Raw genomic sequence first — 70,776 nt, forward strand, 5'->3', positions numbered from 1 at the left:
GTATCGGACCCCATTTTTTTTTTTCTCCCTATTTTTCAATCACGCATCTGAGCTCATTTCAGGAATCAACTTGTTCGATTTCAGGAATCAATTTGTTCGATTTCAGCCTCAAATAACGAGCTTTAACACATTTTTCACGATAATCCGAGTTCGGTGAATGCTTTGGTTTGGGAACAATGGCACCCCCAAATGTCTTCCGTTGGTGCTCAAACTTTGCGTGGCCGCTTTATCTGATCCGAGGAACTTCAATTTCAGCCGTTCGGAAGGTTGTGCCGGACCCTGTTACTTTTTCTCCCTGTTTTTCAATCACGCGTCCGAGCTTATTTCAGAAATCAACCTGTTCGATTTCAGGAGTCAACCTGTTCGATCTCAGCCTCAAATAACGAGCTTTAACAAATTTTTCACGATAATCCGAGTTTCGGCGAATGTTGGTTTGTGGGATGTCGGCACCCCCAAATGTCTTCCGTTGGTGCTCAAACTTTGCGTGGACGCTTTATTTTACCCGAGGAACTTTCTATGTGATTTCCGGAGAATTTTGTTCCGGGACCCCGGAATCCCGAAAAACCGTGTATTATACAGTTCAATTTCCGCCATTCAGAAGGTCGTACCGGACCCTGTTTCTTTTTCTCCCTGTTTTTCAATCACGCGTCCGAGCTCATTTTGGGAATCAACCTGTTCGATTCCAGGAATCACCCAGTTCGATTTCAGCCTCAAATAACGAGATTTAACACATTTTTCACGATAATCCGAGTTTCCGTGAATGCTGGTTTGTGGCACACTGGCACCCCCAAATGTCTTCCGTTGGTGCTCAAACTTTGCGTGGCCGCTTTATTTGACCCGAGGAACTTCAATTTCAGTCGTTCGGAAGGTCGTACGAGACCCTGTTTCTTTTTCTCCCTGTTTTTCAATCACGCGTCCGAGCTCATTTCAGAAATCAAACTGTTCGATTTCAGGAGTCAACCTGTTCGATTTCAGCCTCAAATAACGAGCTTTAAAAAAATTTTCACAATAATCCGAGTTTCGGCGAATGTTGGTTTGTGGCACGCCGGCACCCCCAAATGTCTTCCGTTGGTGCTCAAACTTTGTGTGACCGCTTTATCTGACCCGAGGAACTTTCTATGTGATTTCCGGAGAATTTTGTTCCGAGACCTCGGAATCCCGAAAAACCGTGTGTCGTACCGGACCATGTTTCTTTTTCTACCAGTTTTTCAATCACGCGTCCGACCTCATTTTCGGAATCAACCTGTTCAATTTCAGGCTCAAATAACGAGCTTTAACACATTTTTCGCGATAATCCGAGTTTCGGCGAATATTGGTTTGTGGCACGCCGGCACCCCCAAATGTCTTCTGTTGGTGCTCAAACTCTGCGTGGCCGCTTTATCTGACCCGGGGAACTTTCTATGTGATTTCCGAAGATTTTTGTTTCGGGACCCCGGAATCCCGAAAAACCGTGTATTATACACTTCAATTTTAGCCGTTCGGAAGGTCGAACAGGACCCTATTTATTTTTCTCCCTGTTTTTCAATCACGCGTCCGAGCTCATTTCAGGAATCAACCTGTTCGATTCTAGGAATCAACCTGTTCGATTTCAGCCTCAAATAACGCGCTTTAAGACATTTTTCACGATGATCCGAGTTTCGGCGAATGCTGGTTTGTGGCACTCCGGCACCCTCAAATGTCTTCCGTTGGTGCTTAAACTTTCCGTGGCCCCTTTATCTGACCCGAGGAACTTTCTATGTGATTTCTGGAGAATTTTGTTCCGGGACCCCGGAATCCCGAAAAACCTTGTATTATACACTTCAATTTCAGCCATTCGGAAGGTCGTACCGGACCCTGTTTTTTTCCTCCTTGTTTTTCAATCACGTGTCCGAGCTCATTTCAGAAATCAACCTGTTCAATTTCAGCCTCAAATAACGAGCTTTAACACATTTTTCACGATAATCCGAGTTTCGGCGAATGTTGGTTTGTGGCACGCCGGCACCCCCAAATGTCTTCCGTTGGTGCTCAAACTTTGCGTGGCCGCTTTATCTGACCCGAGAAACTTTCTATGTGATTTCCGGAGAATTTTGTTCCGGGACATCGGAATCCCGAAAAACCGTGCATTATACACTGCAATTTCAGCCGTTCGGAAGGTCGTACCAGACCCTGTTTCTTTTTTTCCCTGTTTTTCAATCACGCATCCGAGGTCATTTTGTTAATCAACCTGTACGATTTCAGCCTCAAATAACGAGATTTAACACATTTTTCACGATAATCCGAGTTTCGGCGAATGCAGGTTTGTGGCACACCGGCACCCCCAAATGTCTTCCGTTGGTGCTCAAATTTTGCGTGGCCGCTTTATCTGACCCGAGGAACTTTCTATGTGATTTCCGGAGAACTTTGTTCCGGTACCCCGAAATCCCGAAAAATCGTGTATTTATTATACACTTCAATTTCAGCCGTTCGGAAGGTCGTACCGGACCCTGTTTCTTTTTCTCCCTGTTTTTCAATCACGCTTCTGAGCTCATTTCAGGAATCAACCTGTTCGATTTCAGAAATCAACCTGTCGATTTCAGGAATCAACCTGTTCGAATTCAGCCTAAAATAACGAGCTTTAACACATTTTTCACGATAATCCGAGTTTCGGTGAATACTGGTTTGTGGCACACCGGCACCCCCAAATGTCTTCCGTTGGTGCTCAAACTTTGCGTGACCGCTTTATTTGAGTCGAGGAACTTCAATTTCACTGTTCGGAAGGTCGTCTCGACCCCGTTTCTTTTTCTCCATGTTTTTCAATCACGCGTCCGAGCTCATTTCAGAAATCAAACTGTTCGATTTCAGGAGTCAACCTGTTCGATTTCAGTCTCAAATAACGAGCTTTAAAAAAATTTTCACAATAATCCGAGTTTCGGCGAATGTTGGTTTGTGGCACGCCGGCACCCCCAAATGTCTTCCGTTGGTGCTCAAACTTTGCGTGACCGCTTTATCTGACCCGAGGAACTTTCTATGTGATTTCCGGAGAATTTTGTTCCGAGACCTCGGAATCCCGAAAAACCGTGTGTCGTACCGGACCATGTTTCTTTTTCTACCAGTTTTTCAATCACGCGTCCGAGCTCATTTTCGGAATCAACCTGTTCAATTTCAGGCTCAAATAACGAGCTTTAACACATTTTTCGCGATAATCCGAGTTTCGGCGAATATTGGTTTGTGGCACGCCGGCACCCCCAAATGTCTTCTGTTGGTGCTCAAACTCTGCGTGGCCGCTTTATCTGACCCGGGGAACTTTCTATGTGATTTCCGAAGATTTTTGTTTCGGGACCCCGGAATCCCGAAAAACCGTGTATTATACACTTCAATTTTAGCCGTTCGGAAGGTCGAACCGGACCCTATTTATTTTTCTCCCTGTTTTTCAATCACGCGTCCGAGCTCATTTCAGGAATCAACCTGTTCGATTCTAGGAAACAACCTGTTCGATTTCAGCCTCAAATAACGCGCTTTAAGACATTTTTCACGATGATCCGAGTTTCGGCGAATGCTGGTTTGTGGCACACCGGCACCCTCAAATGTCTTCCGTTGGTGCTTAAACTTTCCGTGGCCCCTTTATCTGACCCGAGGAACTTTCTATGTGATTTCCGGAGAATTTTGTTCCGGGACCCCGGAATACCGAAAAACCTTGTATTATACACTTCAATTTCAGCCGTTCGGAATGTCGTACCGGACCCTGTTTCTATTTCTCCCTGTTTTTCAATCACGCGTCCGAGCTCATTTCAGGAATCAACCTGTTCGATTTCAGGCTCAAATAACGAGCTTTAACACATTTTTCACGATAATCCGAGTTTCGGCGAATGTTAGTTTGTGGCACGCCGGCATCCCCAAATGTCTTCCGTTGGTGCTCAAACTTTGCGTGGCCACTTTATCTGACCCGAGGAACTTTCTATGTGATTTCCGGAGAATTATGTTCCGGGACCCCGGAATCCCGAAAAACCGTGTATTCTACACTTCAATTTCAGCCGTTCGGAAGGTCGTACCGGACCCGGTTTCTTTTTCTCCCTGTTTTTCAATCACGCGTCCGAGCTCATTTTAGGAATCAACCTGTTCGATTTCAGGAATCAACCTGTTCGATTTCAGCCTCAAATAACGAGCTTTAACAAATTTTTCACGATAATCCGAGTTTCGGCGAATGCTAGTTTGTGGCACACCGGCACCCCCAAATGCCTTCCGTTGGTGCTCAAACTTTGCGTGGCCGCTTTATCTGACCCGAGGAACTTTCTATGTGATTTCCGGCGAATTTTGTTCCGGGACCTCGGAATCCCGAAAAACCATGTATTACACACTTCAATTTCAGCCGTTCGGAAGGTCGTACTGACCTGTTTTTTTTCTCCCCGTTTTCAATCACGCGTCCGAGCTTATTTTGGGAATCAACCTGTTCGATTCCAGAATCAACCTTTGTTCGATTTCGGTCTCAAATAACGAGCTTTAACACATTTTTCACGATAATCCGAGTTTCGGAGAATGTTGGTTTGTGGCACGCCGGCACCCCCAAATGTCTTCCGTTGGTGCTCAAACTTTGCGTGGCCGCTTTATCTGACCCGAGGAACTTTCTATGTGATTTCCGGAGAATTTTGTTCCGGGACCCCTAATCCCGAAAAACCTCAGATTATACACTTCAATTTCACCGTTCGAAGGTCGTGACGGACCCTGTTTCTATTTCTCCATGTTTTTCAATCACGCGTCCGAGCTCATTTCAGGAATCAACCTGTTCGATTTCAGGCTCAAATAACGAGCTTTAACACATTTTTCACGATAATCCGAGTTTCGGCGAATGTTAGTTTGTGGCACGCCGGCACCCCCAAATTTCTTCCGTTGGTGCTCAAACTTTGCGTGGCCGCTTTATCTGACCCGAGGAACTTTCTATGTTATTTCCGGATAATTTTGTTCCGGGACCCCGGAATCCCGAAAAACCGTGTATTATACACTTCATTTTCAGCCGTTCGGAAGGTCGTACCGGATCCGGTTTCTTTTTCTCCCTGTTTTTCAATCACGCGTCCGAGATCATTTTGGGAATCAACCTGTTCGATTTCAGCCTCAAATAACGAGCTTTAACAAATTTTTCACGATAATCCGAGTTTCGGCGAATGCTAGTTTGTGGCACACCGGCACCCCCATATGTCTTCCGTTGGTGCTCAAACTTTGCGTGGCCGCTTTATCTGACCCGATGAACTTTCTATGTGATTTCCGAAGAATTTTGTTCTGGGACCCCGGAATCCCGAAAAACCGTGTATTATACACTTCAATTTCAGCCGTTCGGAAGGTCGTATCGGACCCTGTTTCTTTTTCTCCCTATTTTTCAATCACGCGTCTGAGCTCATTTCAGGAATCAACTTGTTCGATTTCAGGAATCAATTTGTTCGATTTCAGCCTCAAATAACGAGCTTTAACAAATTTTTCACGATAATCCGAGTTTCGGCGAATGCTAGTTTGTGGCACACCGGCACCCCCAAATGCCTTCCGTTGGTGCTCAAACTTTGCGTGGCCGCTTTATCTGACCCGAGGAACTTTCTATGTGATTTCCGGCGAATTTTGTTCCGGGACCTCGGAATCCCGAAAAACCATGTATTACACACTTCAATTTCAGCCGTTCGGAAGGTCGTACCGGACCCTGTTTCTTTTTCTCCCTGTTTTCAATCACGCGTCCGAGCTTATTTTGGGAATCAACCTGTTCGATTCCAGGAATCAACCTGTTCGATTTCAGCCTCAAATAACGAGCTTTAACACATTTTTCACGATAATCCGAGTTTCGGCGAATGTTGGTTTGTGGCACGCCGGCACCCCCAAATGTCTTCCGTTGGTGCTCAAACTTTGCGTGGCCGCTTTATCTGACCCGAGGAACTTTCTATGTGATTTCCGACGAATTTTGTTCCGGACCCCTAATCCCGAAAAACCTTGTATTATACACTTCAATTTCAGCCGTTCGGAAGGTCGTACCGGACCCTGTTTCTATTTCTCCCTGTTTTTCAATCACGCGTCCGAGCTCATTTCAGGAATCAACCTGTTCGATTTCAGGCTCAAATAACGAGCTTTAACACATTTTTCACGATAATCCGAGTTTCGGCGAATGTTAGTTTGTGGCACGCCGGCACCCCCAAATTTCTTCCGTTGGTGCTCAAACTTTGCGTGGCCGCTTTATCTGACCCGAGGAACTTTCTATGTTATTTCCGGATAATTTTGTTCCGGGACCCCGGTATCCCGAAAAACCGTGTATTATACACTTCATTTTCAGCCGTTCGGAAGGTCGTACCGGATCCGGTTTCTTTTTCTCCCTGTTTTTCAATCACGCGTCCGAGATCATTTTGGGAATCAACCTGTTCGATTCCGGGAATCAACCTGTTCGATTTCAGCCTCAAATAACGAGCTTTAACAAATTTTTCACGATAATCCGAGTTTCGGCGAATGCTAGTTTGTGGCACACCGGCACCCCCATATGTCTTCCGTTGGTGCTCAAACTTTGCGTGGCCGCTTTATCTGACCCGATGAACTTTCTATGTGATTTCCGAAGAATTTTGTTCTGGGACCCCGGAATCCCGAAAAACCGTGTATTATACACTTCAATTTACGCCGTTCGGAAGGTCGTATCAGACCCTGTTTCTTTTTCTCCCTATTTTTCAATCACGCGTCTGAGCTCATTTCAGGAATCAACTTGTTCGATTTCAGGAATCAATTTGTTCGATTTCAGCCTCAAATAACGAGCTTTAACACATTTTTCACTATAATCCGAGTTCGGTGAATGCTGGTTTGTGGAACAGCGGCACCCCCAAATGTCTTCCGTTGGTGCTCAAACTTTGCGTGGCCGCTTTATCTGATCCGAGGAACTTCAATTTCAGCCGTTCGGAAGGTTGTGCCGGACCCTGTTACTTTTTCTCCCTGTTTTTCAATCACGCGTCCGAGCTTATTTCAGAAATCAACCTGTTCGATTTCAGGAGTCAACCTGTTCGATCTCAGCCTCAAATAACGAGCTTTAACAAATTTTTCACGATAATCCGAGTTTCGGCGAATGTTGGTTTGTGGGATGTCGGCACCCCCAAATGTCTTCCGTTGGTGCTCAAACTTTGCGTGGACGCTTTATTTTACCCGAGGAACTTTCTATGTGATTTCCGGAGAATTTTGTTCCGGGACCCCGGAATCCCGAAAAACCGTGTATTATACAGTTCAATTTCCGCCATTCAGAAGGTCGTACCGGACCCTGTTTCTTTTTCTCCCTGTTTTTCAATCACGCGTCCGAGCTCATTTTGGGAATCAACCTGTTCGATTCCAGGAATCACCCTGTTCGATTTCAGCTTCAAATAACGAGATTTAACACATTTTTCACGATAATCCGAGTTTCCGTGAATGCTGGTTTGTGGCACACTGGCACCCCCAAATGTGTTCCGTTGGTGCTCAAACTTTGCGTGGCCGCTTTATTTGACCCGAGGAACTTCAATTTCAGTCGTTCGGAAGGTCGTACGAGACTCTGTTTCTTTTTCTCCTTGTTTTTCAATCACGCGTCCGAGCTCATTTCAGAAATCAAACTGTTCGATTTCAGGAGTCAACCTGTTTGATTTCAGCCTCAAATAACGAGCTTTAACACATTTTTCACGATAATCCGAGTTTCGGCGAATGTTGGTTTGTGGCACGCCGGCACCCTCAAATGTCTGCTGTTGGTGCTCAAACTTTGCGTGACCGCTTTATCTGACCCGAGGAACTTTCTATGTGATTTCCGGAGAATTTTGTTCCGGGACCCCGTAATCCCGAAAAACCGTGTATTATACACTTCAATTTCAGCCGTTCGGAAGGTCGTACCGGACCCTGTTCCTTTTTCTACCTATTTTTCATTCACGAGTCCGAGCTCATTTCAGGAATCAACCTATTCGATTTCAGGCTCAAATAACGAGCTTTAACACATTTTTCACGATAATCCGAGTTTCGGCGAATGTTGGTTTGTGGCACGCCGGCACCCCCAAATGTGTTCCGTTGGTGCTCAAACTTTGCGTGGCCGCTTTATCTGACCCGAGGAACTTTTTATGTGATTTCCGGAGAATTTTGTTCCGGGACCTCGGAATCCCGAAAAACCATGTATTACACACTTCAATTTCAGCCGTTCGGAAGGTCGTACCGGACCCTGTTTCTTTTTCTCCCTGTTTTCAATCACGCGTCCGAGCTTATTTTGGGAATCAACCTGTTCGATTCCAGGAATCAACCTGTTCGATTTCAGCCTCAAATAACGAGCTTTAACACATTTTTCACGATAATCCGAGTTTCGAATGTTGGTTTGTGGCACGCCGGCACCCCCAAATGTCTTCCGTTGGTGCTCAAACTTTGCGTGGCCGCTTTATCTGACCCGAGGAACTTTCTATGTGATTTCCGGCGAATTTTGTTCCGGTTCCCCGGAATTCCGAAAAACCGTGTATTACACTTCAATTTCAGCCGTTCGGAAGGTCGTACCGGACCCTGTTTCTTTTTCTCCCTGTTTTTCAATCCCCGAAAAACCGTGTGTATTATACACTCCGTTTAGATAACTTCATTCAGTAGGTCTCTCTTGTGACGGTCATAATTTGCGATGGACCAAATGTGACCACTTTATGATAAAATGTAATCATACATAAAAATGTTACCTATCCAAAAATGGTCACATTTTCTCAAAAAATGGTCACATTAGGCCCGTCGTAAGCTTATGACGGAATAGTGCCTGTCACAAGTGAGAATTTGCCAACTTCATTTGGGAGTCGCATTAACAGATTTACGAGTTAATTTGAATGGTTAAAACCGACTGTTATTTATACATGAAATTAATCTAGTCATATGTGATGCAACTATGTATGACAAATTGATATTTCTATTATCTGATGAGAGAAGCGCTACAGTTTCGCGAGCTATCTACCTAATATCACAACAAAATATTATGGGATATTCTACGGTGTACTCTCGTGGTTTTTGGTTTTTCACGTTGTACCCCTTCTTTTTTTTATATTATATAGTGTACCCCTAAACTCTATACATTAGTCTATACCATGACTTTGTTTATTGTCTTTGTTAACTTATTTTCTTAAATGACCTATTAAATCGTCTATTTATCATTCCAATTACTCGATAATCTATTTATTTACTTCTTAGTTCGCCGAATTACTCATTAGCCCAAGAAATAGCATACAAAACAAACTTAAAGTTCAAAAAATCTTCATTATCATGTCATGAATCAGAACAAATGTTTTTAATAGTAGTTGGTGCTTATTAAAAGTGATTTGTGATGTTTCTCATATAGACTGGTGATACAACATTAATAAGTCAAAATAAAGGTCAAGGTACAGTCGTTCGATAGTGATAAATTTAATGGAGAGTTAAACGAGGTTATGATGGAGAAATAAGTACGAAGTTAAGGGATACAATGTAGAATTACAAAAAAAAGGTACAATATAGAAAACCGAAAAACTCAGAGATACACCGTAGAATATTCCAAACATTATCAAGTGTCATAATAGACTCTAGTCCCTTATGAGATAAAGGAGACGAATGATTTAAATGCTAAATTTGATATGAATTCAGATCTTGACTATGCTCAAAGATGAGTTCTTTTTCATCAAAACACATGGTTGAGTGTCCCTTAAGAATTAAGTCAACAAATGTTCTCAAATGATCAACTTAACCAAAAGCTTAAATTGAAGCACACAAACGGCGGTCGAGAGTGCACATGCTCTATCAATTCCATTATCAATCCCATATGACCAGGGATGTTTAAGACCATAGGCGACCACGGGCGTGGGAACCAGGCCTCCGCTTTTAGTCACCGGATTACAAGCTTATATTAATGAAATTCAATACAAACATCGAACTATAATAGATATGTGCATTCATATTTAGGACCTCATTTTCTTGTGTCGCACTGAGCCTCCATTTATTTTAAGACGCCCCTGCATATGACCCTGTTTGGTGAACACTATATTGAGCGAATTTAGTAGATTCCGGCCTAATTAGTAGTTTGACCAAACAATCTACTACTTTCATGTGTTTGGTAAACGGCGTATTCTGATAGCATATTTGTCAGAATCTACTGTTTTTGAATATGTTGCTAATAGCAGCATATTGCATTAGTATATTCACTTTTTCATGAAATCATTCTAATTATCTTAAATTCTGCTATTTACCAAACACATTTTTCTAATTCTGCTGATTTGTTTGATAGTCAAATCTGCTAACCGTATTCTACTAACGTTATCCACTATCATAAATCTGCTTCTGCAAAATAACAAGTATTTTTTTAGTGTCATCACCAAAGTAGCATATGTTCGACCACTAATTACGGAACCTTAATACACAATTAAGGCTTGACCTTGCATAAACAATATAATCCTATGTTCTGTCTTGGAATCTCATTTATTGTCTAGCAAGCATTGACTTTCCCTTGCTTAAAAAAACAATATCAAAAGTAATAAAACAGATACGTATAATAATATAAAAGGGTTTGTATGGTATACGTACTTCATAAGCTTAGATTCGACGATGCATTCGAATAAAAATTTCTAGTTTTTCTAGTTTTTCTGAAAAGAAGTGTTAAAATGAGATATACTAAATTTCTTTTTGTTTTTGTTTTCCTTCATTTTTTTCACATAGTAATTAGCCAACAAAATTTCACATATTATCAATGTATCGATATTTACGGTACTTACACTCGTAATAGTAAATTCCAATCCAATCTCTTGAAAGTCCTCTATACAATATCCACCAATACTCAAATCGACTATGGCTTCTACAACTTCTCAACAGGCAACACTCCTAATCAAGTTAACGCGATTGCATTATGTCGAGGTGACCTCACCAAGGCCGAGTGTAGTAAGTGTCGCAATGACGCTATCATTAAACTCACTCGGTTATGCCCAAAAGAAAAGGAAGCTGTTGGATGGTACTCGAATTGTACCCTTTGGTATTCCACGCGTACTATATTCGGGATAAGTGAAGAGGGAAACCGATTTGAAATATATAATACTGATAGTGTCGAGCCCATTCCAATTCAGTTCAACTCAGCTCTAACGAGATTATTGAATTACGTTAATAAGAACGCGTCTTTGGGTGATTCTAGGCTTAAGTTTGCAACTGGTGAGACTAGCTTTACTACTAGTAAAGGTTACATATACAATATATTTGCACTTTCGCAATGTAACCCGGATTTGACCGAAAAACTCTGCTCTAATTGTCTTTCCTATTTAACTAATTTGCATCTTAAATGTTGCGGTAATGAAACTATGTCGTGGTTTGCTAGCCCGAGTTGCAATGTCAGATATGAGCCGTACCAATTTTACAATATACTTGGTACACCCTCGATAATATTACCTCCCATACCCGCGCCCACAACATCAGAAGATATATATGCTCCCAGTTATGCACCCACCGGTTCCCTGAGAACGCCTCACGAGCACTCTAATACTTCAGGTATGTTGTATACTTAAATGTCTTACTTTGTGTATTGATCTCTTATCGACATGGCCCATAGACCTAATTAGGCACATAACTAAAGGTGATTTTGTTGCTGACGGGGTTTGAACCAAATCATGAGCAGAAGCGTACGCAGGAATTTCGTATAAGGGGCACCGAAAAAATTCATTACATTATTTTTATCTTTAAGAACAATTTAATATTTTGAATTTTTTTTCTCTAAACTAATGTCAGTAGAAAGTAAAAAGACTGGCAAATTAATTGGTTAGATCGATATTTTTTCCAATATTCAACAATAAAGGACATGGGTTGATGGGCGAAGCCCAAATAACAAAAAAGTTAATTAACTAAAATTGCATACACCAAAGTCGAACCTGGTATCTTTCAGTTGCGCTAACACCTCTCTTCCAACTGATCTACTATATATAGCTTACTATATAGTTACGATATTAATAAATACTTCATCCTAATCTCTATTTTCTTCCCTTTGTTTGTGGACACGGGTATTAAGGTGGGGAATAAAATAAGAGTAAAAGAGTTGGTTCGGGTTTGGTGATATGAGAGATGGATGAATAATTATGAGTTAAATAAAGAATTATGGGGCCAAAACATTAAGGAAAGTAATAAAATATGGGTAAAAAAGTTGGGTGGGGTTTAGTTATAGGAGAGAATGATAAATAAAATAAGAGTGAAAGTTTCCAAAATAAAAAAATGGAAGAAAACTTGAATAATCCGTTTAAGGAAATAGGGAAAAAAAATAGTGAATAGGAAGGGGTATTTGTTTCTAAGCGTTCATGATCACCTGCCCACCCGGGCCACTCCCTAGATCCGCCCCTGATCATGAGTATCACCGCTCAGGACTTTACCAACTAAATTAGTTGACATCTACATTACGGATCTGACAATAAACGTAGGATGTAGCATAAAAATGGCCTCAATTAGGCCTCGGTCAGCTATGATCAGGTCACGTGTTATAGCAGTCAGTCCATACAATTCTCGTTGTATTTTGAAAAGAAAAAGGATTGTATATCAGATGTACTACCTCACGTTTAATGACTTTTTTAGTTTTTGTATATTTTTGTAGTTCTATAGAGTTTATAAATTACATTTTAGTTTTATGATGTCAAAAATAAAAAATTTCTGAGCTTATATGTAATCTTTTTGAATTATAATGTAACTTTTTTAGATTAATGTTTAAGTAAATGAACTCAAAAACTTTATAATAAAACTCAAAATTTTTAAATTAAAACTCAAAAAGTTTATCTTAATGCTCAAAAACTATATCAATCTGATGTACTACATCAGATGTATAATTCACTCACTGTATTTTGGATGATGGGTTATTCAGAAATTGTCTTTCAATGTTTCGCTATACGACTCTTAAACAACTATACATGTTGGTGTTCTGTTTTTATGTACTATCAAGGAAAAAAGAGCAGCAAGTCGAAGACTATCGTCCTGATTGCCGTGATTTCAACAGTTGCATCACTTGTTCTTGTAGTTTTATGCTATGCCTCGTTTAGGATGCGGAAAATGAAGAGAATTTCTGAAGGTCGGTAAAAAAATGTAGTTTATATTTCGGTATTTCATTGATAATATCATAAGTTGGTTGTATATGTACATACTAATACTTTGATTAATTGTCTTATACTAGAAACCAAGGTGGAAATCGCAAGCGTCGAGTCACTACAATATGACTTTAGCACTATTAAAGCGGCGACTGACAACTTTTCTTTAGCTAATAAGCTTGGCCATGGCGGATTTGGTGTTGTCTACAAGGTAATTAGTCTAACTAACATCTACATTACTTTTAGAGGTGATCAACAAAGTCGGAGCTTGTAATTAAGAGATCCAATGTGAGAATTTATTTAGGTTATTAATAACTATAATAATAAAATGAAGATAAAAAAGAAAAGAAAAACGTCCACAACAACAATAATAACGAATGTTGTGGCACAACACTTATAAACGTCACAAATTCACAATAGAAGTAACAAAATACGAATAATCGTACCAAAATTTTAGTAATCATGGGAATATATATATTGTATATATAATATGCCTATATATACTGTGACAATATATATTGTGGCAATTGAATATACATGTAGGTGATGAAGTTTTTTTCCCACGGGCCCTTCGCTCCCGGGGCCCCATTGCACATTTGGCCAAAAATTTCTAGACGTAATGTGGACTTTGTATCCTATGGATCACGAAACATTATGAAACAAGACATATTGTTCATTTATATCGGTATAGTTCCACTGATTTATAATAGAGCACCGTAAAGGGTTATACGAAATGTCTTCGTTTCTTCCACTAATTATGGAGTATGCTTTGGAATTCAGGGCATAGTTCCGGATGGACGAGAAATAGCAGTGAAGAGGCTTTCAAGTAATAACTTAGGCCAAGGAGAAGCAGAATTCAAAAATGAGATAGCATTACTTGCTGAACTTCAACACAGGAATCTTGTTCGACTTTACGGCTTCTGCTTAGACAAGAAAGAAAGAATCTTAGTATACGAGTTTGTACCAAATGCAAGTCTTGATCATTTCCTATTTGGTACGCTCCCACCCATAAAACTCAAGATATGATGTAATGATGTACTCCTATTCATTTCCATTATTGCCTTGTTTGATGAGTCAACTATATGTATATGAAACCATTACGTTTATGTAGAATCACCCGATGAGGGGGGTTTGGATTGGAGCAAGCGACGCAAAATTATAGGAGGCATTGCACAAGGACTGGTTTACTTACATGAACACTCTCGTCTTAAAATCATTCATCGCGACCTTAAACCTGCCAACATACTACTTGACGCAGAGATGAATCCTAAGATTGCTGACTTTGGCTTAGCCAAGCTCTTTTCGGCAGATGAAACTCATGAAAACGCTAGTAAAGTCGCGGGAACCTAGTATGTGATCGTCTTATATATAACTTACTAGTATTTTTATTCCATGACTAACAAAAAGTAATGCATTTTCAGCGGATACATGGCTCCTGAATATACAAGATACAGGCAGTTTTCTGTTAAGTCGGATGTCTACAGCTTTGGAATCTTGGTTCTCGAAATCATATGTGGCCGCAGAAACAGTGGCTTCTTTGAGGAGGAGTTTGCTGCTGGCTTAGTAAGCTTGGTAATTTGTCTATAACTCCTATAAACTAAGTTAATATTTCACCCATTTGTTTCTTGTTACAGAGTAAACATAGTAAAACTGACATAATCTATGTGTGTTCGTAGGTATGGAAAAATTGGAGGGAGGGAACAATCTTAAACGTCGTTGACCCAAAAGTTGCATTGAGTACTTCACTGGAAACTGGAGTCAGTAGACATATACACGTTGGGTTGTTATGCGTACAGAAGAATGTAGCTGATCGACCTAATATGTCCTCGATTATCATATGGTTGAGTACCGACTTTCCGCTGCCATTGCCTTCATTTCCAGGATACATCAGCGAAACATTTCAACTACCACGTCAAGCATCCGACTCAGATTGGTCCACCCTCAATTCAAATATGTCTTCTACAATGAATGGAAACTCCGGATCCATGATACATCCCTTTTAAGAAGGCTTTGCGAAAAATATGATTGTTGTTTTGATGTTTTTTTTTAGCGCTAATGAGAAATAAAGCCTAGATCATTTCCCTGATTAATTATCTTTCGAGAGTGTTTGTAGGGCATCCCGTCCATTAAACGTGACCTATACGGCCAGTAAAAGAGTGTATATAGATAACGGATTTTCAAAATCAACATAGTATAAAAGGGAAGTCATTTAAAGGCTACCTATTGGCTCCCCCTTTCCAGGAAATTTACATGACTTTTTTTATTTCAAACGCGGCCTACCATAATTGTAGGTGATTTAATTTATGCCATTGAACATTCTTATTCCGTTTTTGATAGGACTATGGATTACAATTACATATAAATTATACACTACGCAGAACAATATATTCTTACCAAACAAAAAAAAAATACAGAATAGTATATTTCGTAGTATATATTTCCCATGATATTAAAACTCTATGAATAAAATTACATTACAAAATTATAAATATAATGTGATCCAAGTATCTAACTATCAATCTCTTGACTTCAAATAATCACCCTCAGGAGAGCAATTTGAATAGAGCACCAGAATAAAGCAAAATAAATTAAACATTATAAATAAACTAAAAGTAATTAGACAAATACTGTAATAAATTAAAAAAAAGTATGCTCAATAATATAATCCAGTAAACAAGGTTTGGACAGAAGTTTCCTTTCCATCAACAAGAACTCCCTTGCGTGGAACAATTGTGTGAGTGGAAAGGTTTTGCGGCCCGCTGTCCTGCTCTTTTTCTTACTTGTGCCGCATATATATACACTATGAAACAAACTTAAATGGTCTAAAATTTGAAAAAAAAAATACAAATTAGAAAATTATAGTTATACTATAAAAGCAAACTTAAGCAAATATAAAGTATACTTTACATTATACAAATCTACATAGTATAAAAAGGATGTCTTATAAAAGTTTCATATTAGCTCTCCCTTTCCAGGAAATTTACATAACTTTTTATTCCAAACGTGGCCCACCATAATTCTAGGGGTGTTTAATTTCTGGCATTGTACATTCTTACTTCGTATTTGATAGGACTGTACGTTACAAATTTACAATTACATATAAACTATACACTATACAGAACAATATATTCGTACCATACAAAAAAATACATAAAACAGTATATTACGGAGTATACATTTCCCTTAATAGTAAAACATTACGAAAAAAAATTACAATTTCAAAATTATAAGTATTATGTGATCTAAGTATTTCTATCAACCTCATGTCTTCAAATAATACACCATCTGAACTGCAATTTCAACAGAGCACCTGAAATTTAATATTACGTGAAAAAAAAAACACCAGAATAAATCAAAATAAATTAAACATTATAAAATAAAATAAAAGTAATTAGGTAAATACTGTAATAAAGTAAAAAAAAAAAGTATGCTTAAGATTATAAACCAGTTGGTACATATTTGGAAAAAAATCATATATGTACATTATAAACAAACTTAAATCGTCAAAAAATTGAAAAAAAAAATATATATAAATTAGAAAATTATATTTATACTATAAAGCAAAGTTAATGAAATATAAAGTACACAATACATTCCCTTGTATTTTTGGTTATTGTTTTTAAGTTAGAAAATACTCCCTCTAATTCACAATAAACTTCCTTTTTCATTTTGACACAAAAATTAAGGAAACACACTACCCCACAATATAATTAAATTTGGACAATACAAATACACTACCCACCATACAACTAAATTTGGACCACACAAACACTTATCAAAAAAAAAATAGGGAAGTTATTGTGAATAGACGAAAAAGTAAATAAGGAATTTTATTATGAAGTGGAGGGAGTAAATTAGAAAATTATATATATTTATAGTATACTTCCTCCATTTAACTCCACCCTAGTGACCCTACCATATTGCAAAATGCACAAATATTAAGGAGATAATAAACAAGTAATAGAAGTACAAATAGACGTGTGGAAGATATTTTATTAAATACGTAATAGAATTACAAATGAGTGTTGTTGATTTTAGTGGGCGAAGTAGTAGCAAAGTATGTAAACACACAAGAGATTGTAATAAGGATAAAAGGGTAATTTTTCATGCTTTTTTTTGGAAAATGGTAGAGTGGAATTAAATGGATAAAAATGGTAATATGGTAGAGTAGAGTTGAATGAAAAAAGTATATTGCAATTATATTGTCACGATATTCACATTTATTAATGCTCATTTATATGTGCATGTGTCCACTAACACAAATAGCGCCTATTTACGACACGTGCATTTTTACACGGGCTTAAAACTAGTTTTAAGGAACAGCAGACTACAAACTCGTTGCAAAACCTCTGCCATGTTTGTCCATGGGCCAAAATATCTTCATTAACTTGAACCAAATCTGCACTAAAAATCAATACATTATCTAAGAAAGGCAAGCAGGAAGCCCTTGCCCTAAAAATCAATACATTATCTAAGTGATAAAGATCACATACAAACTGCTTATACAAATTCAATCAACTCGAAATGTGATAAAGATCACATGCATACACTAAAAACACTAATCATACAAATAAGAATTACCCACAATAGAATAAAGCTGTGATGGCGAGATTAACAGTCAGGGAGAAGGGAATGAGAGTCTTGCTTTCAGTCAGTCGATGCTTAAGCGAGAATCAGCTGATCTAATAGCAGTCTGACGTCGAGGAACTCCAATCTGACAAGTGTTGACTCTTGCAGCGAACCGGAGAGAGCATAGTGATTCATTCACTGAAGTTGGCTCCGGAGACAGATTAACAAACATCAACGTCTTTGAGTCTCCACTTAAGCAAGGCTGAAAACACAACAAAAACAAATGAACAATGTAATTCAGTCCTACAATTTCCTCTACATCATTCTTTCCTGTGTTGATTTGGGATCACCAAGGTTTTATTCTTGGACGGCGGAAGTATGTTCGTTGGGAAGTTCCAGGGATGGGGTCGACTGTACACAACATGAAATGTAAGAAGAAACTCTCACTGCAAGAAGGGTAGATGAGACGGGGGAAAAAGGACAGGTGGTATTCTTAAGCAACTGTATATGCAGAACTGCCAAGGAAAAGAGAACAGACCACATTCTTGGGCTCCAGAAGAAGCCTATAATTTTTAAAAAAAAACATAGCATGAAATGATCTAAAATGTACAGATTAGCCGTCGGACTTTCTTCTTCTAACTGTCAAATTCAAAGCTACTAAGTAGTTTTAGTGTCTAAGGTCCCTTCCAGTTCTTGACAGCTAAGATTTCATGGTCTTAATGTCATACTGTGGAAGTCCATGCTAGCAGTAAAGTAACAAACAGAAAGGTTAAAATGTTTCACCTGAAGTAGGTAAGTGAGCTTTGAATTCCTAAATGGGACATGGTTATCCTTCTTTGCTAGTGCAAAAATAACATCCGCAAGGGATGATAAACTTCGATTAATAGCCTGACGAATACCCAAAAAAAAAGAACCTTAATTATTTAAAACATTAGATCAATGAAGCAGCACAGGTTCAAAAAAATATACAGTAAGTAAAGATACCTGAGTTTCTTTCAATTGATCCCCCGTTGATCCACTTTTTGAAAGTCGTTCACTCCCAGCAAGATCAATTAGGTTTAACACACCATGTTTTTCGGTTGTCTGGGCATAAAAACAATCCGAGTGAGTAAAAAGCAAGGCCGGGATATAAATTTTACAAAAAAAAAAGAGAGAATAAAAGATAATTGCCAAAACCTCGTTGACCGCAGATATTCGAAGAGTAAATACAAAATGGCTCCGTGATGATTGCTCATTCATTTGTGTCTTCCCTATAGACCTGAAAATCAAACGAGAAACTTATATATCAAACACAACAGCAAGGAACAATTCAAGTTTCCAATCCTTACACTCTTCCCTGTCACACCATCCCTTTTATTAGTAATTGTAGTGTTCCTCCAGTTAAAAAGTAGTTTGACAACCATTGATAAACATTGAAAATTTGAAGCATCAGATCACATACCGGGATTGTGCTGCCTTTTGCAGAAGTGAAGCAACCTGTTTTGAGCTGCAAACATCTACAATGGTAAGGTCAGACACACAAGTGTCTCCATTTGCATCATGCTTAATTGCATGCTGTTTTACGGGAACACCACTATCGGTACGCATGGAATCAACACTTGAACGATTAGATGCTAAGAGATCCCTTATGGTCTCATTGTATATCTCCAATACTGATGCCTGAAGCAAAAATTCAATTGATCATTACTATGCTAACTATGATCCTAAGGAAATGACCAACTTAAAAGAAAAATTACAATTATACATGAAATTACTACTGTAACATACTTACTTGCATGTGATATTTCCAACCTTGGGCTGAAAGCCTCTGGCTGGTCTCAAAGATTTGTTCCAATGAACGAGGTATCAATCCCTTTTGATCCAGGGATTCCGGTCTTCCCATCATGGTATATGTTTTACCCGATCCAGTTTGACCATAGGCAAAAATACAAACCTGCAAACATAAAACAGAAAATATTATAGTGAATACATGGAGATTCTCACATTTTGGCAAACAACTCAATTCAGTAAGCTGACCTTATAGCCATCGAGAGCACTTTGTACTAACTCGGAAATTTCTTCAAACACGTCATTTTGTGAGGCTTGTTGTGTGAACACCTTATCAAAGGTAAAAGCATATTTCTGGCCTGAAAATAGCAAAACATCATAGTAAAAGATCAGACTTCGTGATCCATACTTCGGAGTTTTGTTCCTGTGTTTGTTTTAATTGAGGAAGTAGTACTTTAAAATAGCATATACTATATAGACTATACTTTAACTGCCGTTTTAAACGAGGCTAGAGTTAATTCTAGCAAAATGAACTGAAGATATAAGCAAGCTAAATACGACTTCTGTTGGGATCTGCTTCTACTAAGTGAGGTGCTTTTATGGTGTTTGGTTGCCTTACTTAACCTTGCTCTTCATTGATTCAATACTACAATCTACTCAGACACGCCGACAAGTGTAGGCGTGTCGGACACGGCTATTTGGGGTGAATTTTCCTGTTTTGTGGTCTAAATTGAAGTGTCGAAGTGTCGTGTCGTGTCGGACACCGACACGTGTCTGACACGCGACACGACAGTTAAGTGAGGTGTCGGAGTAACATAGACTACAATAGAGCTTTTTTAGGAGTGTAATGGTAGCAGGTTAATAAATTACTATTTACTAACAATTAATTGTTCTTTGAAATTGCTATTAATGTGTAGCAGTGTTACATTATTATACACCATATGAATCCTATCTACAAAGTATTTAACAAAAGTATTACTGTTTTGTTATCATCAATGGATTTCAAGAGACAGGGGAGGGAGGTAGAAGAAAGGATACAGCAGGTAAGCAAACATTTTTGTTACCTCATGGAGAGTTTCCCTTGTCAGGTAAGCAAACATTTTTTAATAATACAGCAGTGTTTAACACGAGGAGAAAGCATATAAAAATGGCTTCCCAAATTTGACATCAAACAAATATCATTATATCTAAATTTAGGTTTAACGATATGTCGATGTTTATGGAAATATACTCCATATATATGATATATCTATACGAAACAAGACATACTTGTATTTCTAAACTTATTTCACCTAAGATATGAACCTGATCCCTTTGTGCAAGTTAGTAAGGCGTGGCCGACTTTTAACCTAAAATTGTCATGATAAAGACATTCATAACTCATTTTGGCAGTTAATTAGTCCAACAATTTTAGAGATTTAATCAAAATGGTACAATAAAAACCTTCTAAACTCATCATGTCAAATAAAAACTTCTAAACATGATCCCTTTCTGCAATTAAATTACTATAGGCATCCAAATATACCACAACAATAACAATGATAACTACAATCACTTGATATACTTATGGATTACAGTGTATATGAGGTGGAACTTAAATGTTCAAGTAAAGTCAAACCTACCACTTTGAATAAGGTCAATCCCCTGCTCATGTCCTTCAGTAGAGGGAGGATATGCGATAACTGATGCATCAGACGAACAGCCATCCTCAGGCAACATGGGCCTGACTCTACAGAAAACACGGATGTTTCCTTTCAATTCCTGCAGAAAATAACAGCAGCGAAAACATTGACATAAGTAGAGTTTTAAAAAATAAGCTTTTTCACATTTACAAAGAGCACTTTATTGTCAACTGCTAAATAATTTAATTGTTGGGGCAGGTAATACGATTTACTGTTCGATCACGGTCAAAATATGGGACTGAAATAATTTATGATGTCTTTTCTTTTTTTGAAAATGAATTCATATTTTATTATATTCATAATTAGACTGACATGTACGATATTGTTAAAATTACCAGATTTTTAGTAGGGTTTGTCCATGTAAGATTTCTTAATTGCAAATGAAACTTATAATTCAAATCTAAAATATTAAATATGACTTGATATTTACCAGAATAGTGTTGTGCAGTTTTCTCCTTAACAGCTCCTTCTCATGGATCTGAATTTCGGCTTCTGCTAAACGATCTTTTAGCTGCATTATTAACTGCTGTTGCTCTTCATAATTGGTTCTTGTTTCTGAAACAGATAAATCGGCCATCTGCAAAAATAGATTTTAAAGCATAAATACAAGAACCCTAAGAAAATCGCTACCAAAAATAATACATAGAGGATGATTAAATCACCTTTAGTTTTTCATTGGCCAAACCTAATTGATGTTGAAGTATCTGGAGTTGTTGCCTTTGAGAAGAGCAAGTTTCCTATGACAGAAAAAGGGACATATTAAAAATTATCAATCAAGGTAAAATTTTGTTACATCATAACAGTGATAAAGCTAAGCGAGGATCCAGATACAAACCTCCAAGGCATTTGATTTCATCATCAGATTGTCCAATTCTTTTACAGTTGTGCCCGTAGTTTCAGTGAGCCTTTTGATTTCAACAGTCCGTTCATGAATTTGTGACTGTAAACGATCACGATCCTCCCTTACTTGTTGAAGTTCACCTCTTAAACAATGCACTTCAATGTTTAGCGTTTCTTTTAACTTTACAGCTTCATCTTGGGAAGCCTGGGGCCAAATAAGTGCCACAAAAACATAAGTCCACAGTCTTAAATCCATCAGCAAGTTATACACATAAATGATTTTTACGGGTTTTTATATGAATATAGTATTAGTAGATATGCAGTATCTATATCTACTAGAATATAACAAATCACAAAAGAAACTTTCGCTATAACACTAACTTCAAACCTAGTTACATAATTCCACCATTCACCAAACAAGGCCTAATACAGCTAATACTAAGAGACGCCCTAAAATCTTAAACAACCATAATTACAAATGAGTATTTCGTCTCAATCGAATTTGTATATATAATCTTCATAGGGCAAGGAATAAATTCCTTCATGGACCATGGGAATCTTCCTTGCTAATACATTTACGGGTTGCAATACAATCAAGGGACGTGATTGCTGCCACATATGAAATGATTAATTCATTTTCAGAACATAAGACCATGTGAATATTTGAGCTAAAGGTATCAAAAGAATATGCTTTAATCAAGAAACTTACACGAGAAGTCGTTAGCTGTTCTTGCAAAGAAGCATAATGTCCTCTTAAGGTGCCCAAATTCTCGACAATGGTAGATTTCTCTTTCTCCACCCTTTGAAGTGTTGCATTAGCTGTTGCAAGATCTGTTTGGAGCCTGCTATTGTACTGTTGCAAGCTTGTGTTGTATTCCTGCAAGCGCTTGTACATTTCATTAACAGATGCTACCTGGAGCATTCAGATTTCATAGCACATAGACAATTAGAAGCTCAGAACAAATCGTAAAAACCATAAGGCTTCTTTTAAAGTCTGATAGCAAACATTGACAGCTCTAAACTACCTTATGGTCAGATGCCATTTTCTCTTGACGAACTTTTTCAAGTTCCTGTTCTAAGGATGCAATCAATGTCTCAGCCGCGGTCCTGGCTTCCTTTTCGCTTGTGTAACTCTCAATCGCCTCCTGCATGTTTCAACATATGAAATAGATGATCATAATTAATACACGACAAAAGATCCCATAATATAGTGTTGATCAGCTGAATGAATATCTAGCTAACATACCAACTTATCTGACTCCTCCTTTGAAAACTTCGACTGCAAAGCAGCGTTATTTCCCTGCAGCTCTCCAATGAAGGCGTTAAGCTCGTCTTCTTTGCTCTTCCTCGCATTCTCTGTTACCATACACACGGACCAAAATTTAAAAAATAAATAAATAAATATGTACTTGATAGTTCAGCTACATAAAAACCTCCAGTCCTAAGTTAAAGCCCCCCTTCTTTTCAACTTTTGAACACCTAAAGATGGCATGATAACCAAACTCTAAATTATGGATTCGGGATTCCACTTTTTCAGGTCCTTACAGATTTAACATCCTTAGCTCATATAGTCACAAATCATCAATCATTGTAAAAATGATAAATAACATCAAGAACATCATCATAACATAGTGACATATAACTTTAGAATTCATCATTTAAAAATTCAGCTACTAAAGACTCTTTCTTCCTTAGTTAAAACCCACTACGAAGTTTTATTTTCGACTTTTGAACACCTAAGACAACATGATAACCAAATTCTAACTTAGGGATTCAGGACTTTGAACTTTTAAACACCTAAGACGACATGATAACTCAACTCTACCTCGTGGATTCGGGATTCCACTTTTTCAGATCCTTAGACAGGTTTAACATCCTTAGCTCAATTAGTCACAAATCATAGCAAAAACAACACTTATGTCAAGTGAATTCAAGTTCAAAATATACAACTTCAAATTCACTTTAATTACCAATTATATCGGAAAACAACTAGAATCAAATCCTCTATAATTCTCAATTCCATAAATCAATAAAGGATAAAAGTGCGTATGTAGCTCGTATCGTCACAAATCAACAAAAAAATGACAATAACTTCAAGGAAATCAACACCATCGTAACAAACAACTTCAAAATTCACCATTTAACATATCAATTACGATTCACAACTACATAAATCAATAAAGGATAAGACTTAAGAGAGTGTAAGCATACCAATCTCAACACACTTCTTCTCCGAACAATCCAACAAATTCTGCAAATTCTCCTTCTCCGAATTCAAGTTCTGCTCAATCCCTTGAAACCATTTAACACAACGCCTAAACCTCTTATTCAACTCCGACAATTGATCCGATTTAGCCTACCAAATCAACACAACAATACTTAAACCTCAATCCAAACAAATCACATCGAAACGATACAAAATAAAACAAAACAAATAATATACAAAATCAAACCACCTTAAAATCAGTCTTCCTTGCCTTAATCTTCTCATTCAACAGCGCCTCAACATCCTCCTTAGTAAAATCAACAATCTCTTCAACCGCCATTTCCGACACCGTATCCGCCACACTACTAGTATCCTGTCGATTAAGGCTAACCGTGGACAACACCGGCCGCACCTGCCGCCCCTGGCTCGCCGCTGTGGGGCCCGTCATCCTACCTCCTCCGACTTTTCGCCGCTTATCGTTCGCATTTTCTTCTCCTCCTCCTTCCTTATTCTACCACAATCAACACACAAATTAATTAAATTAATCAAATTTTAACATCAAAACTATAGTCAAACACAAATCATCCAAAAAATAAAAAGTCGGAGACTGAAAATTGAAAATGGAGTGAGAGGGAGTACACGAAGAAGAGGGTTTGGAGGGGGATTTCTGGTGCGAGGAGGCATGGATTAAGACGAAAGAGAAATATGAGTGATGAGTGATTGATTTAGGGAATAAAGTGAAATTGGGGAAATCGATTGAAAAAATTGGGGGAAATCTTTTGAAAAAATTGGGGGAATTTTTAGGGTTTATGGTGATTTGATTAGAAGATAGAGGAGCGTAAGAGAGTGAAGTGAACGTTGTGATTTGAAATTTGAAATAGAGGGGAGCGCCGTTATATTTTTTATTCGTACGAGTTACGACTTACGTCTACTTTTTGTTGGCGGTAATTAGACGACGTACACGTGTGAGTTTTATATATTTGGTTATTCCGGGTACGGGAGCGTATTTATGCTACTTTAACATAAGCGGGACTTGCAAAGTGCAAACAAATTGGGTTCAGTTAGGCCCTTTTCTTTTGCACTGAAACGGACTTGATCTGAACTGAATTAAACTTATAGGATCTAAACTGAATTGAACTGAACTGAACTGAACTTATAGGATCTGAACTGAACTGATCTTATTGGATCTGAACTGAACTGAACTTATAGGATCTGAACTGAACTTATAGGATCTGATCTGAACTGAACTGAACTTATAGTATCTGAAGTAAACTTAAATTAAGTGACTTTAAGTCCAAAAGAACATGACCTTAGTTTAAGTTTGGGTTTGCAAGAAATTGAGACGACTTGGGTTATTTCGAATTTGGATTATTTTCGAGTGGGTTATTTAATTTTTTTGAGATAACGGTTAATATATGATAATAAATATTCAGATCGAGTTGAATAGCAGCATAGGGTCCTGTCATTTCAAGTTTTGGATCAGATTCGGATCCTCAGTTTGGGTGTGGGGCGGATTCGGGTCATGTCATTTGAGTCGACAGTATTATCAAGTCTAACTTTAAGTAAGTCTTGTGTAAAATAAATTGTTGTACATTGCAACAGGATTAATAATGAAATAATAAACGAAGCAGTAGGTCTCATGAGAGACATAATAGGGAAAAAAGAAATTCAGTGGGTCCCTCACCCCATCATGTAAGGGGTCTCTCAATAACGCTATTGAGAGACCGTCTCTCCGGAGTTCTTGTGTAACCGAAGGTGATTTCATTAGGTAATTTACTTTCTTGTTCATTTTATTTTGTTAATTTGAACCATGGATGAGTATCGTTCCCGAATTGGAACGTACCCGAGTGTTTTGATCCAGCCCGAACTTTGACTAAATGAACCGAAATTTATGATTTTTCATGTTTAAGTATATAATAACTAAAATTTATTTTCATTATATTAATGAAATTAAAAAATTAATTGATTAAAGTATCCTTACAAGGATAACCACCAATATTAAGTTTAGAATATTGTTTTGAAGATAAAATAGTCAATAACTTTATAAAGTTTCTGAGATTGGTAACGAAATACCTAATTTTGGTCATTCAATCTGCGCAAAATTAACCGGTTTGGATCAGAGCAGACCAAAAACCAAAACTTCAAGTAAGCATGCTGCATGCTGCATGCATAAGGGCGGGCCTTAGATGAATTCGATTCGGGCCGGTCTATTACCAAATAGCCATGTCCAGACTGTTTTTTGGGTCCAAAACTAAATTTGTTCAATCATAAGTTGAGCTTTGTTTATAATGAAATAAATAGAATATTTAAGTGTTGAATAACTAGCATAGATCCTGCGCTATGCGCGGTATATATAGAATATTTATTTTCTAGGGTGTTAATTATAATGAAAAACTAATTAAAGAGAATCGAGTAACATTATGAAATGTGTATTTTTATGAAATAAATATATTTTTTTAACCATGAAATTAATGATTTCTTTATTTAAATAATTCTCCAATTGTTTTAATGAATTTTCTATTATCACAAAGTTAATGGTAGATATGTGTCAAATTATTCTCTAAAATTAAAATTATAACATTTAATGAAGAATTTACAACGTGCAGTTTATAATTTAACATTAAATTTAATTTATTTTGTTGAAAAAATTATAACAATTAGCAAAGTTAATAGTTTAATAAAAAAGATAGTTTATAATTTTAATCTATACTAAATAGTTTAATAATTTTAATCTATAATAAATAGTTTAAAGAAGGAATATTTTACTTGTTTCTTGAATTAGATAGATGCATTTGGAGGGAAATAAGAGAAATATTATTCTCTTAGTAGTAAAGGAGATTTTATTAGTAAATATAGATAGTGAATATAAATTAAATAGGAAATAAATATTACTATCTAGTATAATTCACTTGGGCGGGAAATGTAAGCGGGAAAATTTAGATGTGTGTTAATCTTTTAGTCTATAGGGGATGAATATGAAGATATTGATATTACGCTCTAACTATTGTTAGTGCGTTTGCTTCAGACGGGCCTTTTTAGTTAACTCATTATAGTTAAGTATGTTTGAGTGTATTGTTATTCACCGAATTATAAAATTCTTATATTGTTACACACCCGAGTTATTAGTTAGGTCAAAGCGAGGATGGTCAAATAGATTTTGGGTAGCATCGGGCTAATAACAAGTAATTGAGGTTTCGAGTCTAATTAGGACCAAAAGATATTATCAACCATCAGTTTACCTTCAGGAATAGTTAGTTTCGATTCACCTAAATTTCGAATCCTGTCAAGTCGAATTTCAACTGGTTCAAGTGAGATAAATAGCTTCTTTATTAAGTCACCGTCCGTAAGCTTTTCACCAAAAGAAAAAAAAAATACATCCCCATTTAAAATATTACTCCCTTCGTCTGATCATTTATTTCCCTTTGATTTTGCCACAAAAATCAAGGACTGAGGAGATGGTCAATTATTGGTGACAAATGGACCAAATTAAGTATGAAAGATCAAAGTGTCCATCATAGGCATTTTCAAAATAAAAAGATAACGATTAATTGAGACACCCAAAATAAAATAAATAAAAAAATGACCGGCACAGAATACTCAAATAGCATTAAAAAATTCCCCCAATTTTCCTCTTTTCTTGATCCCTAATACCAAAAAACCAAGAAAAATTTCTAATTTCCACATGGCATTAACAAAGTAGCCCAAATCACAACCCAATCCAACAAGCAAGATACAAGACAAAAAACCTACACATGTCGACCGATAATTAGCTAATGTCATATCCAAATATGATCCAACTAGGACCAACATCAGATAAGGTGTTCGATCCTCTTAAGAACTATCCACCTCACACCTGAAATTATATATCCACATTTCTTCTTTAATTTTTAAACTCAAGATAACTTAGAAGATTATGGCTCAAACCGTGGCTTCAATGTCGGGTTTACGTGGCTCGTCTCAAGCTGTATTGGAAGGGAGCCTGCACGTCAGCGGCTCAACCCGACTTATCACACCAAACACGGGTCGCGTAGCCGTCCCAAGGACCGGATTGAGCATCCGAGCACAGCAAGTGTCGGTTGAGACAAGTCGCCGAGCTATGTTGGGCTTAGTTGCTGCTGGTGTGACTTCTGGTGCTTTTGTTCAGGCTGTTCTTGCTGAGGCCAAGAAAATCCCAATTGGTCCTCCCCCTCCTCCCTCGGGCGGTCTTCGTAAGCACTTCCTTGATCATGCTTCCATCGTCAATATAATAAGTTTTTTGTCAAAAACTACCTAATATTTACCTCATTTTCATAAATATTACCTAAAGTTTTTAATTTTGCAAGAAATTACCTAATATTTTTTTACTTTTGTCGAAAACTACCAAACTGAAATTACTGAGCAAATTCGACAATTTTTTTTTTTCCAAATTAACTAAAATTCCGACAAATAAATCAAAATGCCAATCGAATTAATCATAATTTTGTCCAAATTAGCCACAATCTCGGCCAAACTAGTCAAGATTGTAGTAAAAAAAATGAAATAAATGTGTTGGTAGCTAATCAAAACAGTTGGCGGTGGTTAAGTATAGTAAATAATGTATGTTCAATGCTAAAAATAATGTTTTCGAGTTAGAATTGTCTAATTTGATCGGCTTTTTCAATTTGGTAGTGTCCGACAAAAGTCGAGAAAATTTAGGTAGTTTCTCACAAAATTAAAAACTTTAAGTAGTATTTTTGAAAATGAGATAAATATTAGGTAGTTTTTGACAAAAAAACTCTTATAATAATGCACGCTAAATGGGCCCTACACCGTCTAGATTTTTAGTTCATTATACACCCTCCATCCCAATTACTTGTTTAACTTGGAATAAATACCCCTCAAAAAAAACAAAAACAAAAAAAAAAAGTTAAACAAATGATTGAGACAGAGGAGGGTGTAATACGTAAAAGAGATATCTAACCAACTGATGTTCATGTATATATTTCTGATGGCAGCTGGAACAGAGAACTCTGATGAAGCAAGAGACTTTCAACTTCCCTTGAAAAACAGATTCTACCTGCAACCTCTGAGCCCAACCGAGGCAGCTGAAAGAGCAAAGGAATCTGCAAAGGAAATCATTAATGTCAAAGCATTAATCGATAAGAAGGCATGGCCATATGTCCAGAATGATCTCCGTCTCAAGTCCTCATACCTTCGGTATGACCTCAAAACTGTCATCTCGGCTAAGCCCAAAGACGAGAAAAAGGCTCTGCAGGCGCTCGATCAAAAGCTTTTTGATACTATCAGCAATGTGAGTTGATACTTGATATCCTTCCGTCATAACTAGCATTCTGTAAGACAGTCTCACGTTAATATCAATGATACGGATAAACCCTCATATTCGTCTTATTAATGTCTTATATTCTCCAAGTCGAAATCACTAAACCGGTCTGCTTTCTTATGCAACAGTTGGACCATGCTGCAAAGATCAAGAGCAGTTCAGAAGCAGAGAAATACTATGCTGAGACAGTATCTGCCCTTAACGACGTCCTTGCCAAGCTTGGTTAATGTATATCTCTCTGTACTGTAAACTTGTGTAAGCTTATTCTCCCAGGGGTAACCATTTTGTATGAACATACCTTTTGTATTTGTAATTCGCGTCTAGCTCGGTAATTAATCAGTGCTAAGGTTTCAGTTGCTTCCATAAGACAAGCTCTTAGATTACTGAAAACTATTACAGTATGTGAAAGCAAACTTTAGCATAATGCAGGAACAGGTGAAACAGAACAGAGAACAGAATGCACATTTCGATCTTATCCTTCCTAAGAATCTTTCAAAGAAACTTGAACTGTCACACCAGACCTCATAAGTGAAAACGAGTAAAAAAAAGGAGGCGGTAAATCTTACTACATTCTAAACAGCTCAAAACTAAGCATATACGTCAGCTGGTTTACCTAGCAATCTAGCAGTCATTTAGGGAAGTAATCGTGACATGGGGTCGAAACCTATCATTATCTAAACAGCCGATCCCATTTTTTCTGTCACTCGGATCTCAAGATTTCAATTTCTGATCGCCTCATGACAAAACATCTGAAAATTTCTCATCGAGTAACAAACTTAGAACTTTAAAGCATAACAACATAAATATGAGTAAATCAGTATAAAGCACACTACCAACAATGGATAGATAACTCACAACGATGAGAACATTATGTACAACTGTGTAACAGCAAACATGTGCTTGGTACAAAGACAAGCTTGGTTAATGTATACTAGTAGTCAGTACTGTGAACTTGTGTAAATCTTATTCTCCCAGGGATAACCATCTTGTATGAAGGTATTGTTTTTATTAGTGTCTAGTTTCGGAATTTCCCTCATTACAAAGATTTCTATTTTTTCATAAACAAGTTCTTATATCGCAAAAAAAAAAAAAAAAAAAAAAAAAAAAAAAAAAATTATTACTATTAACACACGTGAAAGAAACTTTAGCAACGTTCACAAATTGATGCAATGCAGGAACAGGCAAAACAGCACAGAACAGAAAGCAGAATGCATATTTCGACCATATCCTGAACCTCAGACTGGTTTGAGAGAAAATTGAAATGGCAGTAGACAATAAGTGAAACGGTATAAAAAGAAACAGTGAATCTAACATAGTTCAACACCATGCATGAGGCCTTCTTGAACTGAATTACCAAACAAAAACGAACTGAACTAAAATGAAATTAACTTCACTTAAACTTCTCTGAAATTAAGTCCAAAAGAATAGAGGCTGATTCAGCTAGTATAGTTAGTATGGTCAATGAGTGGTGTACTCATGGCCTGGGGTTCAAAACCCATCACTGTCAAAACAGCTGGTGTTGCTCTCTTTTCGTGTAAAGAATAAAGCCCCACAGTTCAGAATAATATTTCTATGAACCCATTTTTCTCTGTTACAAGGATTTCAGGATTTCCTGAAAGAGTAATTAAATATGGTTAACATTTAAATGTTCCAGAAAATATACTGAATACAGTTGCATAATAACTCAATAACCATGAGTCCATGACGAAATGGCCTATAAATCAAAAACATCTGAAACTTTCCCACGACTAACATAGTTAGAGCTTTAAAGCATGATCACTGAAATAAGGGTTTGATCGGAGGTGTCGCAAGCGGTATAAAGTTAATTTACTCATTCCGTAACCAGAAACAGTACATAGTTACACTAACAGTTATCATCAGACATAACTGCATTATGCAAAGCTATAGATTTATGACTCATTCCAAATCTGTAAGTACCATAGGGTAACTCCTAGATCATTACCAGCTAAGAAACATATAAATGTGCAATGCATTAGTCAATAGACCGCGGCTAATGGCGATAATTAGACGACAAACCTGCAACAACAAAATTAGAAACAGCAGCTCCTCCAAAAGCTACCCCTTAAAAACATAGTATCAAACCAACAAGAACAAAAATCTTACAAAATTTCAGGAGCTAGAAAGTATAATAACTGCTATTGAACAGAAAGATTAGCATAAAATCCTAACATTACTAAGATTAAGCACTCAATAACAAAAACGAAGCAGCATTGTCACAATTTAGATGCTTATGAAAAACTGCCTCTAACCGGGATCTAAATTCTATGTCCTAGCACGTCTACAAATTGCTTGAACCCACGAAAACTGCAAACTTAACAAAACCAATAGTAACATAGGCGGCAATTCTAAAATTTACACTCACATACGCCTTGAAAAGACTGTGTCAACACACATACAAGGTGAAAGTCACAGCCTTTACTACTCTTAAATCACATCCTAACACACATACAAGCATAAAATCACAAACTTTACCTAATCAAAAATCAAATTCACCCTTAAAGGCTTGGTTATCACATACACAGCTACAAAAGCCTAAAGTCACAGACTTCATTGATCGTACAAGCTTAAAACCCCAAGTCGCAAACATCAATAAAGTTACAAGCTTAAAGTCACAAACTTTACTGATTATAAAAGCCTATAAACCCAAAGTCGCAAACATCACTAAATATTATCAATAACTACAACACGAATCAAAAATTCATTGAAAATTCTTCACCCCCTTAAACGACTTTTTTAAACACACATACATCACTTTAATACCCCGAAAATCACAAACAATGACTAGAACCTAAATGCAAACTACAATTATAACTACCAAATCATATAACTCCAAATTCCTAAATTAACCCCCGATTCATACCTAATCCCACCCATAGTCTTCTTAGCAGCAACCTCAGAAAATAATCCGACATTCATTTATCCATTCATTCATTTAACACTAATCATCCTAATTCCAACCACAGTCTTCTTAGCGCAACCTCAACTCTTCCAAATACGCGTCACCCATCCATTCATTCATTCAGTTAACACTGAACAATCCTAATCCCCACCACAATTTTCTTAGCAGCAACCTCAATAACCTTCAATCTCACAAATACCCATCCAAAAATTGTGTAACAGCAAACATGTTCTTGATGAAAAGATAAACAGAATTATGTAAATATTACACGTATAGGCTTATAAAGAGTATGTAAGATGAAGGTAGAGACCGTAGAGTTAAAAACCTGTTCCGGAAACAGCAATAGGACATGGTTATATAAGGAATTATTCTCTAACATAACTGCACTATATAGACTCGAGATTTATGACTTATCCTAGCTCTGCAAGTATACTAGAATAACTCGTAGATCATTACTGGCTAAGAAACATATAAATGTGCAATGCATTTGTTGATAATAAAATGCATTAAATGGCAATAATTAGATGATTAAGTCTAAGTCGCAGATTGAAACCTGGGAGATAGAATGTAGAAGTAGCAGCTTCTGCTAAGGCAAAAATGATCACCGTGCTAGCCCTTAAAGCATAGAATCAAACCAGCAAGAACAAGAATCTTAAAAATTTCCATTCATGGAGCTAGAAAGCATAATAACTGCATTGAACAAAAAGATTAGCATAAAAGGATCTTAACATTACTAAGATTAAGCAATTAAAAATAACAAAAAAGAAGCAGCGATTTAACTCATTACAAAAAAACTTGTCTCTAACAGGGACCTAAATTCTACATCCCAGCAGTTAGTAGCAGACGCCACATCCAGTATTAGCGTCAACAAATTGGTCAAATCCACGAAGATTGCACACTTAATCAAACCAATAGTAACCTAGTAAATAATCAAACTGCTATGACATTGCACATCCACGAAAGACGAATTAACTGAACACACCACCACCACCACTAGAATTGCTCATAGGTGGCCATTCTAAAATTAGGCTCGCATCCACCCTTAAAACGACTGTGTTCACACAAGGTTACAGTCACGAACTTCAGTCATCTTAAATCACATCCAGTTTTAAAGACTTGGTTTAACACACATACAAGGCTAAAGTCGCGAACATCACCTGCTCATACATCAAATGAACCCTTAAATGTTTGATTGACACGCACGCTCACACGAACTTCACTGATCATACAAGCTTATAACCCTTAGTTAAGAAAATCAATAATGTCAGTGTCACAAACTTTACTGATCATAAAGGCTTATAACCCAGAGTCTTTTAACATTAACTACAACTCAAATCGAGAATACATGGAACGTTCTTCCACCCCTAATCAAGCTGACACACCTACAAGGCGCTTATTAGTTAATACGCCGAAGTCCACAAACAGTAACTAAAAACTTAACTACGACTTCAATAACAAAGCATATTAACCTTCCATCATTCCTAATTCCGTCCATAATCTTCTTAGCAGCAACCTCAACAGATACTCTTCCAAATACGTGACATTCAGACATTCATTCCGATTACTCCGAAAACCACCCAAATCCCCAATTCAACACTGATCAATTTTAATCCCCCCCACCAATTTCTTACCAGCAACCTCAACAAATACGCATCCAAATATGCCACTTTCGCCTTCTCCACATTCGCATCCAAATACATACAATGCTTAATACCCCAAAACGAGCTGAAGAACACTAAACAAACATGCAATGCTTAATGCCCCAAAGTCACAAACATCACTAAAATCTCAACAAATAACTAAAACTTAAATAAATGCAAACTACAACTTCACTAACGAAGCCTATTACTCCAGATTCACAAATTTAACTCCCGATCATTCCTAAATCCACCCACAATCTTCTTAGCAGCAACCTCAACAAATGAGCGACATTCATTCATTCATTTCATATAACTCCATTTACCACCCAAATTCCCAAAACTTGACATTCAGACATGCAGTAAGCTCACCTACTGAAGCAAGCAGAACATTCTAGAGACAACTTATGTCGCAAATCCGATGTCTAGCACTTGGACAATAAACAGCATGTAAAACTGTGTAACATCAAATATATGTGTCTAGCTCGGTAATCAGTATAAAGCACATGACACTTGACACCAATCAGAGGCAGTTTCAAAAAACTGGCTGAAGGACAAAAGCAGTTAGTTCAGGCTTGAGCTATCTGTGTTAGGCATTGATCTAGTCTCCAAACTTCAAAGTTCCCTAACTAACCTGCTCCTTATCGTATACCAAATTACCAAATGCAATCCCTAAATGTTCACTCCATTTCTAGCACTTCAATGATAAACAATAAGGAAAACTGTGGAATGCAAACATGTGCTTGGCGAAAAGATAAAACATTTATCCGGTGAAAAAATACACAGGTAAGTATTAAACTTATAGGCTTACAAAGGTATGTGTAATGAAGGTAACCGGTAAAGTTAATTGTGTGTCCGTAAACAGCAACAATACATAGTTATACTAAGAATTATCATCAAACATAACTGCACTATGCAGGATATAGATTTAGGACTCATTCTAATTCTGCGAGTATCCTAGAGTAACTCCTAGATCATTACCAGCTAAGAAACATAAATGAGCAATGCATTTGTCAATAGGCCGCATGAATGGCAATAATTCGACGACAAGTATCTTACGTGGCAGCCTGAAAGTTGAAACCTGAGAGGACAAAACTACAAATACCAGCTTCTGCAAAGGCAAAAAATCCACCAACCTAGCCCTTGAAGGTAGAAAAAATCCGTTCATGCGTCAAACCAACGAGAACAAGAATTGTAACAATATCTATATGTCAAAAGGAAGACAATTAACATGGAGCTCGAAAGTATAGTAAGTTAGTAACTGAATCAAACAAAAAAATTACCATAAAACTCAACTATCATTACTACTAGGATTGAGCACTTTAACCTAGAAAACATAATAGCATCAACAAGTAGCTCGAATCAATGAAGATCGCAAACATAATAAAAATAATATAATATTAACCTAGTAAACAACTAAAAATACACAATCCCGAAAGATTTGCATTAATTGAACACACCACCAGAACAAAGGCAGCGATTCAAAATCCAGACTCACATTCACCCTTAAAAAGACTTTCTCAGCACACATACAAGGCTAAAGTCACAAACTTTACTGATCATACAAGCTTATGACCCAAAGTGCCAAACAACAGCAATGTTACAAAGCTAAAGACACAAGCTTTACTGATCATAAAACCTTATAAGTTATAACCCAAAGTCACAAACATGAATAACATTACAAGCTTAAAGTCACAAATTTTACTGATCATAAAAGCTAATAAACCCAAAGTCACAACATTATCAATAACTACAACTTCAATCGAAAATACATGGAAATTTCTTTCCACCTAAACGACCTTTTTAAACACACATACAACGGTTTAATACCTCGAAAATCACCAACAATAACTAAAAACATAAATGCAAACTAAAACTTAACTACCAAAGCACATTACTCCAAATTACCAAATTTAACCCAAGATCATTCCTAATCCCCTCCATAATCTCCCAAATACGCGACATTCATTCGTTCATTCCGATTACTCCAAATTCCGAATTTAACACCGATCATTCCTAATCCCCTCCACAAACTTCTTAGCAGCAACATCCAAAACCTTCAACCTCAACAAATACGCATCCCAATGCGCGGCATTTGCCTTTTCCACCAACCTCCTCATCTCCTTCCTCTCCCTATCCCCCATTATCCTCATCGCCGTCTTCACCATTTCCCCTTCCGCCCCCAAAAACCCTAATTCCACCTCCCCATTCCCCAACCCACCCACATTCTTCTCCTCCTCCTTCAACGCCGCCACAGCCACCGTCACCCCATTTTCACGGTGATTAACCTCATCCACCTCCTCAACCCCACGCCATATCTTTTTCGACAATTCGAAAGCCGTAATCTCATGAGGATCAGTTAATTTCTTCTTCTGTGCATTAATAAACCGCTTCTTAAGCCGACGAACTTTACTCATAATCTGTGCTTTATTAGCATCAGCTACATGCAACGATTTCTTGATAAAATCGAGGAAATCATCCACGTGTGTCATGGGGTCCACACCCTTCTTCTCCTTATACTCAATCATCCCTTTCAAAATCACTATCTCATCCTCGTCACTCCACAGCCTCTGGAACAACACCTTCCCCGGTGTAGCAGATGTGGTCGCACTGGGCCCCGTACTAGAGCTGTCCTTCTTGGGCCGTTTCTCCGACCCCTTGCTGCTGTTGTCGGATTGCGCGGGTCGCTTGGGGGTCGGCGGTTTGGATCTGGGTTGTTTGGTGGTAGTGGTGGGTTTGGGAGGGGGAGGGGGAGGTGGGGTATCATCGTCGGATTCGGATTCGGATTCCGATTCGGGTTCGGGTTGGGAGTGGTGGTGGTGTGGGGTTAGGGTTCGTTTGACGGTGGTTGGGAGGGTGGTGGTGGTTGGAGGGGCGGCGTCGGAAGAGGAGGAGGAGACGACATCGGAATCGGAGTCTTCAGCTTCGGAGCCGGATTCGGAGTTGTTAGTTGGTTCGGGAGAGGGAGGAGGAGGAGGTTCGGGTTTTTTAGTGTCTTTGTCTTTGCGTGCCATGGTTGGGGAGAGGGAGGTTAGGTTTGGGAGATGAGTGAGGTGAGAAATTGAGAATTGAGAAATGGGGGAAATAGTAACGGGAGTTTGGTATTTGTGATGAGGTGGACTAGTACACTTGGTAATTACTCCATGCTTAGTTAAGTTGGGAGTAGGTAGGAATTAGAGCTTGAACATTGGGCTGGATCGGACAGACCTAGCTCGGGACCGACTCATATGAGGGGACGGTCGGGGCAAGGCTTCGACAAACCTAGCACGAGACCGACCTAATGAGGGGACGATCCAGTTTGAGCGGGGCTATCTCATGTTTGGCGCGAGATCAATTCGTGATGGGACAGGCTATAATGGTTTTTTTTTTTCATTTTTTTTTTTTTTATGTTTAACGTTTGAAGGATTGAGCTCAAAAAATTTAAGTGTTGCACCGCCACTAGTGGTGAGCCAGGCTGAGCTTGTCACAATTTAGCCTAAGCGTGCGGGTCACGTCTGATCGAGCTAGGCAGGAAGAGCTTATTATGCTTCCTCCGTTCGGTTTAATGTTACGTGACATACATTTACTTTTTCCACGAGCTTCCAAGACGAGCCTTAATGTGTTCAGGCTCGGCTCGGTTTGGGCTCAGGCCGCTCGGCTTTGCTCGAGCCCAAGCTTGAGCCCAAGGTACCCGATCTCTAGTTGAGCTTTGACCGGCCACATTTCGATGAGTTGTCGAGCGAACTCAGCTCATTTACAGCCTTACTCTGTCCTAGTGAATAGTTTACGTTTGCTTTATTTTGTGATGGGAGAAATAAAGCAAATGTAAACTATTAACTGAGACGGTGGGAGTACTCTATACTACATTGAAGCCTCAGTCAACATTCAACACTTCAACACATCACCCCATATAGAGTTGACATTGGGCCGTGTTGGGTCGGTCCATCGTGCCTCCCCCCAAAAATGGCCCGATCCAGACCCAGATATGGGGTTGGCCATGACGTGCCTAACCCACTCGCCCTAAACCTTATCGTAGCCCGCTCCTGGCACGCCCATTTTCGTGCTCACCCCGTGCCTGGGCCAAGGGGTAATTGTGCCTTGCCTGTGGTCCGACCCATAAAACTTAACTTTTTATTTTATTTTATTTTATAAAAAATTGTTTTGTAATTGTTATATTTTTAGTACTTTTTGCTTAATAACTTGAGTATGACTAATATAGTAATAATATAAGATTATAAGATGGGTAGAAGATTGATTTTGTGAGAAAAATGGTGTGAATTGATTAGTATTTATAGAGTTAGAGGAGAAACAATAACAAGAAAACAAAGTCTAAGTAACGGCTATATTCCAACGGCAACAACAACACGTCAACACTACAACAGTCATATTGCAACGACAACATTACAACAGTCACAAATTAATGGGTCAAAACCCGGGCCGTGCTTGGCCTACCGTGCCTGGTTTGTCCATACTTGAACCCGTGAATTTCACAAATCGCAGCCACGACTGACGACCCGACTCCAACCCACTCGTGCCGTGCCCGTGTTAGTGGTCTTGTTCACCCGGGCCGTGTCGTGTCGAACCCGTGCCAGAGTCGTGCCGTCCACCCTGACCCGGCCGGAATTCTCATTTCTAAACCCATCCCATTCCCCCAACACAAATTCTTGTTTGTGACGGCACATATCCGTCACTCTTGAGTGACGGATACCATTTTACCTCACAAAGTACCCACTTTTTTTCTCTCTGCAACACTATTCATGTGGTCCTCTTTCTCCACTAACCCATTTTGTTACCATTTCAACTCACAAAATATCCGCCACAAATGATAACCCGTCATAAGGGAGACCAATTGTTCCCCCAAAGCCCAAAGACAATCCACAACAGAAAAAAAAAAAAAAATTCAAAAAAACACACGAAAAAAAAAAACCCGCAAAAACTCCCCACAATCACTCCCCCTAATTCTCAAATCCCCTAAAACTCCTCAATCAACAAACCACAACCGTCGATTCCTCCTCAATCCGTGTCCTCTTCATTGATTGGCTCACATTCAACCACACCACCCTATAAATATCTCCCTCACCTATCTCAAACAGTTATCCACCATCCTTATTACTTATCCCTCTTTATCTCTCTTACGTCATAACCGTCATCCCTACACTTCAAGCTATTTCTCTCACTTCCATGGCTGGTCGCGGCAAATCAATCGGCGCGGGAGGCGGTGCATCGAAGAAAGCGGTGTCGCGTAGTAGTAAAGCTGGTCTACAGTTTCCTGTAGGAAGAATCGCGAGGTTTCTGAAATCTGGAAAGTATGCTGAACGTGTTGGTGCTGGTGCTCCTGTTTATCTTGCTGCTGTTCTTGAATACCTCGCCGCTGAGGTAATTATCACTTCTCTCTTCTTCAATTTTGTTGAAGTTAATTGATTTGATTAATTCGCTAAATTGCTGGCTTAACATGTTAATTTGCTGTTTAATGAGTTTCTGGAAATGTTTTTGCTTAATTTGGCGGTTAATTTGTGAATTTTAAGGTTTTGATTGATATTCTAGTTTTTCTTCAATATTTCAATTTATTGTTTCGATTAGCTTGCGAAATTGCTCGATTAACATGTTAATTTGCTGTATAATAAGTTTCTGGACATTATAATCACTTTTAATTACATGTTTTTGCTTACTTTTGGCTGTTAATTTGTGATTTTTGAGGTTTTGATTGATTTTCTAAGTTTTTACTTCAATATTTCAAGTTATTGTTTCGATTAGCTTCCGAAATTGCTGCATATTGATAATCTTGACATAATAATAGCTTCAATTGAGTGTTTTTGCCTAATTTTTGCGGCGAATTTATGATTTTTGAGGTTTCGATTGAGGTTTTAATTGTTTTTCGTAACTTTTCCTGTTACTGTTTCGATTAAATTGCAAAAGCATTTTATAAGGAGTATTTTGACATATTACTCGCTTTCAATTAAGTAATTTTACTTAATTTGGCGGTGAAATTTGTAATTTTTGAGATTTTGATTGATATTGTAAATTTTATCCTAAATTAAGTAGCTTAAAAGCGTATAATCACTTTCTAAAAGAGTGTTTATGTTTAGTTTAGATTAGGTTATTAATAATCTTTTCGCCTTCGATATCTCAGCTAATTGTTCTGATTAACTTGTGAAAGTGCTGAAGAATGATTTTTGATCTTGTAATCAGTTTTGATTAACTGTTATCAATCAACCTTGGCGGTTAATTTGAGATTTTCGTATAATTCAGTTTGATTAATTGATTTCTTTTGATTGAGATATTGATTGTTCATTTTACGGTTGTATTGGTGCAGGTATTGGAGTTAGCCGGAAATGCTGCAAGAGACAACAAGAAAACCAGGATCGTACCAAGACACATACAACTTGCAGTGAGGAACGACGAAGAGCTCAGCCGTCTCCTCGGTGCAGTGACAATTGCTAGTGGCGGTGTGATGCCAAACATCCACAACCTACTTCTCCCTAACCAGAAGAAGAAGGCTGCTGCTGGTGCTGACGACGAGTAGAGTCCTCTTTTTCTTCAGGCTTCAACTAATGTCATCTGAAGAAAAAGAAAGCAAAAATGTGTAGAAATTTCGGTAGTACTGGACAGTGTTGAAACTAGTAGTATTGTTAGTAGGAATATAGTTTAATTTGTTGTATTAGTAGTAGGTTTGAGTTTAGTAATTGTAATTTGGTTGGTGTTGGTGAGTAATTTAAGACATGGTTTTAGAATTGAACGTGTAGTGAATGTTTGAACTTAATTTTATATGCAGTGAGGGTTCAACTCCTGATGTCAATGTTGTAAATTGATGGTTGTTTTGAGAAACCGAGCTCTTGTTAACAGCCTAGTCTTTGTTTGTATATTTCCATTATTTGACGGTTAATTACTTAACCTTCTTTCCTTAGTCGTGTTTGTGGTGGTTCATTTGGTGGGTAATGATAATTCAGGGTATTTGTTGCATCCAATGTTGAATTTGGTGACGGTGCAAATTGAATGATGATTTATTACTTGTGAAACTAATGTGTATAGGGAAGGTGGTGAAGACGATGATGGTAAGAAGTAGAAGGGTGGAGGTAAGGGCGTGGTTCTGACTTCTGACTTATGAGAAGTAGAAGGGTGGAGGTAAGGGCGTGGTTCTGACTTATGAGATCGAACTTAGTGCGGTGGAGAGGGTGACGATAGAGGCAGGAAGGTAGAGGCGAGAGGTGATTAAATGGTTAACAAACTTATGATGTGTATCGTGTATGAGGATGTGGGTGTATTTTTGCTAATTTTGAAAAATTAACATAAGAATATGAGAAAAGGATTGTGGATGTGGGTTGCAATTCGCAAACCACATACTGTATGTTCTTTTGGACTAATGTGTTCTACTTGGTCAATGTTTTTGTTTTGACCATTCTATATAGAACAAGGGTTTTTCTAACGTGTGTCCTTATACATAGAACAATAATTAAGGGGAACCATTAAATTTTGAAATATACCTACTTTATATATGAGGTCCATGAATTGACTCAATTTGTGAAATTAATTATGCCTTAATCGGTGTATGGAGTTGATCTTCGGTCTCACTATTTTGTTTTATCTTTTGTCCGATTGCATTTATCTTAACGACACATTATCCGCTAAAACTTAAAATTGATAACATGTCACGGGAGGGATAATGAGACATGAAACGGAACACAATTGGATTATACTCTCCGAATACACCAATTCTCATTGAAGACGAACATTTTTCGTCAGAAGCTAAAAACAGATCAAATATCGCCATCTTAACAACAAATGTGATCATTTTAATAAGTTTATGCTATAGCTTAGAAAATTATTCTGATTACATTTCATTTTAAATGGGTCACATTTCTCCGTCTTCCGCTTGTGACGAAATGTGACAACGCCTTGAAAAACCGGCCCGAGATATAGCAAACCCAAGAAAAATTCACGCACTAAAGACAGGTGGACCACTGGACCCGACCCCATACTCCACACCTGTATGAAAACGGATATATACAATTCAGAGCACTCTCTAGAAACATACACACTCTTCTACACAATTCACCCAACTTTATATTCAACCAAAAAATCAAGTAGATATCGCCATTTTTGATCTTGCAAGTCGTAACAATGGCAGCATACAGGTGGAAGAGTTTCCTTGAGGAAGAAGATAGACCTGAAAAACCTCGACGCTACGGTGTTACCGAAATTCGCGGTCCTAATTACTCCATTTTTTCTGATCACATTCTCCAGGTTATTACTAATTATTTCTCTCGTTATTGTAATATTTTGATTTAATTTTGCATGTTTTTATATTTAATTTAATTAATTCTTTGTTGCAACGTAATTTTATGGCGTAATTTTATGGCGTTGTTGTTGTTGTTGTTGTTGATGATATATACATGTTCTTGAGGATTGAGCTGTGTATTTGATCAATGTTTGTAATGTTAATGTTTTTCATGAGGCAAAAATTAGTTGTATTTCATTTTCATACGTTTGTTCGAATTATGTAACACGAAATTTGAACTGAAGTATGGAAATGACTCGAAAGGAGGGAGTAATTTGCAGAACTGGATGAAATTTCTTCGTAATTATTTGTAAGGTTTGAGTTTAGAGCAATTAACTGTGATTGTTAATTAATGACTCGCTCGGTCCAAGTCATTTCCGTACTCTTGTTCAAGTTTCGTGTTACATAATTTGAACAAACGTATGAAAATGACTTGAAATGTTGTATTGTCTTATTCATCTAATGAAGTTATGACGTTTTCAACGAGCAAATTGAAGGCAATTAAATCGAATAATCACTTGAAATGTCTTACTGTTTTAGCTGAAATTGTAGGAAACCGATATGTTGCGTTGTTAAGCATTTAGTCTTTGTACAATTGATTGAATTGAAGGAGAAGACTATTAGTAATACTCTCTGTGTCCCGGTCATTTGTTGTCCTATTTTATTTTTGGGTGTCTCAGTCACTTGTTGTCTTTCTATTTTAGGAATGCATTTGATGAGTAATTTGATTATTCACACTCAATTTGGTCCACTTGTCATTGATTAATTGGTCCCCTCCTCTTTCCTTGGTCTTTGTGCCAAAACCAAAGGACAACAATTGACCGAGATAGAGGGAGTATGAAAAATAAGAGAAAGATGAATGGGTGGCGTACTACTGTATTGAGTGTTCAATTTGTAATACTCCGGATTGATTTAGGTCGTAGGCGGTTGTGTAGCTACTAGCAAGAGACAGAGTGGGGTTAGTCTTAGTGTAATGGTTATTTACGGTGACTTTGTTTTTATTACAGAATTCAAAAGTAAAAAATTTTCGAAACAGACAAATTTAATGTTGGGTTTGTGCCTTGATTCTGCTAACCGCCGCTTCGTATAACTATGCGGGGGTCTCACTGACCGGTCAGCGAGTCTGGGTCCAGGGGCGAAGCGCCCTGGTTTAGGGTTCGGGGACGCAACGTGGTCCCCGATGGGGGTTCGGGGGCAACGCTCCCGAAACTTGAACGGTATCCGTATCTGTTATTGGGCTAGGTCTGTCTTGGGCCTCTAGTAGGTCATTCTGTATTAGGTAGAGTATTATATAAACTCTCTAAGTCTCTACTTAGCAGTTATGCTTATCATACCGTCTGAATCTGTAATCTGAAAACTCCTCACATATCAATAAAACTCTCTCCCTTCTGCCCTGTAGACGTAGCTAACACACCGTTAGTGAACCACGTAAATCTGTGCGTTTTGTCTTTATTGTTTTATTTGTTCTTTCTTGCTTCTGTTACAACATTTAACAATGTAAAACATGAAGTGTTCGAAACCTGTGGAGGGAAAGAGTAGTCAAGACCCCTCTAGAAGGAATGTGGCTACGCCACTGGCTAGGTAATACCGGTAGCAGGATCTTCATAAATTATAGAAGAAGATTATTGTGAATCTCATTTGATGAATGTAATAAATGGGGTGTATAACATAGTTACATAGGGTGACGTTTTACCGTGTTACAACTTCCAACGGTCTTACCCAAGAGTTATTTGTACACTATAGGCACTGCTTGAATGTCTAAGGATTGTGAATCTTATTTTCACATTTTTCAATTATCAATTTCCTCTTTGGGATCTCAGAAACACTTTTTGGGATCCCGCTGCTGCGCTAGCTCAAGCTTAATAGTGGGATGTTATGTTATGTCTGCAGGATGTTTTTGAATCAATGGGGCAGTTTGTCGACGGTCTGAAATTTGCTGGAGGTGCTCATAGTTTAATGCCTCAAAGTTACATAAAAAGGGTGAATGATATGGCACATAAGCACAATGTTGACGTCAGTACAGGTGACTGGGGTGAGCATTTGCTCCGCAAGGGTCCCTCTGCAATCAAAGAGCATATAGAGGTGACTTTACAAAACAGGAATTGTTTTTTTAGTAAGTGATTCTAACTTCTAAGCATAACAATGTTCTGAGGTGTCTTCGACTGTTATTCCTGTAGGAATGCAGGCGCTTGGGTTTCGACACTATTGAGCTAAATGCTGGAACACTTGAAATTCCTGAAGAAACTCTGTTGAGATATGTGCGTATGATAAAGAGCGCTGGTCTAAAGGTCAAGCCGCAGTTTGCAGTTAACTTTGACAAGTGCGATATACCATTGTCTGGAGACAGAGCATATGGAGCATATATCCGTCCAAGACCTCGATCCTATGGTATGCAGACAATCTTCTCTCTTAGAAAGTTTCATTAATATTTGAGCAATGCTCACACTGATTAGCGTATCAAACAAAGATAATCAGTCCATATTTATTGCTACTTCCACCCCAAGTATATTTTCCTCGATTGACTTTGATGGTTAACCCGTGTCAAGTTTGACTGCCAATTTCTTTAAAACTACTATTTTCATATTACCATTTTGTTACTTCTATCTAGTGTAAGTTAGGAAGAAAACACCGTTCAAATCACATCGTTTAACCATTATACTCGAGTTGATAAAGCCAAACGGGGACGTTATAAGTTGGATGGATGAGTACTTTCTAGTTGAATTGAAAGCTGCTCGTTTAATGAAATAAATAAAAACCAGATGACAAATCCTATCATAGTTTCAGAAAGTTTTAATTTCATATTAAGATGACACTGGACAACTTGATCATTTTACTTTAATACATTGGTTCTTTATGCCTAGATTTTGTGGAAGACGTGGATCTCTTAATCCGGAAGGCAGAAAGATGTCTGGAGGCCGGGGCAGACATGATTTCCATCGACGCTGCTGATGTTTGCCAACAAGCTGAATCTCTGAGAACTGACATCATCGCCAAGATAATTGGGCGTCTGGGAATTGAGAGGACTATATTTGAAGCAACAGATGCCAGAACGTCCGAGTGGTTTATCAGCCAATATGGACCTAAGGTAACTTTCTTTCCCCCATATCCTTTTACGCGCTCTCACATCACAGAAGAGAGCCCTAAAAGAATGAGCTACATTTCCATTGCTATTTGTTTTGAGATGACCTTCTCTAAGCTCGTATAGTAGGCTTCTGTTGATGAATATTGATTGCTGCTTCGATTTTATAGAACCTCACGTACGCCTGGGAGCCTTGTGTAATGTCACAACAAGAATACTAAGCTTTCGTGATCATGACAGGTCAATCTTTTTGTGGATCATCCTCATGTGGTAGACCTGGAGTGTCTTCGTGGGCGCAATGTCGGCAAAAATCACATGTCTGTTCTTGGGTCTTCATTCCTCCTCTAATTATAAGGTATTTGTTGTTAGATGCATGTTATAAGTTGTAATATGTGGAGAAATCAGAGGCCTTTGTCTTTGTACCGAGTCTGTGATATTGCAAGAAACAATGGTTTGCCGGGCTGTGTTTGTTTGTACATCGTTGTCAGTGATTAATGCGATTACAGCACAATGTTTCCTACTACTATGCATGAGTATGCAGTTCCGACTCCATCGCCAGGATGGGTCGCTCCCAGGGTGAGCACTCTCAAGAAACTTTGTGACTTGGTTTCAATTCTGGTAAACATCGACTTGGTTTCAATTCTGGTAAACATCGACTTGGTTGTATTATTCGGTTGACAGCCTTCAGAATTTTGAAAACGGAATTTATCCCCTTGAATTCTGGTAACATCACCTTTTTATTACCTTTTACCTAAACTAGCTACCCTAGCTGTTACTCCATAGTTATCAACACTTTCCTGGTCGACGTAATTCTGCGCTGGAAACTTGCGTAGCTTTGTAATAATAATGTTGACGGTTTGTCTTCCCGTGCAGCCTACCAAAGTCGTTAATAAGCCTATGCGGCCAGGATTTGATCCCTGAATCTTCTATGCAACGCGGTTTTCTGTGAATCTTGAAATAAAACTGTGCTATTTTTGAAAACTAACCATGCAAAGAAATTAAACTACTGTCATGTTACTGTGGGTATAAAACGGTTTTACAGTAGATACAAATTTAACGCTATACTTGGGTTATTGGTCTTTGGTCTGTCAAGTTGGTTCTTCAAGATGTTGGAGATTTTTCTCCATCAGAGGCAAGTCTGTTTGGCTTGCTTTCGCCTTTTCCTTTCTACGTCCTCGTGGCGTAAGTGCATCTTGTTCCCATCACTCGTCAGAGCAGCAATTGTCTCGATGGTCTTTGGGAGTCTCGTGCCATGTAGAAGCCATGTAGAATGTTGTATTTCGTTTTTCAATAATGTTGGAGTATCTATGTATGGCTCTTTAGGGTCGTACGACTACTCTCGTACTAGTATGTAAACTTTATAATTTTACAGCTGCCAAAAAAAAAAAAAAAAAAAAAAAAAAAAAAAAAAAACGCTATACTTTGTTTTCTTGCTCTTTCTTTCGGTTCCTAAGGGGATAAGGGCCCTAGCCTTGATCACAATATCTGAAAGGTTGCATCATGTCACTAAAGCCGAGTCCATCTCATCGGCTAGTATGGATGAGTTGGTTTCTAGGGGCTCTAGTCTTGGTCACAAACTCACAATGATAGCCCAGTCCACTAGAATTGGAGTATAACTTTTTTTTCCAACCATTACTATGAAAAATATAACCATGCAAAATTTGGCATAAAACTTCACTGACAAACATTTAAAAAAAGTGCGATAAATAACTTCTACATCTACTGCACGGTTAATATAGCATAAAGATTTGGACCAACATTCAAAAAAATAAAAAAAATGTCCTAAATAAGGTTTGAACCATTTACCTAGTGTGCACCGTAGGTAATGGTTGCGGCTTTCTTCATTATATAGCATAAAGATTTGGACCAACGTTCAAAAAGCATTGTGAGTTCAACTCTAAACAATCATGGATCAATTTTATAGAAGAAAATGTCATGGGTACTGATTTATACTGCAAAGTTTGGTATAAATCTTCATAAGCCATACACTCCGAGAGTGACAAGTTCAAAGTCTAGAAGGCATGGACTTACGCCATACACTCCACAAGATTGCTATCGGGGAGGCTTTAATCTGGGGTCTCCTGAGAATTTTTACGGAAATTTTAACCACTAGACCCCACCTTTTTGGGAAAATAATTTCCATCTCTAGTAAAGCTCGAGTTTGAAATACACTGTACAATTTACAAAGGGCATGTGCAAACAACCTACAAAATTCAAGAACAAAATTGTCTTATACACCAATTATAGTGCACAAAAATTGAGACCAAATAATTGATTCAGAAAAAAAAGCAACTTCTTGTCCAAGGTCAAACAAAAGTAATCTAGTACAAATTCTTAAATGAGACGGTTTCATGCAATAACTTAAATGAGACGGTTCTATTTAATTTGCCCATGGTCCAGATTAAATACCTTTATAATCTGTTTGATTTCTACCATCTCGGTCCTTAGCGCTGTTACCATCTCAAACTAATGCGTAACTTTCAAACCCTATTTTTTTTTTTTTTTTTTTTTTTGACAACGAAAGGAGAATAGCTTACAAAGCGACAATGCAAGCCACTCGACTAAGTAGCACCAGACCCTCGACAACTAAATCTAGCACTACAAAGCCATACCTAAGGCATACATAGAAAATATTTAAACCTAAAATTACAGCATAAAAATAAACTAGATCAGCGATGATAGGGTAGATGGGAGCAGAGGAATAGCTACGAACAACCGAACCATCTTCACAAGCGCACTTGACTTCCAGAACACATCGACACGATCCAGCAATAGAGTGACGAAGACAAGGAGTACTTCCGCTCTTGCGAAAAGAACGAAGAAAGACAAAGAGATGATCGAGACAACGAAGTCTGCCATCAGCGGAGATAAGACTCCTACCCCTTAGAAAACGATCCCTATGGCCAAACGACCAACACATCAAGGAAGCCAACATACAAAGAAGAGAGGGCAAAGGAAGACCGTTAACCAACATCCAGTCAAAAGAGGCCATAAGACGAAATCCTCTATCAAACCACATCCACTGCTTACTACTAAAAACCCCGATGATGTTTAAGGGACAGGACACCCATAAACAAAGGGAGTTTATTATTGAAAAAAGCAGGAAATAACACCAGTAGTAAAAAAGATGAACCATCAATTAGAAGCGGTAACCACCACATCCGAACTAACCAACAACACATCCAACATCCCGATACCGCCCTACCCAACACGCCACTACCAAAACAGGGTAACCAATCTGCCACGATCTTACTCCGACAATAAAAAAAACACGGCCACACCAAACAAACCACACCAGGAACAATTGGCCCAACAAATTCGACAAGAAACCAGAAAAGCCGAAAACAACCAAACCCCCCAGGACCGTCGGCATGCAAAAACAACCCCGGACAACACAAGAGACCCAAAGACACCGGACAAGACACAACAATGATACCCGAATTACCACACAACACCTCCCAGGACCACCGCCACACGAATATAACTTGGTTGCAATTGCCGAAATACCAGTGTGTATGTGTACATACCGGGTTTTCCTTGGGGTTAACTGAGCTTAGCAATCATTGGAAACGAAATCCGGATCTGTTGGCTTTTGCAGGTTTAGTGATTTCCTCTGATACGGTCTATCGTTCTCAAGACTATTACGTCGCAGGCTTCGTAGTGCATTGGTAGCAAACCTCGACACGAGTATTGCCGTGCCAAGGCTAGTTGAGCTTTCACCCTGCTCGGCCAAAGCATCATATGCAGCCTCTTGTAAACGTTTCTCGAGCTTCTTTCTGTAGTATCTTCGCCATTCCACCTGTATGAAACTGGCTGCCCATGTTCTCCACCGTGGCGAGTAGGACCTGAATGTATCACCATTTAGATTCAAAACTTTAGGCTCTATAAAAAAATAAATTGTAAATTGCTGGATAGATGAACTAAATCTAAAGATTAAGATGCAGATCTCGAGTTATCAGGTTATGTTACACGAGCACACGTGTTAGAAACAGGTACATATCCAACAGTCAAACTCCTCACGTCATGACTCATGATTTTGAGACATGGAGATTGTTGCCAAAATTGAGAACATGGGTACAAGGACAGGTCTTGGAAACAGAAACTTGAAAACAGATTGGAAATATTTAAGTGTTTACTTGCCTAAGGATATGCTTGCTGTAAAGCCTATGAATTTCCGATGCCACAAACTTCAGATCGTCAGGTAATAGTGCAAAGGCTTCTACTTCTGTTTTGCTCTGCACGGTCCTAGTTGAAATAGGAAGGTTGGATGAGGAGTGACGGTCTAGAGCCCATGTAACCAACTCGTCTCCACAGAAATCATCAACAATGAGAGACACGGAATTAAAGAAGCCGGTTCTTCCATCATTAGTGGTCATAGTTAGGCTCCCTTTAGTTATAAAGAGCATCTCTTCAACTGGATCACCCTCACGTACGATGTAGTTTCCCTTGGTATAAAGGACCGGCTTCAAACGGTCACACAATGAATCCATCAACTTTTCATCCATATGTTTGAATATTGGCACCTAAAGGGAAACCATACAACAACAACATCAAAGCCTTAATCCCAAAATGATTTGGGGTTGGCTGACATGAATCATCCTTTAGAACCGTCCATTATGGGTTGGCACACCTCAAAATGCGAAAATATAGAAAAGACCTAAAGGGAAACCGTGTTTTACATAAATCATGACATCTGCTCTCAGTTTTCTTTTCTAATGGAGCCGAAGATTACTATTCTTTGGTTATAGACGGAAATAAAGCAAAAGGCCCACTGAACTGGTGGAATTTCTTTCAAAAATCAGTTACACTAACAGTCGTCAGTCGTTCGATGCAGTTTTCAAATTTCCGGTCATCTAGATAATGTTGTGGTTCTACTTTAGGCAAAGGGATCACTGATGCTATAACAGAGAAATTGTGAAAACATTGAGAAGGTGACAGCAAAGTAGATCGCAGATGAACTCACTCTCATTAGAAGAGACAAGCACAAATGCCGCTTAATGTCCCTCCTGAGGTCCTTAGGAAAATTACGGATGATAACCTCTTCATCGAAACCTCTTGTTTTTTGCCATTTATATTGGTTATACTTTCTAATCCTGCTCCTCAAGTTCTCTGGAAGCAAACGATCAGACATCCACCGCTCTGCATCCCGCCTTCTTTCTCTTAGTTTCTCTTCTCTGACTGTCGTAGATTGTAGATATTGCTGTTCAATATAGCCACAATTTCATTCAGTTAAAAACAAAAGGCTTCTCTTTTTTCCAAATTTACAAAAATCAAATGTGTAAAAAAGAAGATCATGAAGTTTTAAAAATAATTACCCAAGTGCCTTAATTGATCCTGCAAATTGCGGGTAAGGGGAGGTCGGATGTACCCAACCTTTACCCATTTATTAGCATAAGAAATAGGCTGTTTCCGAATTACCCAAGATGAACATTGCTTTAGGAACTACGTTTAAGGACTGCTACTTTACAAGTTTACAATATTTACAGTTTAACATAATAAGTAATTGTAGTAACTTGCCTGCATATTCCCAATGAGCAATGAGAACAAGAACAAGCCGAAGATGCAAATGAAGGCAGCAAATAAGTTTTCCTCAGTGACTGCAGTTGGTTTTAGATTTTGACCGAGAGAGCTGCGAGAGATTGTTACATGAAATTAGTAATAGCTCAATCTATAGACTTAAAACGGTCTTAAGCAAGACCTACTGAAAAACTGGATCCAATAAATCGAGCTATTTGACCAGGGATAAAAACAAATGACTGCATTCGACTGCGTTCACTGTTTTACACGAGTTCATCAACTCAAGCAAGAAGAGGGAAAATTAATAGGTACGAACATCGTACCTAAGATTTTGAAGTCCCCACCAGAAGCAATAGGAGAGTTTCGGAAAGAAGGCATTGGATTCTACTACTTTAGATTGAATGGCGTCATAAAACATGCCAAAGTTGAAGGATGTAGAACTAGTTATTTGATCGGGATCTACGAGGCTGCAGTGTGCTTCGTTGAACGTACGATTTCTTCTGAACATAAGGTCCTTGCAATATACAGAGAGGTGATAGCACCCTTTATCTAGACATGCCTCATGCCAGCACTTGCTCTGCCGATCTATTGCAAAGGTATACAACATTGCTCCCACAACCTGTTATATACAGAGTCAATAATAAGATATACGGAATATAAATGAGTTTCTCAGACGCAAAAGACTGTCAGTAAGTAAATGCTTTCCCAACTCTTCTTACGGAACTCAGTCATGACAGACTTCAAGCCTAAGTCATGCCTACAAAGAGAAGACCGGTAACAGAATTAAATAGGAACAGTAAACTCGACAAGTCTAGATTATGAGCATTAAGAGCATCCGCAAAGGTGGAATTTTACCTCCCCATTTGCATTCTCTCTCTTCAAATGGACCTCCTCATTGTTGCACTAAGCTCCCCAAATATTGGGGCTCCTCTACTTTTAGAGGAGGTTCCCAAAACAAAAAGCAAGGCAAATTGGTGTGCCTTTTGGGTAGGTTCCCATATTTTATAGGTAAATTTATGTTCTTGGGGAACCTCATTATTGCAAAGATGTAATTATGAAATGGGAAGGGTAGATGAAAAAGTTAGTGGAAAATGAGGTGGACGAATGAGAAAAGGAAAGATAAAATATGGGGCACCTCAACTTTGCGGATGCTCTAACTGATCAAATTGAACATAGAATGATCAAAATGAACTTACATGGCTAAAAAGCATGTAAACCAAAAGATTTGAAGAAGCTCCAGCCCAAGCAGTTTTAGTGATTACTCCTGATGCCCTCCTCACTTCCTTGAATAAAGGATAAATTCGAAGGAACCTCGGAACATATTGGCTGAAAATAACTACTTTCAGAAGGCCCATTAAAGTCACATGACCATTAACCATCGGTATGAAAAATGACAGCTGAAAATCCAACAGCAAAAAATAAAGATCAGACTAACTCATTCGGCAATGCTCATTTTGATTATGACGGAAAACAGAAATTGCTAAACCTGTGCTGTTTTGACTTAACACTCTACTTAAATCTGTTTATCAAACAACATATTCGGTGAAATTAGTGGATTCCGATCTAAATAATAGATCGACCAATTAATCTACTAATTTCATGTGTTTGGAACGGCGTAATCACTATTTTTGAATATGTTGCTATTGCATATTCATTGCATACATGAAAACAACCTAATTGCCGTCTTTCTTAATTCTGCTAATCTAACTTGATAGTCAAACCTATAATAACATCTACTAACCGTATTCTACTATTGTAATCCGCTATTATTATTTGTTTCTACTGTTTGCAAACAGGGCCTAGAAGAAAAACCGTGAAAATCAACTAATGTGATTCTTCCCAAATGATCATGATAACAGGATCACGGTTAAGTTAACTTCTTAATTAGACTAGACTACCGAACTTATGAGAATGACATTCAAAATACCTGAGGAAAGGGCAGCACGGCTAAGAGGTCAACAAAGAAGTATGAGTAGACATATCTTTTCGCTATGGCTGAAGGGTCCTTGATTAATTCACCTTGGCCAAATACCCGAGAAGAAGGAGCAATAAAGCCAGTACGAAACTGTAAGATTATACGAAGTAGATAGAACAAGTCGTTTAAGGTGCGAAGAACACAGGCTATAACTTTCAACGTAGAATCCAACTTGATGCACTTGTTCTTGCCATCTATAATCGGAATGTAGAAAAATAATGGGTCGAAGGCTACAGACCATACACATGAGATCAGAAATATCTTGTTTAACCTATGAAGAAACCAGTCCTGAGGGTCGAGAATTTCACTCTGATGTATAGCAGCACGATTCCTTGCATATTGATGATACGGCATAAGCCTTTTAAACCCTTGGGTGCTTCTAACAGCTCCCCTACGAAAAAAAATGGAAGAGTGAATCAAGTATTTCACTGCTTTTTAGAGGTGATTCTTGATACAGTGGCTGCGAAAACTTGTTGACCTCTCTGAATTCTAGTTCACAAACCTAGAACATAAAATAAAGTCGACATTTCACCAAACCCAGAAGAAAACAGTAAGCATTTCAGCAAACCCACGTCCCATGTGCAGAATGTAAGATAGTCCGTCATTTTTGTATTGACCCTGTTTGTCTTGGTGATCAAACGAATATCAACTTTGATCGATATTATCTCAAAATAAGTAGTTTTCAGAAGAAAAACACGTGTTAAAACTTTTTGGTATATTCATTCATATTTTTGGAGAATTATTATCAAAGTTCACATCGGCTGACCAATAAGACAAATGACAACAGTAAAACTCGGGACGAGGAAAGCACAATGCCAGCAAACTGAACTTATGTAACAACACCAGCTAAGACGAACACAGTAAACCAGCAGAACTTAAACGTTGATTCTACCTGATAGGCCTGTCTTGCTTTGGAGTAGCAAGTTCAGTAAGCGGCAAAAGACTCGGCATGATGAGAAGCTATCACAGGTTCAAATCTAGCAGTTGGACGTACACAGCTAGTATATAACACCACCGGCTACACCCTGCGACAAATATGTGTATATATCCATCCAGTTTAGCATTTCCTTATCTCCTAGACTTAAAAGATGCATACCCGATGCAAGTGTAGAACGAAAATCGACGAATGAACGAACTCCAGTAGGTAGGACTGTAGGATGGTCTCATTATTGCTATTGGTTTAATCAGATTACTCATTATTGAGTTTAATAGTTAGGGTAACATTAGAGGAATGCTACTAGCCTACCATGAAAATTATTTTAAGAACAAGACACAAGACTTGTCAAAGTCTTGAGACAAGACTCACTCAAGACACCACCAATAATCTAATAAAGTTTTAACAAAATCTCAATTTGTCTTTAAAGTTTAAGACTCTACAAGAGTCTTAGTAAACATTTTTAGGGTTGTCATCCAATAAATGACTCCCATGTGGAAATTCCCATTTTTTTCACCCAGAAGACTCATAAGAAAAAAAGTAGAGTTTGAGGTGAATCTGACAGATGATGTATAAAGTCTAAGGAGAATAAGGACAATAAAAATATAATAAAAGTTAGTGGAAAACTGACGTGCCAGAGTCTTAATAGTGGAGGAAGAGTGTGAACAATAAAAATATCAGTTAGTCTTGCTGAAGACGGGTCGGAGCAAGTGACGGGTAATGCCACTCACAAAACGGATAGGGGGATAAGGTGGGGGCACCCCATGTGCTTCCCTCTCTCCTCTATTTGGGTCATTTGTGAGAGGAAATGGTATCCGTCACTTCAAAGTGACGGATACGTGCCGTCTTCAATGAGATTTTGTGTAAAAATATATGGGAGGAAAATTTGAAAAATGTGAATGAAAAGAAAAAAGAAAAAAAGCAAAAGCAAGATTCATACGTAGCTACTTCTACAGTTGAACTTGCAGTGGGAGCTTCAAATCCAATAACGAAAATAAATCACAAGCCTGTCGAATTATTTCACAAAATTAAACAAAAGTTAATAAACTTCAGTAAAAATTAATCATCTTAATCTTAATACTCACATTAAAAACACACATTATTATGTAAAACCGTCTTATATTGAGAGACGGTCCTTTTAATAGAATACTCTGTACTAAACAGTACCTGAAAAGGTTAGGAAACCATCAAAAGAGCTAGAGCAGGAAGAACAAGGCCGGCAAAAGTGCACTTAGTAGTAGTAAGAACTAAGAAGTAGTGATTGGAGAGGGGCAAAATTGGTTGGATAACAGAAGGCAGTAGAAGACAAAAGCAAGTGGACTAATAACAGTATTGACTTGAGTCCTTTACAGTCAAGCCGAACAAGGCCAAACTCCGCTCGAAAAACTCGCGAGCAACTCAATATATTCTGGACAATATCGTACTATTATGGACAGTGGCACAACAGGATGATAAAAAGTCCGCCCTTCCACATCGGTGGTGAAAAGATGAAAGATCACCTTTTAAGTACCCACTAAATATAATATTACACAAAAAATATGGAGTATAATGATGAATGCAGCACAACTTCTATACCTTTCAATCGTCTAAATCGGAAGATTTTCTCTAATCACTATAATAATCTACATATTTAAATAATCATTATATTTTTACCTTTCAAATTAACATCACCGTAATCATGAAGAAATGTTTAAACCTTTGTCACATATCAAAGTTTACACCTCCGACTCATATCTTAGGTCCGACCATCCATAAACCACCGTTTTTACACATATACTAGCATCATGTCACTAAACCAAGTCCATCTCATCGGCTAGTTTGGATGAGTTGGTTCCTAAGGGCCCTAGTCCCGGTCACAATGACAGCGTTATAGCGGCATGTTGCAGCCTTGGAGAATGAGGGCTAGGTGGGGGGCTATAGACAAAGGTAATTTGTAAAATGGTCGCTCAGGAAACTTACTCGATTACTCGAATAATGCATTGTATAACTTTTTTCCAAGCATTATCGTAATCTCAATATGAACAATATAATCATGCAAAATTTGGTATTGATTCATATTGCAAAATTTTCATCACATAAAAAGAATAGTTTCCGTCTTCTCTATTAAAGATTTAGTTTGGAATACAACCTACATAATTCAAGAATAAAATTGTCTTTTATACTTATTATAGTGCACAAAAACTGAGACCAAATAATTGATTTAGAAAATAGCAACTTCTTGTTCTAGTTCAAACAAATGTAGTCGAGTAAAAATTCTTAAATGAGACGGTTTCATGTAATAACTTAAATGAGTTAAATCCACTCATCATTGTAGGCATAACCATAAAAAGATCATTAAAAAAGCGCGAGCCGTTATCCTGCTTGTTGCAGAACTTTCCTTCATTATATCGTATAAAAACGAGCTCTTAAATTCATGCCAAAATTCTCTCAATAAAAAAAATGAAATAGTTGAGTAACCTTAGTCTGCAGAATGTTTGAGAAGCATGATAGGTTGATAAATAAGTAACCATGTTGGACTTAGCAGATAATGCATCTCATGAATTGCTTCAATCTGCAGGATGAGCAGACACATGACGGATCGGCCATAGATTACTGCATTAATGAACATGAAGGAAGCTCACCTGAAAGTGCCCGACAATATGTTCTAGACTTCTAGCGATGATTCCAGATGCATGGAGTCGCCTCAATGAGACCCTCTTGTCCCCTTCTCCATTTTCCGCTGATTACAAAGCAGCTATGACTAATTTCGCAAGGATTATTCCAATCATGTAGAAGTATGACGAAAATATCGTCTTTTAGACAAATAAAAGCTCAAGGATGTACACCACTGCCAGCACAGAGACGTCATTTTACATTTGTAGTAGGTACTAACTCAACAGATAGAGTCTCTAGTTAGTGGTGAGAAACGATGATCCCAACTAAATACATTCAATAACAGAAAACATTTACAGTAAGTGATTGCGCCCAATGTTACAGAAAAAAAAGGGAAGTTTTTGCAAGGGCTGCTGAGCAACACTACCTCCGTTTCTTTAAAATTGCCCCACTTTTTAAGATTTGTGAGGAGTACTTTAATCAAATGGGCCAATTTCTAAGGAACGGAGGGAGTACCTTCTAATTTTACGAACCTTGTATGTTTGTCATACCACCGCAACAACAAGAACAACATTACTCAGTCAGAGTAGGTTGTAGCGCAGAGACACATCTGTTAAACTAACTGAACAAACTAGTTACAGTAACTCAGTAAGCGGTAGGTTGAACACAATGCAACAGTTAAAGGACGAATGTTTCTGCAAGAAAGACTAAACTATAGAGTAGGAACCGTGCTTGTCTCTTTTACCATAATTATCACAATTATGAAATCTTGCTAATAGCTGATATATAAGTATGGAGAATTAACGATTCCGGCAAGACTAATATGCGCATCAATTTTGCCTTCAAACCATAGGAAAAGCGGTGAACAAGCTATCATCAATTACCACCAGTTAAATGATCTTTACATGTTAGTCTATTAAGTTTGATTGTATCAGCTAAAAAATTACTTGGATATCAAAATGTACATTGATATGAATGATGAACAACACGAAACTTGCAGCATTAAGAAAAAAGAGATGAAAACAATTCTATGACGACGCTATTTTACTCATGAATCAATTGACTATAGAGCAATATAGCATATCTGCACAGTAAATATTAAGATACTGCAAAACTAACCCATGAACCAGCTACCAGCCAGACAATGGAGAGTTGTAAGACGGTTTTCAACATCCCGAAATTAGTACTTCAAAGCAATGAAGAAATTTTAGTAACCATGATCAGTATCCCCTAGCTAACTCTCTCGATTTTACGGGTTAATGTCCATAAATTTCCCTCACTAGCTTCTTAAATTTCACTCCCGACCCAAAAACCGCACTCAACGACATAGCTGCCTTCTCAGAAATTAACTGAGGCATTTCATCAAACACTTTGCATACATGATCAAACAACAAACTTTCAAATTCACTCTCGAACCAAAAAACGCACTCAACGACATAGCCGCCTTCTCAGAAATTAATTGAGGCATTTCATCAAACACTTTGCATGCATGATCAAACAACGAACTTTCAAATTCACATCCGAACCAAAAAGCGCACTCAACGACATAGCCGCCTTCTCAGAAATTAATTGAGGCATTTCATCAAACACTTTGCATGCATAATCAAACAACGAACTTTCAAATTCACTTACGAACCAAAAAGCGCACTCAACGACATAGCCGCCTTCTCAGAAATTAATTGAGGCATTTCATCAAACACTTTGCATGCATGATCAAACAACGAACTTTCAAATTCACTCACGAACCAAAAAGCGCACTCAACGACATATCCGCCTTCTCAGAAATTAATTGAGGCATTTCATCAAACACTTTGCATGCATGATCAAACAACGAACTTTCAAATTCACTCACGAACCAAAAAGCGCACTCAACGACATATCCGCCTTCTCAGAAATTAATTGAGGCATTTCATCAAACACTTTGCATGCATGATCAAACAACGAACTTTCAAATACATATTGATGATAGTTCGAACCCTAAACCCTTCTCTGGATCGATTATATACCCCGGAATGCATTGCAATCTTCAACTACGTCTTTGATCGAATCGGGCGATTTTTCGGGTTTCACGAAGTTAGGGAGACGAGCAGAGACGTTGGACAATTTCTTGGTGTAGTTAAATTGTTAGTTAATTAACGACTTCTCCCGCTCTTGGATACGTATTATATACGAAGTACAGGGTTTATATACCGGGCTTTATACAATGGGCCCATAAGCTTTCAATATGGCCCGGAAATCCGGAATCCACCTTGTTGCTACTAGGGCTGCACAAAAACTGGTCTGAACCGGAAAACCAAACCGGTCTCAGCTGTAATATGTTTTTTTTTTTTTTAAAAAAAAAAAAAGCTGTAATATGTGAAGAGCAATCTGGGCCTCTATCTTTGTACTTAGTTTGCGACTGTCCATTGCCAGAAACAATGGTTGTTTTCCGCCATGTGTTTGCGAATTCAGAAAAATTTCTTTCTAGGATCCTGATTAATATTTAAAATCTATACACACATAAAAAAGTTATACAATTATTTTTTTAGCCTGAAAATTAGATAAAATACACAAAAAAAATTCTGTTTCCGGTGTCCGCTCACCCCGAAATGCCGTGAGTAGATCCGCCGCTGATTACAGCACAATGTTTTATAGTACTTTGCACGAGCATGCAATTCCGACTCCATCACCAGGATGGGTCGCTCGAGGATTGAGCACTCTCAAGAAAATGTGACTGCACGCAGTGGCGGAGCCAGGATTTCTCGTTAAGGGGGGCTAAAAATTTCAGCGGGGGTGAACGTGAAATTTCATAAGATAAATTTGAAATTTTTTCGAAAATTTAACTGAAAACTTGGGATTTTTCCACTTTTAGCGGGGGCGACCGCCCCGCCAGCCTCCCCTAGCTCCACCACTGACTGCATGGTTTCAGTCTTGGTAAACATCAACAACAACAACATCAGAGCCTTAATCCCAAAATGATTTGGGATCGGCTGATATGAATCATTCTTTAGAATCATGCATGAGTGAACGCACACCTCAAAATGCGAACATCGACTTGATTAAATTGAATTCTTCGGTCGACAGCCTTTAAAAGCTGAATTATCCCCTAGAATTGCTTTAATAAAGCCTGACTGCTCAGCAAATACAGATGAATGCATAGAGCATAGTTTCAATTCTGGTAATATCACCTTTTAATTACCTTTTACCCAAACTAATTTTGTAACAGTAGTGTTGTCATTTTGTCTAGCCGCGCAGCCTACCAAAGTAGTTGATACTGTATAAAACCGCTTGCTATTTTACGAAACTAATCATGCAAAGAGATTCAACAACCAAATTTTTGACGAGATATTGGTGAGAAATTGGCAATTCGTTGAGATTTTGACTGGAAAAATAAAAGGGACATGATTTCACTTTAGAGCAAAGTTAAGGGGGTTATTTACTACAAAGTAAAGTTAAGGGGTTAATCTCACATCGAAGCAAAGTTGAGGGGTTCATTATACTTCGTTTTTTGTTCTTTTTTTCGGTTCCCAAGGGCTTTAGTTCGGATCATAATGACAGCTCATTTGGCCCCCACCCCGAAATGGTGCGTCATGTCTAGTCCATCTCATCGGCTATTTTGGATGGGTTGGTTCCTAAGGGTCCTAGCCCCGATCACAATGACAGTCCGCCAAGCCCCCATTCCCCAAAGTTGCAACATGCCACTAAAGCCGAGTCCAAATCAGTTGGCTTTACTAAGAGCCCTAGTCCCGATCACAATGACAGAGTTGTAGAGGCATGTTACAGCCTTGGAAAATGGGGGCTAATAGACGACGGTAATTTGTAAAGCGGTCTCTCAATAAACTCATTGAGAAACTCTCTCTGTTTAACTTTTTTTCCTTGTTGTAACACAAATTCTCATTTAACGGAGACTATAGTTATAGACGGGTCAAATATTCACCCACTTTGCATAAGACAAGCAACAAGTTGCATGGTGGGCCCCATAAATATCACTACTTTAAGCATATTTGACCCATCTTTCACTTTAGACGGATATATCCGTCTAGTGAGACTAATTGTGTAACACAAATCTCAATATGAAGAATATAATCATGCAAAATTTGGCATAAAACTTTACTGACATAAGAAAGCATAGGGACTGAATAGTACTCCGGGAGAATTTGTATTTTCTAAAAAACCCTCTTTCTAAATTTTCTCTCTCTAAATTTTCTCTCGTTTTTGAATGCTCAATCCAAATAATGGTCTCCCGCCGGAGACCAATCCCATCAGCCACAGCCCTGGAGATTCATCGTTCCCTCCGATTTCAAAAAATTCGAAGAGGAAAACGATGCATCTAGATGAATTCCAATCTGTCACTTCTATCGAAATGGAACCCAACTCATCTGTTCAAGAAGACAATACAGTCACGCACACACCAAGGATCCCCACCACCTCTCCTCTGTCTTTTAGGGATACAGTCCAGGGATTCGGTGCACGCCACAACCCAGCCGGAGTTCTGTCAGTGGATGATCTGGAAATTGACTCGGATAATGATGTGGAGGGAGAAGATGAAGAAGAAGATTCCCTATGCCCAAAAATCTGCCTCACGAAGACAGAAAAAGCTATTATTCGACAGCCATGGCGCCACTCATTGATAATAAAGATGTTCGATAAGAAGATCGGGTACTTGTCATTGATGAGAAAGTTACAAGCAAAGTGGTCAATTAAGGGTAAACTTACCCTAACTGATCTCACTGGTTCATACTATGTGGCCCGGTTTTCTTCCCGTCAAGATTATGAGTTCGTTATCACTCAAGGACCTTGGATGATCGACGACCACTATCTAACAATTAGGCGTTGGGTCCCAAATTTCGTCCCGGCCGATGACTGCATTAAGAAGTTGACAGCGTGGGTACGAATACCAAATCTCCCTGTAGAGTACTTTAATGAGACATTTCTAAGGAAAGTAGGTTCGAAAATTAGAGAAGTAGTACGGATTGATAAGAACACTGCTAGTGCAGAGAGAGGACAATTCACACGTTTGAGTGTGGAAGTGGATATATCTAAGCCATTACTGTCAAAATTTTGCCTTAAAGGCAAGGTTTATTACATTCAGTATGAGGGCCTAAAAATGATATGTTTCAACTGCGGTCGTCTTGGCCACACAGCAGAGGAGTGTTCTAAGAATGTGTCGAAGGAGGTAAACATGGAGCTCGACGGACAACCCAGTCTAGATGCGACACAAGAACCGGCTAGCGAGAATTCCCTAGAGGCAGGACTTCGTCCAGAGGAGCAATCAAATTTTGGAGATTGGATGATGGTGAGAAAGCCACCGCGCAGAAAACAAACCCCAAATCCGGGTCAGCCCAACCCATTTCAGAATGGGACGTCCGTGTTCATTTTCGGTCAATCATCCAAAGGAGCAGGGTCAAGATTTGAAATATTATCAAATAAAGGAGAAGATTCTGCAATCACACCAAATCATGGCAATTTACCTAGAGGGAGCACAGGTATCGTTAATCCAACCTCCCAAAATATCGCCCAAATCCCTATAATCAAGCAGAAGATTAATCGCCTAAACAAGCAGACCAATAAGCTTTTATCACAATCTATCTCCAAAAATAAATCTCATTCAAATATTTTCAAAGAAAATACTAGCCAGAATATAGTGAAAAATAACAATCAAAAAGATGTTATTACGATTCCCTCCCAAAATTTACAAGATATTACTAATATCCCTATTCCATCACAAACTCTAACCTCAAAAAATACAACAAGAAATCCAAAATTAACAGCCATCCAAAATAATTCCCACCATGATCGACCTATTAGTCAGAGCATCGAATCCCCACCCGTACTTATCTTATCTCGACAGACAACTACCTCAGCCATACTGCCTCCCACAAAACCCCCAGATAGAAGTGATCCCACCAACCAGGACGGTGAGAGTAGCGACATGGCCAGAGATGGAAGCACCGTACTTGGGCATATTGATAGCAGAGAGCCCAATGATGGATGTCAAGTTCCAGCTAGCGAAGGACAACCCTTCGAATCTAATGATGGAGCTGTCGATACCATGCAGTATTGACAGTGTGCTCAAACTCGTAAGTAGAGCCTATCTATCTTCGTTAAATTACATACCTGATTTAATGAGTACAAGAATCCCAAATTTGTCACCCAATAACTTGACCCATATCACGTATATGGTATGGAACGTACAAGGAACTGGTAGCAAGAATAAAATTAGCGCTATAAAGGAAGTGGTTCGATCTTACAAGCCTACGGTTTTAGCGCTTGTTGAGACCCATATGGCAGGAGATCACGCCATTAAACTGGGAACCATTTTAGGTTATGACGGTCATTCTCGTGTTAATGCTATTGGGTTCAGTGGAGGAATATGGCTCTATTGGAAGAAGGACATTGTATCGATTAATCCAATTGTGGAACATCAACAATTTATTACAGTGGAGATATCTCGTAATGGAGAGGTACCTTGGTTCTTCTCCGCCGTTTATGCTAGCCCGGACCCCACAAACAGAAGAGAGCTATGGTCAGAGTTAGAGAATTTCGCGAGAATGAATAATAGACCATGGATTTTGGCGGGGGACTTTAACGAAACAAGGTCGTTATCTGAAAGACACGGTGGAAACGAGAGTATGGCTCGAAGATGTGCGAATTTTAATAACTGGATTGAAAACTGCGAGTTTATTGAATTAGCCTTCTCTGGACCCGCTCATACATGGGCAAGAGGTAATTCAGTTGAAACCCGTCAAAGTGCAAGATTAGATAGAGCCTTATGTAATGCGGAATGGGGAGAGATGTTTGAAGATGCAATGGTACGACACTTACCAGCGATACAATCTGACCATTGTCCGTTATTCATATCACCAAACGGTTTTGTTCCTTTAAATGCCGTTAATAGACCTTTTCGTTTCCAAGCTTGTTGGCTAACACACGAAAATTTCAAGGAATTTATAGATAATAGCTGGCCTGAGGAGGGAAATTTCACTCATCGATTGGATATCTTATCACGGAAATTACAAGATTGGAACTCCAACGTTTTCGGAAATATTTTTAGGCAAAAACGGGTACTGATGGCAAGAATCGAAGGGTGCCAAAGAGAACTGTCGAAGTTCAGGAGTAGAAATTTAATTAAACTTGAGGCTAAGTTGCGAAGAGAATATGATGAAGTCCTAGCTCGAGAAGAACTTCTCTGGTATCAAAAATCGAGACTAGAGTTTATTAAAGATGGCGATCGCAACACCGCTTATTTCCATGTTAGTACTTTGGTGAGAAGGTGGCGAAACAGAATCACGGCTCTGAAGAACACGAGTGGGGAATGGACGGATGATCCAGTTAGCGTAAGAAGAATAGTGGTTGACTATTTTAAGAATTTATACACGGAGGAACCCAATCCCGGGGCAAATGATTTACTTCCTTGGGACTTGTTCCAGGACTTCAATAACAAAGATTGGGAGTGGCTAACGAGACCATACAACAAAGCGGAGATAATAAATGTTATTGTTAACATGGGGGCGCTTAAAGCCCCGGGTCCGGATGGTTTCCAAGCGTTATTTTACCAAAAAAATTGGAATTTAATCGAGTCATCTTTTTGCGACATGGTTATTCGAGCTCTGGAAGGAAAAGGAATGCCCGAAGGGTTAAATGATACTCATATTGTTCTAATTCCCAAGGTAAATTCTCCTGTATCCATAACCCAATTTCGCCCGATTAGTTTATGTAATGTTGCATATAAAGTTATTAGCAAAACATTGGCTAATAGAATCAAAAAAGTTCTACCTCATGTGGTATCCGAAACACAAAGCGGTTTCGTCCCGGGACGTCAGATTACGGACAATATTGTTATTTTCCAAGAGGCTATACATTCTATGCGCAAGAAGAAAGGAAAAACGGGAATTATGGCTATTAAAATCGACTTGGAGAAAGCCTATGATAGGCTCCGGTGGGACTTTATATATGATACTTTAAAAGATATGGGGTTTCCAGCCTTGATTGTAGACGTAGTCATGGAGTGCGTCACCTCGGCAAAGATGCGAATTCTTTGGAACGGGGAACCTACAGAGCAATTCACCCCTACTCGCGGCCTTCGACAAGGGGATCCCTTGTCATCTTACCTATTTGTAATGTGTTTAGAGAAACTACAACAAATGATTGATCAAGAAGTTCGGAACAATAACTGGAAACCTATTACCTTATGTCGTAATGGTCCGGGTTTAACGAATCTTTTCTTTGCCGATGACATGGTTATCTTTGGGGAAGCAACAGAAGAACAGGCTCTCGTCATCAAGTACGTACTCGATAATTTTTGCAACGCATCAGGGGAGAAAGTAAGCGAAGCGAAGTCGATGGTGTTCTTTTCCTCTAATACGGAAATGGATACTCGCGTGGCAGTGAGCAATGCATTGGGTTTTGAAGAGACAAATGATTTAGGGACCTACCTTGGGATGCCCACAATAAATGGAAGAGTTAACAGGCAAACTTTCGCCCATCTTGAGGAGAAAGTAAACAGGAGGCTCGCGGGTTGGTCATCTAAACGTTTGTCGCTGGCTGGAAGAACAACTCTAGTTCAATCAACATTAAGCACTATCGCTAACTATAGTATGCAATCAGCAAAGCTCCCGAGGTCGGTGTGCGACTCTATTGATAGAAAGTCACGACGTTTTTTATGGGGCGGAGATGAGAACAAAAGGTCTATCCATTTAATTTCATGGGAAACAATACAAAAGCCAAAATCCATCGGGGGTTTAGGAATAATGTCAGCCCGACAAGCTAACGCGGCCTTTCTTACAAAGCTCGGATGGAGGGTACTAGCGGAGCCAGGCAGCCTATGGTCACGCGTCCTCCGCTCAAAGTATTGTAGTAATCGTTGTGACATTGATATATTCCAGTCCAAACAAAATATGTCCAATATCTGGGCCGGAATCTCTTCACAATCCCGCACTATTGTCAGGGGAGCAGCAACGACGGTTGGAAATGGAAGACGAACGCTCTTCTGGGATCATGCGTGGGTCGATGGAGTTTGCCTAAGCGATCATAATATTATTCCTATTCCCGAAGATTTGCTTGGTGCGACAGTTAGTGACATGTGGTGCGATATTTCGGGATGGAAATGGGATTTATTCTCCAACTATCTACCTCAAACTCTCCTCCAAAAAATTGCTTCAATTTCTCTCATAGCTGACCCGGATGCATACGACTCTCTGTATTGGCAAGGAACCTCGTCTGGTAAATTTTCCATTAAGTCAGCTCTTGGTTACCTCAAGGGCTTGGACCCGACAGCGGCTCCAGAAACCCATCATTGGCGCACAATTTGGCGTCTCCCTGTTCAGCAGAGAGTACAGATGTTTCTTTGGTTAGCTGCTCATAGCCGTCTAATGGTGAATGTGAACCGTGTTATTCGAAATTTGGGGGACGATCCACGCTGCCCTCGCTGCCATGAGTCTGACGAAACAACCGAGCACCTGTTGCGGTCATGTCCAATATCGAAACAATTATGGAATGAAGTGGGAATTGACAACAATTGCAACTCATTCTATAATCCTTCTTTTAACGACTGGTTAACTATGAATGCAAGCAACGAGGTACTTACTTCCGAACCAAATTGGCCAATTTATTTTGCGATTACTTGTTGGTGGATTTGGAAATGGAGAAATAATGTGGTTTTCGGGCGCGGAAACGAGAATCCGACTAATCCCCGACAGTTCTTATATCAACAGTTTGAGGCGACAAAGAAAGCTTTCGATAAATTTGATATATTCATTCCGCAGTATAAACCCCCAAGAGTAGAGGTGTTTGTACGATGGGAACCTCCGGCACACGGGTGGGTTCTACTCAATACGGATGAAGCTTCGAAGGGGAACCCAGGGATGGCAGGCGGCGGAGGTATCATCAGGGATGAAACGGGAAATTTTATCACTGCGTATTACTTCTCTTGTGGAGTGTGCACCTCCATGAAAGCAGAGTTACTCGCTCTTCAAGCTGGTTTAGAACGAGCTAAAGCACTCGGTATGACGAAGGTCCTTGTCCTCATGGATAATGCGCCATGTATCAAGCTAATCACGGATGACCAACTCGTAAGTAATAGCTTGAAGTTTATAGTCAAGCGATGCAAGGAGCTAATACAAGACGCGCGATGGAGAGTCAAGCTTGATCATACATATAGAGAGGCCAATAGAGCGGCTGATTTGTTAGCTAATTACGGAGTTAATTCGACTCGGAATATCACTCACTTAGAGACTCCTTTTAATGCTTTGCGGTCTATCCTTGGGGAAGATATCTTTGGGGTTGCTACCCCCCGTGTAATAGCTAGTTAATTATCGCGGCTTTGCCCCTCATTCGTACCAAAAAAAAAAAAAAAAAAACAGAAAGCATAGGTTTCCTTCTTAATATATCCACTATACGATTAATACTTCGTATAGCATAAAGAAGAACACAAATTCTTATTTGTGACGGAGGGTATCCGTCACAAACAAGAGACGGATACCATATTCTCTCACACAAAACCCATAAGGGTGAGAGACAAAGCACTTGGGGTGGGTGCCCACCTTGTCCCCTCTACCCATTTCCACTCACATAATACCCGTCGTAAGATCCGATCCGTCGCAAGCAAGACTTATTGAAAGAAGAAAATGACATACTGATTTATACTGCACAGATTTGGTATAGATCTTCAGCACATAGAAAGAATAGTTTCCATCTTCTAATTTAATTTGCCCACGAACTGAAAGTATATACGAAGTATATTATTTGACCGTGATTAATCATAGGTCTTACAATTTTAATTTATATACTAATATTTTCAAGTCATCACAGAATGGCATAATCTATTGTTACCATTACTCCCATGAATTACAAAGAACATAAATTACGGCGTAATTTGCAACGGTTCAGAATTCAGGGTCATAGGAAGTAAGGAAGGAAAACTGATTTAATCCGAATGACCTTACTCGATACTTAAATCCAAAAAGTACAGTCGGAATCACACTCGAATCCAAATTGAAGCTAAATTAAGATAAAGTATATTTCAAAACCTTTTTCAAATTTCATAGGCAAATTTCATACTAAGTTTCCTATTTCATAAAAGCTTGAAATTGCAATATTATTATATTATAGTAAACATTACTCAAAATATAATGTAATTATTCTTCCTAGTTATAGGCTATTCTTTTAGCTTTTCCTGCATGCCTTATTGCCTTATATCACTACTACAAATTTAGGCAACTACAACGCCCCTTTAACAACGATTATTCACGAAAATCACAATAGACGTTGTAGAATGTATGGCGCGAATTTTACTAAAATCAATTACAACGGGTATGGTTATAAAAACCGTTGTTATTATTTTTAACAACGGGTCACACATGCGGAACCGTTGTTAATAATTTGGCGCAAAATTGGCGCAAAGTTAGTGAAAAGTAATCACAACGGTTACTTTTAAAACCCGTTGTTAAAACATATTTGACAACGGGTGTTTTTTACAACCGTTGTTAAAACATATTTCACAACGGTTGTTGTTTAATAACCGTTGTCAATACCTTCCATACTATAAACCACACAAACAAGTCTGCATTTGCCCACAAAACACAACCCTTAATACACAAACACAAACACAAAGAGACAAACAAACACAAACACAAACACAGCCACACTCTCTTTCTCTCTTTCTCTATTTCTCTCTTTCTCATCGTCGCTTTATCTTCTCGCCGTCATTGTGATTTCATCGTCTATTACGTTCTGTATTTATCAGGTAAATCTCGCCGTCACGGTTAGTTTCATCGTCATTATTTTCTTTTTCTATTTATTTCTTTTGCATATATGTGTTTTTATCGACCATTATGTTATTTGTTTAAGTATTGTTCGCATAATTAGTTACTAAAACAATGAAGAAGTAAGATGAAGAAGTAAGATAAACATAATTAATATATATATATATATTTATAAATACATAAATTAAAAAAAAAAAATTACATATGTAAAAATGCAATTCTTATATTTTCATGGAGGATCTTATTGTGCTCTATCGTATCCATCCTCTCCTCCTTGGCTATTTGGAGGTTCCGTTCAGCAGTTGCTATATCGTCATATACAGGGGCGGACCCAGGAATTGTATGTATCTAGGGCTAAATTTTTTTTTCCGAGGTTCAAAATACATTAAAAGGGTATTTTTTTTAGCCGATATTATTATAGAGTATATTTTACGTTTTCCTTTCCTAATATAAAATGTTTTGTAATTAGACTAAATTTCACACGCCATAGGTAAAATAATGTGTATTAAATGGGGGCAAACTTACGATTGAGAGCTACAACTTTGTAAAATAAAACAAGAAGCAAATTCTTCATTTATGTGAACTATAGCCTCCATTCATTCCAATATCATTCTTTGTTTATAATATTTTTCACATATTTTTAAAACATAAGAAGTTTAAGAAATGTATAAAATTGAAATAGACGGAACAAATAAATAATCCTTTGTAGCTCTAAAATTATTTTCAAAAAAAATAATACTTTGCACTAGGGAGAAAGCCAATGGGCCATAAACAACAACACAAAATCTCATTGAAGACGGTACGTATCCGTCACTTTGGAGTGACGGATACCATTTCCTCTCACAAATGACCAAAATAGAGGAGAGAGGGAAGCACATGGGGGTGCCCCCACCTTGTCTCCCCTATCCGTTTTGTGAGTGGCATTACCCGTCACTTGCTCCGACCCGTCTTCACCAAGACTAACTGAAACAACAAAACCCACAATACCTACTAATCTACTATGGTAAACAACGAAAAAGTACAAAAAAGTAGGGTGAAAAGGTCCACACTGGGATTTGAACATGCGGCTCACGCATGGAAACTAAGTTACAAACCAACAGACCAAAGCAATTTCTATGATCTCTTCATACACGAATAACTATATTATTTTTTACCAAAAAACTACTCGGGCTACAGCCCGAGTAGCCTAGGCCCAGTTCCGCCTCTGGTCATATAGCTGCAACTGCTGCTGCTCCGTCAAGCCATCTTCTTTGGCGTGCTTCAGTGCGGATCGAGCTTCCGCAAGGTAGCTCCTGAAACTTTCCTCAATATGGAGGAACCGGCGGATGAAGTTGTTGTTGTTCTCGATCATGGTAAGAGTCTTTAGGATGAAATCATTCATTTTGTTAGAGTTTTTTGAGTTTGATTTGAAAGATTAAGTAGAGTTTGTTTTAACAGTTAGAGTTTGGAGATGAATATATGAGATAATGGAAATGTTAGTTGAGATATGCAATGTATTTATACTAAGCAATGTGTGGGTTGAGTTAATTGCTTTTTAATTAATATATATGTTAGGAAGTTGTGCCATAATCATCATCATATCTCTCAATAATGCTGCTTCAAATCCTATTACTAACCCTTCTCATTCCATATTATCCGTTCATATGTACAAATGATGTCGGTAATAATGCATGCATCGAATTCTAACAGCCGTAATTATGCATGCATCTAGTAATATTTAATTTAATTTTTTTTTTTTTTTAAGAACAAACAACAACGGTTATTTTATAACAACCCGTTGTCTTTAGTTATAACAACGGTTTTGTATATTAAAACCCGTTGTTATAACTTTCCCCCCAAAATTGAGTCACATTTTCCACAACGGGTTTTTATACATAAAACCGTGGTTAATAGTTTTAACAACGGTTTCCTTAAGTAAGCTAACCGTTGTTAAAACCTTCTACAACGGACGCTTTAACAACGTCCGCTTTTTTATATAACAACGGTTTTTGACCGTTGTTATAGCCTGTATCTGTAGTAGTGTATATACATCCTTCCTGTGTTCTTGCACAGCATCCTAAACTTGGCTCTTATTCTTCATACATATAACCGTGTTTTACAGCAACGAAAAGTCGAAAACCATCCTTTCCTTATCACTTCTTCAATATTAATCTTCCATCTTCCGATAATGGCATACTTAATTCTAAGGGTTTTTATAAACTTGCTGGTTTGCTGCACTGCTTGTTATGGCTTCACAGAAACTGACCTACTGCTTAAGGTCAAGCAATCTTTGGTGGGTCCTCAAGGCTCGGGCTTGAACGACTGGCAGACTTCTTCGTCATCAGTCTCGCACTGTCATTTCTCAGGCATCACATGCAACGAAAATGCCAAGGTGATCTCTATTAATATCTCTTCTGTACCTTTGTTTGGGTCAATCCCAAGTGAAATAGGTCAGTTTAGTCAGTTAGAAACTCTAGTGTTAACCGAGACTAAATTGACCGGTAATCTTCCGTTTCAAATGGCAAACCTGACATCTTTAATTTTCCTGAACGTTTCCCATAACAACATAAGTGGACAATTTCCTGTAAAATTGTTGTCCAAAATGACCCAACTGCAAATCCTAGACTTCTACGACAACAGACTGTCAGGGCCTGTACCGAAAGACTTTTTCAACCTTAGGAAACTTCGGGTTTTGAATTTAGCAGGAAACCATTTTTCTGGGGAAGTTCCATCATCGTATGGCGAGTTAGTTAGCTTAGAAAACCTAGATTTGAGTGG

The 70,776-nt window shown here is 38.3% G+C and overlaps 6 protein-coding genes, 1 long non-coding RNA gene and 1 pseudogene across 9 annotated transcripts; 4 read left to right on the forward strand and 4 right to left on the reverse strand.

The window, feature by feature from the left end:
• Positions 1-11,249: 11,249 nt before the first annotated feature.
• LOC141597512 (cysteine-rich receptor-like protein kinase 44) lies at positions 11,250-15,010 on the forward strand (annotated as a pseudogene).
• Positions 15,011-17,345: 2,335 nt separating this feature from the next.
• Positions 17,346-24,966, reverse strand: LOC141595991 (kinesin-like protein KIN-14C). 2 transcript variants are annotated; one of them, XM_074415981.1, is made up of 17 exons: positions 24,711-24,966; positions 24,322-24,582; positions 24,077-24,221; positions 23,112-23,221; positions 22,891-23,010; positions 22,575-22,778; positions 21,861-22,070; positions 21,688-21,762; positions 21,456-21,602; positions 20,966-21,104; positions 19,593-19,702; positions 19,348-19,509; positions 19,018-19,235; positions 18,753-18,834; positions 18,561-18,659; positions 18,360-18,464; positions 17,346-17,838 (listed from the first exon to the last, which is right to left on the reverse strand). In XM_074415981.1, the coding sequence occupies exons 1-17, from the start codon at positions 24,753-24,755 to the stop codon at positions 17,659-17,661; spliced, it is 2,412 nt and encodes an 803-aa protein (XP_074272082.1). In that variant the 5' UTR covers positions 24,756-24,966; the 3' UTR covers positions 17,346-17,658. The 2 variants fall into 2 exon arrangements, with proteins under 2 accessions (XP_074272082.1, XP_074272083.1); XM_074415982.1 differs by having other exon boundaries at positions 22,575-22,742; positions 24,711-24,851.
• A 2,792-nt stretch (positions 24,967-27,758) lies between these two features.
• Positions 27,759-29,733, forward strand: LOC141595993 (oxygen-evolving enhancer protein 3, chloroplastic-like). The gene is made up of 3 exons (XM_074415984.1): positions 27,759-28,279; positions 29,045-29,340; positions 29,499-29,733. Exons 1-3 carry the CDS (start codon positions 27,985-27,987, stop codon positions 29,595-29,597), a joined length of 690 nt encoding a protein of 229 aa, XP_074272085.1. The 5' UTR covers positions 27,759-27,984; the 3' UTR covers positions 29,598-29,733.
• A 5,886-nt stretch (positions 29,734-35,619) lies between these two features.
• On the reverse strand, positions 35,620-37,039 carry LOC141595992 (uncharacterized). The gene has a single exon (XM_074415983.1). It carries the CDS (start codon positions 36,939-36,941, stop codon positions 35,928-35,930), a length of 1,014 nt encoding a protein of 337 aa, XP_074272084.1. The 5' UTR covers positions 36,942-37,039; the 3' UTR covers positions 35,620-35,927.
• Positions 37,040-38,983: 1,944 nt separating this feature from the next.
• On the forward strand, positions 38,984-40,731 carry LOC141595994 (putative histone H2A.2). Its single transcript, XM_074415985.1, has 2 exons — positions 38,984-39,282; positions 40,220-40,731. The coding sequence occupies exons 1-2, from the start codon at positions 39,088-39,090 to the stop codon at positions 40,427-40,429; spliced, it is 405 nt and encodes a 134-aa protein (XP_074272086.1). The 5' UTR covers positions 38,984-39,087; the 3' UTR covers positions 40,430-40,731.
• Positions 40,732-41,853: 1,122 nt separating this feature from the next.
• Positions 41,854-45,783, forward strand: LOC141595995 (protein HEAT-STRESS-ASSOCIATED 32). Its single transcript, XM_074415986.1, has 5 exons — positions 41,854-42,147; positions 44,072-44,263; positions 44,359-44,569; positions 45,043-45,266; positions 45,501-45,783. The coding sequence occupies exons 1-5, from the start codon at positions 42,025-42,027 to the stop codon at positions 45,606-45,608; spliced, it is 858 nt and encodes a 285-aa protein (XP_074272087.1). The 5' UTR covers positions 41,854-42,024; the 3' UTR covers positions 45,609-45,783.
• Positions 45,784-47,520: 1,737 nt separating this feature from the next.
• LOC141595997 (cyclic nucleotide-gated ion channel 1-like) lies at positions 47,521-55,062 on the reverse strand. Of its 2 annotated transcripts, XR_012522362.1 has the most exons (11): positions 54,854-55,062; positions 54,627-54,693; positions 53,645-53,777; positions 52,705-53,143; positions 51,974-52,174; positions 51,101-51,396; positions 50,778-50,889; positions 50,224-50,460; positions 49,401-49,783; positions 48,737-49,105; positions 47,521-47,747 (listed from the first exon to the last, which is right to left on the reverse strand). XR_012522362.1 is itself a non-coding variant. In XM_074415987.1 (10 exons), exons 3-10 carry the CDS (start codon positions 53,701-53,703, stop codon positions 48,814-48,816), a joined length of 2,019 nt encoding a protein of 672 aa, XP_074272088.1. In that variant the 5' UTR covers positions 53,704-53,777; positions 54,627-54,693; positions 54,854-55,062; the 3' UTR covers positions 47,755-48,813. The 2 variants fall into 2 exon arrangements, 1 of the variants encoding a protein (XP_074272088.1); XM_074415987.1 differs by lacking the exon at positions 47,521-47,747 and having other exon boundaries at positions 47,755-49,105.
• Positions 55,063-56,143: 1,081 nt separating this feature from the next.
• LOC141595998 (uncharacterized) lies at positions 56,144-58,415 on the reverse strand. Its single transcript, XR_012522363.1, has 4 exons — positions 57,723-58,415; positions 57,398-57,612; positions 56,308-56,405; positions 56,144-56,237 (listed from the first exon to the last, which is right to left on the reverse strand). It is a non-coding gene; the product is annotated as an uncharacterized LOC141595998 (long non-coding RNA).
• Between the last annotated feature and the right edge of the window lie 12,361 nt (positions 58,416-70,776).

Source organism: Silene latifolia, chromosome 8 (assembly GCF_048544455.1).
Source record: "Silene latifolia isolate original U9 population chromosome 8, ASM4854445v1, whole genome shotgun sequence".
Classification (NCBI taxonomy): Eukaryota; Viridiplantae; Streptophyta; class Magnoliopsida; order Caryophyllales; family Caryophyllaceae; genus Silene; species Silene latifolia.

What these genes read in the sequence shown, in the direction of transcription:
- LOC141595991 (XM_074415981.1), bottom strand. Translation starts at nt 24,755, where the DNA reads ATGCCTCCTCGCACCAGAAATCCCCCTCCAAACCCTCTTCTTCGT. An exon ending in GAAGAAGTGTGTTGAGATTG is followed by an intron (nt 23,222 to 24,076) that starts GTATGCTTACAC and finishes GTATGGTAACAG; the next exon opens with AGAATGCGAGGAAGAGCAAA. An exon ending in TGGCCAATGAAAAACTAAAG is followed by an intron (nt 21,603 to 21,687) that starts GTGATTTAATCA and finishes CTATTTTTGCAG; the next exon opens with ATGGCCGATTTATCTGTTTC.
- LOC141595993 (XM_074415984.1), top strand. Translation starts at nt 27,985, where the DNA reads ATGGCTCAAACCGTGGCTTCAATGTCGGGTTTACGTGGCTCGTCTCAA. An exon ending in TCCTCCCTCGGGCGGTCTTC is followed by an intron (nt 28,280 to 29,044) that starts GTAAGCACTTCC and finishes TTCTGATGGCAG; the next exon opens with CTGGAACAGAGAACTCTGAT. An exon ending in TTTTTGATACTATCAGCAAT is followed by an intron (nt 29,341 to 29,498) that starts GTGAGTTGATAC and finishes CTTATGCAACAG; the next exon opens with TTGGACCATGCTGCAAAGAT.
- LOC141595992 (XM_074415983.1), bottom strand. Translation starts at nt 36,941, where the DNA reads ATGGCACGCAAAGACAAAGACACTAAAAAACCCGAACCTCCTCCTCCT.
- LOC141595994 (XM_074415985.1), top strand. Translation starts at nt 39,088, where the DNA reads ATGGCTGGTCGCGGCAAATCAATCGGCGCGGGAGGCGGTGCATCGAAG. An exon ending in TTGAATACCTCGCCGCTGAG is followed by an intron (nt 39,283 to 40,219) that starts GTAATTATCACT and finishes GTATTGGTGCAG; the next exon opens with GTATTGGAGTTAGCCGGAAA.
- LOC141595995 (XM_074415986.1), top strand. Translation starts at nt 42,025, where the DNA reads ATGGCAGCATACAGGTGGAAGAGTTTCCTTGAGGAAGAAGATAGACCT. An exon ending in TTTCTGATCACATTCTCCAG is followed by an intron (nt 42,148 to 44,071) that starts GTTATTACTAAT and finishes TTATGTCTGCAG; the next exon opens with GATGTTTTTGAATCAATGGG. An exon ending in CAATCAAAGAGCATATAGAG is followed by an intron (nt 44,264 to 44,358) that starts GTGACTTTACAA and finishes TTATTCCTGTAG; the next exon opens with GAATGCAGGCGCTTGGGTTT.
- LOC141595997 (XM_074415987.1), bottom strand. Translation starts at nt 53,703, where the DNA reads ATGCCGAGTCTTTTGCCGCTTACTGAACTTGCTACTCCAAAGCAAGAC. An exon ending in AAGCAAGACAGGCCTATCAG is followed by an intron (nt 53,144 to 53,644) that starts GTAGAATCAACG and finishes TTTTTTTCGTAG; the next exon opens with GGGAGCTGTTAGAAGCACCC. An exon ending in TTTACATGCTTTTTAGCCAT is followed by an intron (nt 51,397 to 51,973) that starts GTAAGTTCATTT and finishes TGTATATAACAG; the next exon opens with GTTGTGGGAGCAATGTTGTA.